This window comes from Urtica dioica, chromosome 8 (assembly GCF_054948205.1).
Source record: "Urtica dioica subsp. dioica isolate 48M chromosome 8, U.dioica_male_clone48M_v1_H2, whole genome shotgun sequence".
Lineage (NCBI taxonomy): Eukaryota > Viridiplantae > Streptophyta > Magnoliopsida > Rosales > Urticaceae > Urtica > Urtica dioica.
In genome coordinates, this window is record NC_142763.1 from 25771487 (window position 1) to 25843575 (window position 72089).

The 72089-nt window shown below is 36.4% G+C and overlaps 2 protein-coding genes and 3 long non-coding RNA genes across 5 annotated transcripts; 1 reads left to right on the top strand and 4 right to left on the bottom strand.

Moving 5' to 3' along the window:
* Nucleotides 1-11096: 11096 nt before the first annotated feature.
* Nucleotides 11097-12885, top strand: LOC149388665 (uncharacterized). Its single transcript, XR_016300608.1, has 3 exons — nucleotides 11097-11205; nucleotides 11986-12048; nucleotides 12680-12885. It is a non-coding gene; the product is annotated as an uncharacterized LOC149388665 (long non-coding RNA).
* Nucleotides 12886-41389: 28504 nt separating this feature from the next.
* On the bottom strand, nucleotides 41390-43089 carry LOC149388666 (uncharacterized). The gene is made up of 3 exons (XR_016300901.1): nucleotides 42870-43089; nucleotides 42031-42162; nucleotides 41390-41473 (listed from the first exon to the last, which is right to left on the bottom strand). It is a non-coding gene; the product is annotated as an uncharacterized LOC149388666 (long non-coding RNA).
* Nucleotides 43090-43709: 620 nt separating this feature from the next.
* On the bottom strand, nucleotides 43710-44455 carry LOC149388667 (uncharacterized). The gene has a single exon (XM_089624817.1). The coding sequence runs from the start codon at nucleotides 44362-44364 to the stop codon at nucleotides 43735-43737; it is 630 nt and encodes a 209-aa protein (XP_089480943.1). The 5' UTR covers nucleotides 44365-44455; the 3' UTR covers nucleotides 43710-43734.
* A 1256-nt stretch (nucleotides 44456-45711) lies between these two features.
* On the bottom strand, nucleotides 45712-48360 carry LOC149388668 (uncharacterized). The gene has a single exon (XM_089622489.1). It carries the CDS (start codon nucleotides 48358-48360, stop codon nucleotides 45712-45714), a length of 2649 nt encoding a protein of 882 aa, XP_089478615.1.
* Nucleotides 48361-48640: 280 nt separating this feature from the next.
* Nucleotides 48641-50238, bottom strand: LOC149388669 (uncharacterized). The gene is made up of 3 exons (XR_016300980.1): nucleotides 50118-50238; nucleotides 49279-49410; nucleotides 48641-48724 (listed from the first exon to the last, which is right to left on the bottom strand). It is a non-coding gene; the product is annotated as an uncharacterized LOC149388669 (long non-coding RNA).
* Nucleotides 50239-72089: the final 21851 nt, after the last annotated feature.

The following is a 72089-nucleotide window of genomic DNA, read 5'->3' on the forward strand; positions in this document are numbered from 1 at the left end:
AGACCTATTTTTCATCTTGACTTTGTAATTTGCATTACCACTATTTTCAGGATGGCTCCTCTTCTTCCCGTTTTCATTCTCAAGATATTGCGCCTTGTCGACTTGGTTGTTGAAGAGACGCTGGTCGGACTTCTTATTGTTGCATATTCTCCTACTTTGAGTCTTCTCTTCCTTCCGTGCCTTGATGTACCGGTCTCGCTCCTCCTTCACTTGAACCAAATGGTATTCAGCACGCATTTCTCGTTCGAGACAGTCTGCAACAGTGGATGATGGATGACTTCCACTATCAATAGCTAGAGCCAATTCCGGTCGGAACATTCCCATCATCCTCCGAACTCTTTCTGACTCGGTCGGAACCATGTTGGGGCATAATCGTGCCAGCTGGTTAAACTTCCTCACTGCTTCAGTCACAGTCATCGTCCCTTGCTTCAGCTCCGCAAACTCCTTCTGTTGAGTGTTCATCGCTCACATGTTGAAATACTTATTGTTGAACTCCTCAACAAAGTCATCCCACGACATAGCGCGTGTGTCTCTTCTCATAGCTACTGTCTCCTACCAATAGCGCGCATCTTTCTTCATGAAAAATGAAGCGCATATCACCTTCTCGGTCTTCGATATGTTCATGAAGTCGAAGATCGTCTTAATCTCTGACATCCACTCATCGGCCACCAAATGATCAGTCGATCCTTTAAAATTCGTGGCTCTCATCCTCCTGAACTTCTCGAAGAGATCATCCATCACAATGACTTGTCCCACACGAGGTACATCTAGCAGTGTAGTCAGTAGCGCTGCCAGGTCCAGTTGGGCTACTGGCTGAGGTACATGGGCGGGACCATGGGGATTTTGTGCTCCTCCTTGTTGTGAGGGAAACAGAGCGGCATGATGAGTATCTTGCATTGGGATATCAGTGGCAATTCTGCCTCTTCCTCTACCTCATCCACGAGCAGCTTGAACGTTTTCCATCTAAGAGAAAAAAAAATACCTAACATATAAACAAAAAAAGTACTAACTTACTTGAATAAGGGACAGCCGTGCAATCGAATAGCGAAGGGGGTCATAGATTCGTTGCTCTGATACCAACTGTGACGACCCGACTTTTCGGACCGTCTTACTTATCTTACTTTTTAAACTTTAGAAAATTCTTTAGAAAACTTGGAGGAATTTTTTTTTTAAACACATCGAATCAAGGCAAACTAAAATTTTGAAGATCTTAAAAGAAACAAAAGCATTTAAGAAAAATATGAAGATTGCATATTGAACACTTCATAAGAAATACTTAAGCAAAATTGAAAATACGAATTTAAAACAAAACATAACAGCAAATATACTAAAACATAATCCATAATCTAAATCTCACCAAAATATAAAACTCTTTGAAACTTCGAAGTAAATGAAAATAAAAAAAACTTGAAAAATTATTTCTTAAATACTCGTAGCGGAAGACTTATTTCTTAATAACGAAAACAAAAATTTAAACTTTATTTCTTAATAACTTGTAGCGGAAGACTTAATTCGTGAATGGAAACCATGACCTAACCCTCTCGCTTTCGACGCCGCTAGTCCGCCCTGCTCAGTTCATTGCAAGTTGTTTACCTACAACACAAACGTATATTTTTTTTTCGAAGAGACGAGCTTACGCTCAGCGAGAATAATATAAAGCTCACAAAAAAAGTAATGCAATGCATGAACCGGTTATTAGTATTTTAAACTAATTGATGACTTGATCTTTCTTTTCTTGCTCCTATCAACTTTTAGTTCGGGGTGCCCCTAGGGTAGTCATACCTATTTCAGTGATCACTTAAGAGACGAATATATGGGGTTGCAAAGCCCACACTTCGCTCAATCTGGCTAATAAACTTATTAGGGCCTCGGCCCGAGAAATTTCCCCATTTGAGCCTCGGCCCGAGAAATTCTCCATAATACCTCCGTAGCTCGAGGCGGTATGACTCCTTGCTTATCTTTATCTTTTCACTTTTTTATTTTCGTTACATGCACGAATGACATGTGAAATAAAATATACATGATAACATGACTAGAAAAACAACATGATATAAGTATTCTAATTTATAACATATCATCACCTAACATATCATACTATCTCATATTATCACATAGCATAGCATACCCTATCATATCATAAACTCGGCATATCATAACATATCGTTCATAAATTATCATACCATACCATATCATATCATATCATTACATAACATACTATACCATATCATATCATAAACTTCGCATAATAACATATCATTCATAATTCATCATATGATACTATACCACACATATGTCAACAATCACATAATAACAATAAAAAAAATTATTATAAACTCATTCAGATCATATAATACTTAATATATTTTTGAACTAATCTATGTTGCAGTGAGATTATTCTCACGTGGATATCGAAGGTTACGATCGTAGATCGTCGAAGGAAAAAGACGCTCAAAACGACTCAGAACCTAATTGGGAAAAAAAGCTACCGGGGATCAGCTAAGGAAAAAATTCAAGACATACTGTAGGTTCTGGAAATTGTCAGAAACGACTTTCAACGTGAAATTACGAAAATACCCTTGGCTATTAGGGTTTCGGTGAAAAATAAAAACTCTGAGAAAACTTCTGTAAAAATTCCAGTACGTATAAACATAATTTGGATCACTTTTTGTAAAGGCATCACGGGCAAAATAAGTCTTTAACTATTTATTAAAAATAGAAGAAGTGCTAAAATCTAACTTTAAAATTTTTGTCAAAGACTGTCTGCGCACCGTTTTGAAAATAATCAGAAAATATTCTGTATTTCATAAAAATATTTTTCGATTAAAGGGTTAGATAGAAGACATTTAAACCTAACTTTTCCAAAAAGAATCAACGCAAAACAAATTTTGTTGAATCCAAAGTAAGCGTTTAAAGTATGAAAATCGAGAATAGATTTCAGGTCTGTGCACTGATTTGAAAATAATCATAAAATATTCTGTATATCATAAAAATATTTTTCGATTAATGATTTAGATAGAAGAAGCATAAATCTAACTTTTCCAAAAAGAATCAATGCAAAAACATTCGTTTTCACACCAGGGGAAGCGTTTTAAGAAACGTTTTCAAGAAATCCGAACCAGAGAGAAAGAAAGCATACCTTAGGGTTACGAATTTTCAAACCAAAAAGAGGGATGGGGGAGGGAGAGCATAGAAGAAGTGTTAAAAGATGAGGAGGATATGTTTAAATATAGCTTAATTAAACCCTAAAAGCCCAAACCCCAAAAGCCCAAACACTAATCCTACTTCTAATATTAATATATTACTTATTAATTATTATTATTATTATCTATATATATATATATTTATATACACGTACAAACCTAATATATATATATATATATATAATCCTACTACGTTAAACTCATAATATATATATATATATAATATATTACATTATTTAGATTAGTAAATATAACTAATATATATATTACGTACTATACTATGTATACATATATATATATATATATATATATATTAATTAATTATACGTATAACATTATCTTTACTTCATAATCATAATATATATATATATATATAATATATGTTAAGTATGTATATTTATACCCACATAAATTATTTATAATATATAACTTATATATATTATATCCATATTTTATAATCTAAAGAGTATATTAAATTCAAAAACACTCTAAAGAACACATAAAAAAAAAAAACTTCAAAAACTACCACATAAATAAATCATTCACTACTACTTTATAAAAAAAAAAAACTAACGTAACTTGAACACAAAAATTTTAGTTTTTTAATTAAGCTAAAAAAAATTGGGATTTCACAATCTCCCCTACTTATTAGAATTTTCGTCCCGAAAATTAAAAAAAACGTCCAGAAGAACTGTAAGACTATTACTCGGACACAGCAAGTCCCTCAAGAAAGAGCTCGGGATATTGTGTTCTCTTTTCTTATTCTCATTCTCAAGATAGCATTGAAAACTTTCATCTATAAGACGATGAAATCGATCCTTAGCTTCTGACCACTAATTATTATCGGTACTTTTTTTTTAAGCAGTACTATGATAATAATAAAGCATTACCGGACGGTAAGACCGTGCATAAAACTCTTCTAGTTTTCTCTAGACTATAGCCTATTTTTTTTCAACTAAAAAAAAAGAGCAGAGTCAAACAACACAAAGGCGTCATAACGGACCTGCTACTACATACGAGGTTCCGGTTAGGGCATCGACATTGGTGTAGGCGTAGATGCGATCTTGAGGTGGCTGTGGTGTCTGAGTTGCTGGTGGTGCTTCTAGTCGGCCCTGGAAAATCGGTGACCCTTCAATTTCTTCTTGAATGAAGGTGATTCACCCATTCTGATAGTGTGAGACCCGACTTTTCGGACCGTCTTACTTATCGTACTTTTTAAAACTTAAGAAAATTTGAGGTAAATTTTTTTTTAAAAGTACGATAAGTAAGACGGTCCGAAAAGTCGGGTCTCACAGTTGGTATCAGAGCAACGAACCTACGACCTCTCTTCGCTATCGATCGCACGGCTTCCCCCTACTCAAGTAAGTTAATTTTGTTTTATTATGTTGTATGTTTAGCTTTTCTCTTTCTTCTTTGTTAGATGGACGTTGAAGTAACAAAACACGTGATCGCGGAAAGCCAGAGCCGCATTGCTGATGGTGACCTCATGATCAAATTCCTAGAGACGAAACCTCCAGTTCTTAGTAGCGAGATGACAGATATCATTGGCACGCGGGAATGGTGCAACAACATGGACATTCGTTTTAAAGTGTTGCAAGTTCGGGAACCTCTACAGTTATCCTTTGCACAACTACAAGTACAAGGGAGAGTATTGGAGTACTGGAAAAAGAAGGTTGAGGATCACCCCCAAATCGTTTGGGAATACATGAAGGACGGAGTCATACGAAACTTCACCGCCCAAGGATGGAAGAAAAAATTGGAGAGAAAACGTTACCGGCAAATCTTGAGTTCATGGAAGATGAAGGACGGGGAGACGGCAAGGGAGTACTACAACCGTTCCTCCGACATGTTCCATCGCTGTCCTTTTCATCTCGATGATGATGAGGCTATTAGTATATACTGGGACGGGCTCTCCGAGTTTGAAAAGCAACGAGGGAAGTATCGCACCTACGAACCTGCGCCTGGATTAACCTACGAAGATTTCTTGAGGCACATGAAGCACTACATGGAGCTGGCCGACGATGACAATTTGCGACTAGGGAACGATACTAGTATGGACCCTGTCGAGTCTGAATCAGAAGAAGATCCTAGTGAAGATGATCCAGAAGAAGACTAAGTCTTCGTATTATTTTAGACCATCACTCTTTCTTTCCTCTTCTCCTCCCCAAAGTCTAAACCACTCGTTATTTATTTATTTATTTATTTTTGTTTGAGGTTTTGGTTTTGTTTTCTTTGGTTTTGAGTATCACTTTCGGATTTGGATTATATGTTTAATTTTTTTTTTAATATGGAAAACACTATTATCTTAATGGTTTTATAAAGTTCCTTATATGAGGGTGTTTTGGCATGTTAAGTCTTTTCTATAATCGATCCTAATAGTTTTAGAAGCCAAAAAACCCTAATCGCGAATATGTCTTCGAAATCTTAGATGGAAAACGTTCAAGCTGCTCGTGGACAAGGTAGAGGTAGGCCACGAGGCCGAGGCAGAGGAAGAGGCAGAGTTGCTGCTGATATCCCAATGCAAGATGATCATCATGCCGCTCCGTTTCCCGCACAACAAGGAGCAGCAGTGAATCCCGACGGTCCAGCCCCTGCACCTCAGCCAGCGGCCCAGCCAGATCTTACGGTACTCGTTACTGCATTGCTGCAACGTATCGAAGCCCAAGAAGTGGAGATACAAGAGTTGAGGAACCATCTTCCCCAAGTCAATGGAAATGTGGAAGAGGATCAACAAGCACCACCAGCACCTCCCCAGAATGTACATCAGATGGGCCAAGTTGTTGTGGCTGATGATCTTTTCGAAAGGTTCAGGAGGATGAGAGCTCCAGATTTTGAAGGTTCCACTGATCCTTTAGTGGCTGATGAGTGGATGTCAGAGATGAAGAAGATCTTCAACTTCATGAATATCTCGGAAATTGAGAAAGTCATATGCGCGTCTTTTGTTCTTAAGAAGGATGCAAGATACTGGTGGGAGACAGTGGCTGCTAGAAGAGACACACGCGCTATGTCTTGGGAAGACTTCATTGAGGAGTTCAACAGTAAGTATTTCAACATGCGAGCGATGAACACTCAACATAAGGAGTTTGCGGAGCTGAAGCAAGGGACGATGACTGTGACTGAAGCTGTTAGTAAGTTCAATCAATTGGCCAGATTGTGTCCTCACTTGGTTCCAACAGAGACAGAAAGAGTTAGGAGGATGATGGGAATGTTCCGACCGGAATTGGCCTTAGCCATTGATAGTGGAAGTCAGCCACCTACCACCGTCGCCGACTGCCTCGAACGTGCCATGCGAGCTGAATACCACTTGATCCAAGTAAAGGAGGAACGAGCTCAGTTTTACAAGGCTCGAAAAGAGGAGAAATGTCAAAGCAGAGGACCCGACAACAGGAAGCCAAACCAATCAGGAAATCCCCTGCCTAACCATAACCGTCAAGGCTTCAAGGCACAACCCCAATGGAATGGGAATGGAAAGAAGAGAAGTCATCCTGGAAATGGTGGGAACGCCAACAACAAGGTCAAGGTAGAGGGAACGACCTTTCCAGTATGCAAGACTTGTGGGAAGATGCATCCTGGAGAGTGCCGGAAGGGAACCATGACTTGTTTCAAGTGTGGTCAGCCTGGACACTTTCTCAAGGATTGTCCGAAATCATTTTCCTCTCAGAATGGACAATATCAGCAGCACAACCCAAATGGACGACTTAACTTCATGCAAGCTGCCATCGAAGGGCCACAGATTTCCCAAGGTCGTTTAGAAGCACCTCCAACCACCCAAGTTCCACCACAACAACAAGCCCGCATCTACGCCTACACCAACGCTGATGCTCTAGCCAGCTCTTCGAATGTGGTAGCAGGTCAGCTTCCTATAGCTCATTTTGACGCTTTAGTATTGTTTGACTCTGGTGCTACACATTGTTTTATTTCGTTAGAACTGGCTAGGAAATTAGGCGATAGTGTAGTGAAAACTAGGAAGGTTTTCAGGACGGCATTACCGTCTGGTGATGTGCTATTATCAGAGTACTGTTTAAAAAGAGTACCGATAATAATTGGTGGTCATGAGTTAAGGATCGATTTCATTGTCTTAGAAATGAAAGACTTTGATGCCATCTTGGGTATGGACTTCTTAGGCGAGAATAATGCAATGATCGATTGTCGCCGAAAAAGGGTAATCTTCAAACCGGTAACGGGAAGAGGGTTTACCTTTGAAGGAAGGCCACTCAAGAAATCTAAGATGTTGGTGTCAACATTACAAGCTAGAAGATTGATGAGTAAAGGGTGTTATGGATTCCTAGCGTCGGTAGTGGACAAGACTAAGGATGTAGAAGCAACTCCTGACGACGTGCCAGTGGTGAGGGATTATGTAGATGTTTTTCCCGAAGAATTACCAGGCTTAGCTCCAGAGCGTGAGATTTCTTTTGGGATTGAATTACTACCTGGTACGGGACCGATCTCTAAGGCCCCATACCGAATGGCGCCAGCTGAACTCAAGGAGCTACAAACACAACTTCAAGAGTTGTTGGATAAAGGATTCATCCGCCCAAGTCATTCACCATGGGGAGCACCGGTTTTATTCGTGAAGAAGAAGGATGGATCTTTCCGTATGTGCATCGACTACAGAGAGCTTAACAAGGTCACCGTCAAGAACAAGTATCCGCTTCCTAGGATTGATGACTTGTTTGACCAACTCAAGGGAGCAAAAGTATTTTCGAAGATTGACTTGCGATCCGGCTATCATCAATTACGAGTCAAAGAGGACGACATTCCAAAGACTGCTTTTCGCACCCGCTACGGTCATTACGAGTTCACGGTCATGCCTTTTGGACTCACTAACGCCCCAGCAGCCTTCATGGATATGATGAATAGGATCTTTAGCAACGTCTTGGATAAATTTGTAATAGTCTTCATTGATGACATTCTGATTTACTCTAAGAGTGCCGAAGATCATGAAGAGCACCTGCGAGTTGCACTATAGACGTTGAGACAACATCAACTATATGCCAAGTTCTCGAAGTGTGAATTTTGGCTAGATAAGGTGCATTTCCTTGGTCATGTGGTTTCTAAGGATGGGATCTCTGTTGATCCTTCCAAGATAGAATCCGTCAATGATTGGAAACCGCCTCGAAGTGTGACAGAGATCAGGAGTTTTCTCGGTTTAGCAGGCTACTATAGAAGATTTGTTGAAGGGTTTTCTACATTAGCTGCTCCACTCACCGCCCTCACGAAGAAAGATAAGAAGTATGAGTGGACCGAGAAGTGTGAAGAGAGTTTTCGCGAGTTGAAGAGAAGACTCACCAGCGCGCCAATACTTATAGTCCCTGAAAGTGGAGAACCTTTGTCTATTTACAGCGACGCGTCAAAGACAGGTCTTGGTGCTGTGTTAATGCAAAACGGCAAAGTAGTGGCTTATGCGTCACGACAACTCAAAAATCACGAGAGGAATTATCCTACTCATGATTTGGAGTTAGCCGCAGTGGTTTTTTCCCTCAAGATTTGGAGACACTACCTGTATGGTGTTCGGTGTGAGATATTTACCGATCATAAGAGCTTAAAGTATATTTTCACTCAAAAGGAGTTGAACATGAGGCAAAGAAGGTGGCTAGAATTGGTTAAGGACTACGACTGTGGTATCCATTACCACCCCGGAAAGGCAAACGTGGTAGCAGATGCCTTAAGTAGGAAGGGTGAGGCTAGTCTATCGATGATGCGAGCTTTATCTCCTCAACTCACTGATGAAATCAACAATTTAGGGGTTGAAATTATCACACAAGGATTAGCCAATATGACCTTACAGTCAGATCTTTTTTAGAGGATCAAGGAAGCGCAAATGCGTGATCCGGAGATGTCAAAGTTGAAGGACGATGCGTTGGAAAGCCAAGAGTCAAAATTTTCCATTTCGGAGAATGATGTACTCTTTTTCGATGGAAGGATTTGTGTACCCAACGAAGATGAGTTACGAAGGCAAATTCTTACCGAAGCACATGAGACACCGTATTCAGTTCACCCAGGTTCCACGAAGATGTATCAAGACCTCCGAGAACACTTTTGGTGGAATGGAATGAAGGGTGACGTTGCAAAGTTTGTCAGTAAATGTCTTACCTACCAGAAAGTGAAAGCCGAACATCAACGACCAGCTGGAGAATTACAGCCAATCGAAGTTCCTGAATGGAAGTGGGAACAAATCACAATGGATTTTGTGGTTGGATTACCTAAGACGGTTGAGGGTTATGATGCTATCTGGGTAGTGGTGGACCGTTTGACCAAGTCTGCTAGGTTCATCCCGATGAAGGTCACGTACTCCGTGGAGAAGTTGGCTGAGTTATACGTGAATAACGTGGTGAGACTGCACGGCGTTCCTCTATCCATCATCTCTGATCGCGATGGTCGTTTCACTTCTAACTTCTGGAGGTGCGTGCAAAAGTCGCTGGGATCTCAACTGAAGTTTAGCACCGCTTTTCACCCCCAAACGGATGGCCAATCCGAGAGGACGATTCAGACCCTAGAGGATATGCTAAGGGCATGTGTCATGGATTTTGGTGGGAGTTAGAGTAAGAGGCTGCCACTTATTGAATTCTCATACAACAACAGCTACCAAGCCTCAATCGGCGTTGCACCATACGAAGCTCTCTATGGGAGAAAGTGCCGATCTCCAATTCACTGGTTTGAAGCTGGAGAAAATAACCTCGAGAAAACAGACTTTATCCGAGACACAACAGAGGCTATCAAGAAAATTCGTGATCGAATGGGAACTGCCCAAAGTCGACAGAAAAGCTACGCCGATAAGAGAAGGCGGCCACTGGAATTTCAAGTCGGAGATTTTGTGTTCTTGAAGGTAGCACCTCTCAAGGGTGTGATGAGGTTCGGCAAGAAGGGAAAATTGAGCCCGAGGTACATTGGTCCTTTCGAGATTATAGAAAAAATCGGAAAGGTAGCCTACCGTCTAGCCCTGAACCCTGAGTTAGCATCAGTGCACAATGTGTTTCATGTCTCGATGCTCAAGAAATACCTACCCGACCCAATGCACGACTTAATCCAGGAGCCCATCGAAGTACACGAAGACTTAACGTATGAAGAGAAACCTATACAGATTCTCGATCACGAAGAGAAAGTTTTGAGGAACAAGGTGATTCCTTTAGTAAAAGTGTTATGGCGTAATCACAAGATGGAAGAAGCTACATGGGAACGGGAAGACGACATGAGAAAGCGATATCCCAATCTTTTCCTAGAAATATAATATGTACAAGTAAGAATTCTAAGTTTCTTTCTCGAATTTTTTTTTCAATTTTCGGGACGAAAATTCCAATAAGTAGGGGAAATTGTGAAATCCAGAAAATTAGAGGCAAAAAAAAAAAAAAAAAAAAAAAAAAGCAATATAGATATACGTTTAAAATTATACATATGAATATATATATATATATATATATATATATATATATATATACATAAAAGAAACATTATTTGTTTCTAGTGAAAACATCCTCTATAATAAATATATTATATATATATATATATATATATATATAATTCTTATGAAATATATTGGGTTTGCACGTGGGTTTTCCTTTCTACGTAAAATATATTCTAATATAGATACTATGTTATTTGCTCATTATAATAAATAATATATATATATATATATATATATATATCAGATAAAGTAGATACATAGTCATCTGGTATCAATTTTGTTGTTGGCGTGATATATGATACCGATGTTGTTTTGGTTTTGTTTTGTTGCCGATTTGGGCTTTTCCTTTTTAGCAAAATAATATATAATATAGGTGATTTTTTTTTCATCACGTTCAAACTCCTTATAAATAGATTAGGTTTAGGGTTAGAAAGGGTTTACGCTCCCACTCTCTCTCCCTCTTCTTCTCTCTACTGCTCTCTCTATCTCTATCCCTCCTTCTTTTCCAAAATAAAAATAAAAACCCTAATCACCAAATAGCCACCTTAATCTCTAGGTTTTGGGTTCAAGAAGTGTTAGTGAGTTTTTCCAATCTCTTTTAAGGTATTTTTCTTCGTGCTCAGTTCATACTATCCCTTTATATATATATATATATATATATATATTTTTTTTTTTTATGCTTTTATTTCGTTTTTCATAAGAAAAATTAGGTTTAATATTTTCCTGTTTAGAAATCAGATTTAAGCAGTGTCAAAATTGCACGTTTTAAAATAGCTACAAACGTTTTTTTAATCTAATTTTTTTACCGAATATAATTTCACCTGTTATTTAATTGTGGTTTAAATTTCAGAATTTTACGAGTTATCAATTTTATTTTATGAATTAATTACGATCAGTGCGCAGACTATTTTTTTTACCCTGATCTTTTTACAACAAAACGTCTTGTTTAAATATCTACAAAATTCTTTTTGAGCTAATTTTTATACACGGCCTAGTTCTATATGTTTATGATATCTACTCCAAATTTTAGAATTTTTGGATGCCCACAGAATATATTTGGGATAAAATCCAAACGGTGCGCAGAATCGTTCCAAAGCAGTTTTTGGTTTTTAAAAAGACTAAATATTGCTTTCTTATACTTTTGATTTTTATTAAATAATCTGAACATATTTTGTATATGCCTCTGAAGTATGAAGTGTTCCAAATATTTTTTCTCTCTCACAGTAATTTTTATAGATTTATTTTTCAAAAAAATATTTTATCGACCCCAAGGGTATTTTGGTAATTTTACACCTTCAGCCGAAATTTTGAAATTTCCAGAAACTAAGTCATGTATTAAATCCTTTTCTTACCTGATAAGTAATAGTCAACCTTTCCGTTTAGGTTCCGAGTCATTAAGAGCGTCTTTTTCCTTCGACGGTCTTCGATCGTAATTCCGATATCCAGGTGAGAATAATCTCACTGCAACACGGATTAGTTAAAAAAAAATATATAATACGTATTATGTGATATGAAGTATTTATGTATTGTGTGAATTTTTGTGTGTGCGTGTTTGTTCGGAATGTGCTTGTTATGATATGATATGACGGTATGTGAGTTTATGTTATTATCTTATGCTTGTGTGTTAGAATATCTATAACACGTCTTATGTTTCTAGCTATGTTATCATGTATGTTTTTATCTTATGTCGCTCATGCTTTTAACGTAATAAACACGATTAATAAGTTAAGTAAGCAAGAGGGTCGTACCGCCTCGAATTACGGAGGTACCTAGAGGAATTTCTCGAGCCGAACTACGGGCTCACATAGAGAGTTCCTCATATGTTTATGTATGTGACGGAGCGTACTATGGGAGGTCGCAGCCCCATGGTTCGTTACCAAAGTGTACACTGAAATCGGTACGGCTACTCTAGGGGACCCCCGAACTAAAATACGATAGACTTTTAATAGGGTATCTCATGTCACAGTTAATACGAATAACCAGTTCATGCATTTTTGTTTTATTGCTTATGTTTTGTGAGTTATAGTTATTCTCGCTGAGCGTTAGCTCACTCTATGTATTTACGTCCGTGTTGTAGGTAAACAACATATGAGCAAGTGAGGAGGGTGGATCAGCGGCGGCGATAGCGAGAGGGTTGGGTTATGGTTGCCGTTTTCGAAAATAAAAGACTTCCGCTTTGCTTTCAGTTTTTCAATAATCCAAACCCAAGGTTTTATTGTTCATGGTTTAAGTTATGTTTTTCAATTTCGTTAAATGTTACGACTTTATTTATGGTATTTATTTTACGATGGTATTTTGTTGGTTTTAAATTTCCATTATGCAACTTCGACTTTTTGGTTGTTTTCGTTCATCAAGTTTAAATGAAAATTTATTTTTAGGTTACGAGTTTTCAAACTTTATATTTTAAGTTATGTTTTAAAAAAAAATTTACCTCAAATTTTCTTAAGTTTTAAAAAGTACGATAAGTAAGACGGTCCGAAAAGTCGGGTCGTCACAGATAGTTCTGCTCAAAGTTCTGCTTCAGACAATCCTTGAAGATGTGTCCTGGCTGACCGCACTTGTAACACAATATAGTGCCCATCTTATATTCTCCTAAGTGTATAATTCCACATATGTTGCACTTCGGAGAAGACCTATTTTTCATCTTGACTTTGTAATTTGCATTACCACTATTTTCAAGATGGCTTCTCTTCTTCCCGTTTTCATTCTCAAGATATTGCGCCTTGTCGACTTGGTTGTTGAAGAGACGCTGGTCGGACTTCTTATTGTTGCATATTCTCCTACTTTGAGTCTTCTCTTCCTTCCGTGCCTTGATGTACCGGTCTCGCTCCTCCTTCACTTGAACCAAATGGTATTCAACAACACATTTCTCGTTCGAGACAGTCTGCAACAGTGGATGATGGATGACTTCCACTATCAATAGCTAGAGCCAATTCCGGTCGGAACATTCCCATCATCCTCCGAACTCTTTCTGACTCGGTCGGAACCATGTTGGGGCATAATCGTGCCAGCTGGTTGAACTTCCTCACTGCTTCAGTCACAGTCATCGTCCCTTGCTTCAGCTCCGCAAACTCCTTCTGTTGAGTGTTCATCGCTCACATGTTGAAATACTTATTGTTGAACTCCTCAACAAAGTCATCCCACGACATAGCGCGTGTGTCTCTTCTCATAGCTACTGTCTCCTACCAATAGCGCGCATCTTTCTTCATGAAAAATGAAGCACATATCACCTTCTCGGTCTTCGATATGTTCATGAAGTCGAAGATCGTCTTAATCTCTGACATCCACTCATCGGCCACCAAATGATCAGTCGATCCTTTAAAATTCGTGGCTCTCATCCTCCTGAACTTCTCGAAGAGATCATCCATCACAATGACTTGTCCCACACGAGGTACATCTAGCAGTGTAGTCAGTAGCGCTGCCAGGTCCAGTTGGGCTACTGGCTGAGGTACATGGGCGGGACCATGGGGATTTTGTGCTCCTCCTTGTTGTGAGGGAAACAGAGCGGCATGATGAGTATCTTGCATTGGGATATCAGTGGCAATTCTGCCTCTTCCTCTACCTCATCCACGAGCAGCTTGAACGTTTTCCATCTAAGAGAAAAAAAAATACCTAACATATAAACAAAAAAAGTACTAACTTACTTGAATAAGGGACAGCCGTGCAATCGAATAGCGAAGGGGGTCATAGATTCGTTGCTCTGATACCAACTGTGACGACCCGACTTTTCGGACCGTCTTACTTATCTTACTTTTTAAACTTTAGAAAATTCTTTAGAAAACTTGGAGGAATTTTTTTTTAAACACATCGAATCAAGGCAAACTAAAATTTTGAAGATCTTAAAAGAAACAAAAGCATTTAAGAAAAATATGAAGATTGCATATTGAACACTTCATAAGAAATACTTAAGCAAAATTGAAAATACGAATTTAAAACAAAACATAACAGCAAATATACTAAAACATAATCCATAATCTAAATCTCACCAAAATATAAAACTCTTTGAAACTTCGAAGTAAATGAAAATAAAAAAAACTTGAAAAATTATTTCTTAAATACTCGTAGCGGAAGACTTATTTCTTAATAACGAAAACAAAAATTTAAACTTTATTTCTTAATAACTTGTAGCGGAAGACTTAATTCGTGAATGGAAACCATGACCTAACCCTCTCGCTTTCGACGCCGCTAGTCCGCCCTGCTCAGTTCATTGCAAGTTGTTTACCTACAACACAAACATATATTTTTTTTTCGAAGAGATGAGCTTACGCTCAGCGAGAATAATATAAAGCTCACAAAAAAAGTAATGCAATGCATGAACCGGTTATTAGTATTTTAAACTAATTGATGACTTGATCTTTCTTTTCTTCCTCCTATCAACTTTTAGTTCGGGGTGCCCCTAGGGTAGTCATACATATTTCAGTGATCACTTAAGAGACGAATATATGGGGTTGCAAAGCCCACACTTCGCTCAATCTGGCTAATAAACTTATTAGGGCCTCGGCCCGAGAAATTTCCCCATTTGAGCCTCGGCCCGAGAAATTCTCCATAATACCTCTGTAGCTCGAGGCGGTATGACTCCTTGCTTATCTTTATCTTTTCACTTTTTTATTTTCGTTACATGCACGAATGACATGTGAAATAAAATATACATGATAACATGACTAGAAAAACAACATGATATAAGTATTCTAATTTATAACATATCATCACCTAACATATCATACTATCTCATATTATCACATAGCATAGCATACCCTATCATATCATAAACTCGGCATATCATAACATATCGTTCATAAATTATCATACCATACCATACCATATCATATCATATCATTACATAACATACTATACCATATCATATCATAAACTTCGCATAATAACATATCATTCATAATTCATCATATGATACTATACCACACATATGTCAACAATCACATAATAACAATAAAAAAATTATTATAAACTCATTCAGATCATATAATACTTAATATATTTTTGAACTAATCTGTGTTGCAGTGAGATTATTCTCACGTGGATATCGAAGGTTACGATCGTAGATCGTCGAAGGAAAAAGACGCTCAAAACGACTCAGAACCTAATTGGGAAAAAAAGCTACCGGGGATCAGCTAAGGAAAAAATTCAAGACATACTGTAGGTTCTGGAAATTGTCAGAAACGACTTTCAACGTGAAATTACGAAAATACCATTGGCTATTAGGGTTTCGGTGAAAAATAAAAACTCTGAGAAAACTTCTGTAAAAATTCCAGTACGTATAAACATAATCTGGATCACTTTTTGTAAAGGCATCACGGGCAAAATAAGTCTTTAACTATTTATTAAAAATAGAAGAAGTGCTAAAATCTAACTTTAAAATTTTTGTCAAAGACTGTCTGCGCACCGTTTTGAAAATAATCAGAAAATATTCTGTATTTGATAAAAATATTTTTCGATTAAAGGGTTAGATAGAAGACATTTAAACCTAACTTTTCCAAAAAGAATCAACGCAAAACAAATTTTGTTGAATCCAGAGTAAGCGTTTAAAGTATGAAAATCGAGAATAGATTTCAGGTCTGTGCACTGATTTGAAAATAATCATAAAATATTCTGTATATCATAAAAATATTTTTCGATTAATGATTTAGATAGAAGAAGCATAAATCAACTTTTCCAAAAAGAATCAATGCAAAAACATTCGTTTTCACACCAGGGGAAGCGTTTTAAGAAACGTTTTCAAGATATCCGAACCAGAGAGAAAGAAAGCATACCTTAGGGTTACGAATTTTCAAACCAAAAAGAGGGATGGGGGAGGGAGAGCATAGAAGAAGCGTTAAAAGATGAGGAGGATATGTTTAAATATAGCTTAATTAAACCCTAAAAGCCCAAACCCCAAAAGCCCAAACACTAATCCTACTTCTAATATTAATATATTACTTATTAATTATTATTATTATTATATATATATATATATTTATATACACGTACAAACCTAATATATATATATATATATAATCCTACTACGTTAAACTGATAATATATATATATATATATATATAATATTACATTATTTAGATTAGTAAATATAACTAATACATATATTACGTACTGTACTATACTATGTATACATATATATATATATATATATATATTAATTATACGTATAACATTATCTTTACTTCATAATCATAATATATATATATATAATATATGTTAAGTATGTATATTTATACCCACATAAATTATTTATAATATATAACTTATATATATTATATCCATATTTTATAATCTAAAGAGTATATTAAATTCAAAAACACTCTAAAGAACACATAAAAAAAAAAAAAAAAACTTCAAAAACTACCACATAAATAAATCATTCACTACTACTTTATAAAAAAAAAAAACTAACGTAACTTGAACACAAAAATTTTAGTTTTTTAATTAAGCTAAAAAAAATTGGGCTTTCACAATCTCCCCTACTTATTAGAATTTTCGTCCCGAAAATTAACAAAAACGTCCAGAAGAACTGTAAGACTATTACTCGGACACAGCAAGTCCCTCAAGAAAGAGCTCGGGATATTGTGTTCTCTTTTCTTATTCTCATTCTCAAGATAGCATTGAAAACTTTCATCTATAAGACGATGAAATCGATCCTTAGCTTCTGACCACTAATTATTATCGGTACTTTTTTTTAAGCAGTACTATGATAATAATAAAGCATTACCGGACGGTAAGACCGTGCATAAAACTCTTCTAGTTTTCTCTAGACTATAGCCTATTTTTTTTCAACTAAAAAAAAAAGAGCAGAGTCAAACAACACAAAGGCGTCATAACGGACCTGCTACTACATACGAGGTTCCGGTTAGGGCATCGACATTGGTGTAGGCGTAGATGCGATCTTGAGGTGGCTGTGGTGTCTGAGTTGCTGGTGGTGCTTCTAGTCGGCCCTGGAAAATCGGTGACCCTTCAATTTCTTCTTGAATGAAGGTGATTCACCCATTCTGATAGTTCTGCTCAAAGTTCTGCTTCAGACAATCCTTGAAGATGTGTCCTGGCTGACCGCACTTGTAACACAATATAGTGCCCATCTTATATTATCCTAAGTGTATCATTCCACATATGTTGCACTTCGGAGAAGACCTATTTTTCATCTTGACTTTGTAATTTGCATTACCACTATTTTCAGGATGGCTCCTGTTCTTCCCGTTTTCATTCTCAAGATATTGCGCCTTGTCGACTTGGTTGTTGAAGAGACGCTGGTCGGACTTCTTATTGTTGCATATTCTCCTACTTTGAGTCTTCTCTTCCTTCCGTGCCTTGATGTACCGGTCTCGCTCCTCCTTCACTTGAACCAAATGGTATTCAGCACGCATTTCTCGTTCGAGACAGTCTGCAACAGTGGATGATGGATGACTTCCACTATCAATAGCTAGAGCCAATTCCGGTCGGAACATTCCCATCATCCTCCGAACTCTTTCTGACTCGGTCGGAACCATGTTGGGGCATAATCGTGCCAGCTGGTTGAACTTCCTCACTGCTTCAGTCACAGTCATCGTCCCATGCTTCAGCTCCACAAACTCCTTCTGTTGAATGTTCATCGCTCACATGTTGAAATACTTATTGTTGAACTCCTCAACAAAGTCATCCCACGACATAGCGCGTGTGTCTCTTCTCATAGCTACTGTCTCCTACCAATAGCGCGCATCTTTCTTCATGAAAAATGAAGCGCATATCACCTTCTCGGTCTTCGATATGTTCATGAAGTCGAAGATCGTCTTAATCTCTGACATCCACTCATCGGCCACCAAATGATCAGTCGATCCTTTAAAATTCGTGGCTCTCATCCTCCTGAACTTCTCGAAGAGATCATCCATCACAATGACTTGTCCCACACGAGGTACATCTAGTAGTGTAGTCAGTAACGCTGCCAGGTCCAGTTGGGCTACTGGCTGAGGTACATGGGCGGGACCATGGGGATTTTGTGCTCCTCCTTGTTGTGAGGGAAACAGAGCGGCATGATGAGTATCTTGCATTGGGATATCAGTGGCAATTCTGCCTCTTCCTTTACCTCATCCACGAGCAGCTTGAACGTTTTCCATCTAAGAGAAAAAAAAATACCTAACATATAAACAAAAAAAGTACTAACTTACTTGAATAAGGGACAGCCGTGCAATCGAATAGCGAAGGGGGTCATAGATTCGTTGCTCTGATACCAAATGTGACGACCCGACTTTTCGGACCGTCTTACTTATCTTACTTTTTAAACTTTAGAAAATTCTTTAGAAAACTTGGAGGAATTGTTTTTTTAAACACATCGAATCAAGGCAAACTAAAATTTTGAAGATCTTAAAAGAAACAAAAGCATTTAAGAAAAATATGAAGATTGCATATTGAACACTTCATAAGAAATACTTAAGCAAAATTGAAAATACGAATTTAAAACAAAACATAACAGCAAATATACTAAAACATAATCCATAATCTAAATCTCACCAAAATATAAAACTCGTTGAAACTTCGAAGTAAATGAAAATAAAAAAAACTTGAAAAATTATTTCTTAAATACTCGTAGCGGAAGACTTATTTCTTAATAACGAAAACAAAAATTTAAACTTTATTTCTTAATAACTTGTAGCGGAAGACTTAATTCGTGAATGGAAACCATGACCCAACCCTCTCGTTTTCGACGCCGCTAGTCCGCCCTGCTCAGTTCATTGCAAGTTGTTTACCTACAACACAAACGTATATTTTTTTTCGAAGAGATGAGCTTACGCTCAGCGAGAATAATATAAAGCTCACAAAAAAAGTAATGCAATGCATGAACCGGTTATTAGTATTTTAAACTAATTGATGACTTGATCTTTCTTTTCTTGCTCCTATCAACTTTTAGTTCGGGGTGCCCCTAGGGTAGTCATACCTATTTCAGTGATCACTTAAGAGACGAATATATGGGGTTGCAAAGCCCACACTTCGCTCAATCTGGCTAATAAACTTATTAGGGCCTCGACCCGAGAAATTTCCCCATTTGAGCCTCGGCCCGAGAAATTCTCCATAATACCTCCGTAGCTCGAGGCGGTATGACTCCTTGCTTATCTTTATCTTTTCACTTTTTTATTTTCGTTACATGCACGAATGACATGTGAAATAAAATATACATGATAACATGACTAGAAAAACAACATGATATAAGTATTCTAATTTATAACATATCATCACCTAACATATCATACTATCTCATATTATCACATAGCATAGCATACCCTATCATATCATAAACTCGGCATATCATAACATATCGTTCATAAATTATCATACCATACCATATCATATCATATCATTACATAACATACTATACCATATCATATCATAAACTTCGCATAATAACCTATCATTCATAATTCATCATATGATACCATACCACACATATGTCAACAATCACATAATAACAATAAAAAAATTATTATAAACTCATTCAGATCATATAATACTTAATATATTTTTGAACTAATCTGTGTTGCAGTGAGATTATTCTCACCTGGATATCGAAGGTTACGATCGTAGATCGTCGAAGGAAAAAGACGCTCAAAACGACTCAGAACCTAATTGGGATAAAAAGCTACCGGGGATCAGCTAAGGAAAAAATTCAAGACATACTGTAGGTTCTGGAAATTGTCAGAAACAACTTTCAACGTGAAATTACGAAAATACCCTTGGCTATTAGGGTTTCGGTGAAAAATTAAAACTCTGAGAAAACTTCTATAAAAATTCCAATACGTATAAAACATAATTTGAATCACTTTTTGTAAAGGCATCACAGGAAAAATAAGTTTTTAACTATTTATTAAAAATAGAAGAGGTGCTAAAATCTAACTTTAAAATGTTTGTCAAAGACTGTCTGGGCACCGTTTTGAAAATAATCAGAAAATATTCTGTATTTGATACAAATATTTTTCGATTAAAGGGTTAGATAGAAGACATTTAACCCTAACTTTTCCAAAAAGAATTAACGCAAAACAAATTTTATTGAATCCAGAGTACGCGTTTAAAGTATGAAAATCGAGAATAGATTTCAGGTCTGTGCACTGATTTGAAAATAATCATAAAATATTCTGTATATCATAAAAATATTTTTCGATTAATGATTTAGATAGAAGAAGCATAATTCTAACTTTTCCAAAAAAAATCAACGCAAAAACATTCGTTTTGACACCAGGGCAAGCGTTTTAAGAAACGTTTTCAAGAAATCCAAACCAGAGAGAAAGAAATCATACATTAGGGTTACGAATTTTCAAACCAAAAGAGGAATGGCGGAGAGAGAGCATAGAAGAAGCGTTAAAAGATGAAGATAATATGTTTAAAGATAGCTTAATTAAACCCTAAAAGCCCAAACTCCAAAAGCCCAAACACTAATCCTACTTCTAATATTAATATATTAATTATTATTATTATATATATATATATATATTTATATACACGTACAAACCTAATATATATATATATATATATAATCCTACTACGTTAAACTCATAATATATATATATAAATATAAATATAATATATTACATTATTTAGATTAGTAAATATAACTAATACATATATTACGTACTATACTATACTATGTATACATATATATATATATATATATATATATATTAATTATACGTATAACATTATCTTTGCTTCATACTCATAATATATATATATATATATAATATATGTTAAGTATGTATATTTATACCCACATAAATTATTTATAATATATAACTTATATATATTATATCCATATTTTATAATCTAAAGAGTATATTAAATTCAAAAACACTCTAAAGAACACATAAAAAAATACAACTTCAAAAACTACCACATAAATAAATCATTCACTACTACTTTATAAAAAAAAAAAACTAACGTAACTTGAACACAAAAATTTTAGTTTTTTAATTAAACTAAAAAAAATTGGGATTTCACAATCTCCCCTACTTATTAGAATTTTCGTCCCGAAAATTAACAAAAACGTCCAGAAGAACTGTAAGACTATTACTCGGACACAGCAAGTCCCTCAAGAAAGAGCTCGGGATATTGTGTTCTCTTTTCTTATTCTCATTCTCAAGATAGCATTGAAAACTTTCATCTATAAGACGATGAAATCGATCCTTAGCTTCTGACCACTAATTATTATCGGTACTTTTTTTTAAGCAGTACTATGATAATAATAAAGCATTACCGGACGGTAAGACCGTGCATAAAACTCTTCTAGTTTTCTCTAGACTATAGCCTATTTTTTTTTCAACTAAAAAAAAAAGAGCAGAGTCAAACAACACAAAGGCGTCATAACGGACCTGCTACTACATACGAGGTTCCGGTTAGGGCATCGACATTGGTGTAGGCGTAGATGCGATCTTGAGGTGGCTGTGGTGTCTGAGTTGCTGGTGGTGCTTCTACTCGGCCCTGGAAATTCGGTGACCCTACAATTTCTTCTTGAATGAAGTTGATTCACCCATTCTGATAGTTCTGCTCAAAGTTCTGCTTCAGACAATCCTTGAAGATGTGTCCTGGCTGACCGCACTTGTAACACAATATAGTGCCCATCTTATATTCTCCTAAGTGTATCATTCCACATATGTTGCACTTCGGAGAAGACCTATTTTTCATCTTGACTTTGTAATTTGCATTACCACTATTTTCAGGATGGCTCCTCTTCTTCCCGTTTTCATTCTCAAGATATTGCGCCTTGTCGACTTGGTTGTTGAAGAGACGCTGGTCGGACTTCTTATTGTTGCATATTCTCCTACTTTGAGTCTTCTCTTCCTTCCGTGCCTTGATGTACCGGTCTCGCTCCTCCTTTACTTGAACCAACTGGTATTCAGCACGCATTGCACGTTCGAGACAGTCTGCAACAGTGGATGATGGATGACTTCCACTATCAATAGCTAGAGCCAATTCCGGTCGGAACATTCCCATCATCCTCCGAACTCTTTCTGACTCGGTCGGAACCATGTTGGGGCATAATCGTGCCAGCTGGTTGAACTTCCTCACTGCTTCAGTCACAGTCATCGTCCCTTGCTTCAGCTCCGCAAACTCCTTCTGTTGAGTGTTCATCGCTCACATGTTGAAATACTTATTGTTGAACTCCTCAACAAAGTCATCCCACGACATAGCGCGTGTGTCTCTTCTCATAGCTACTGTCTCCTACCAATAGCGCGCATCTTTCTTCATGAAAAATGAAGCGCATATCACCTTCTCGGTCTTCGATATGTTCATGAAGTCGAAGATCGTCTTAATCTCTGACATCCACTCATCGGCCACCAAATGATCAGTCGATCCTTTAAAATTCGTGGCTCTCATCCTCCTGAACTTCTCGAAGAGATCATCCATCACAATGACTTGTCCCACACGAGGTACATCTAGCAGTGTAGTCAGTAGCGCTGCCAGGTCCAGTTGGGCTACTGGCTGAGGTACATGGGCGGGACCATGGGGATTTTGTGCTCCTCCTTGTTGTGAGGGAAACAGAGCGGCATGATGAGTATCTTGCATTGGGATATCAGTGGCAATTCTGCCTCTTCCTCTACCTCATCCACGAGCAGCTTGAACGTTTTCCATCTAAGAGAAAAAAATACCTAACATATAAACAAAAAAAAAGTACTAACTTACTTGAATAAGGGACAACCGTGCAATCGAATAGCGAAGGGGGTCATAGGTTCGTTGCTCTGATACCAACTGTGACGACCCGACTTTTCGGACCGTCTTACTTATCTTACTTTTTAAACTTTAGAAAATTCTTTAGAAAACTTGGAGGAATTTTTTTTTAAACACATCGAATCAAGGCAAACTAAAATTTTGAAGATCTTAAAAGAAACAAAAGCATTTAAGAAAAATATGAAGATTGCATATTGAACAGTTCATAAGAAATACTTAAGCAAAATTGAAAATACGAATTTAAAACAAAACATAATAGCAAATATACTAAAACATAATCCATAATCTAAATCTCACCAAAATATAAAACTCTTTTAAATTTCGAAGTAAATGAAAATTAAAAAAACTTGAAAAATTATTTCTTAAATACTCGTAGCGGAAGACTTATTTCTTAATAACGAAAACAAAAATTTAAACTTTATTTCTTAATAACTTGTAACGGAAGACTTAATTCGTGAATGGAAACCATGACCCAACCCTCTCGCTTTCGACGCCGCTAGTCCGCCCTGCTCAGTTCATTGCAAGTTGTTTACCTACAACACAAACGTATATTTTTTTTTCGAAGAGATGAGCTTACGCTCAGCGAGAATAATATAAAGCTCACAAAAAAAGTAATGCAATGCATGAACCGGTTATTAGTATTTTAAACTAATTGATGACTTGATCTTTCTTTTCTCGCTCCTATCAACTTTTAGTTCGGGGTGCCCCTAGGGTAGTCATACCTATTTCAGTGATCACTTAAGAGACGAATATATGGGGTTGCAAAGCCCACACTTCGCTCAATCTAGCTAATAAACTTATTATTAGGGCCTCGGCCCGAGAAATTTCCCCATTTGAGCCTCGGCCCGAGAAATTCTCCATAATACCTCCGTAGCTCGAGGCGGTATGACTCCTTGCTTATCTTTATCTTTTCACTTTTTTATTTTTCGTTACATGCACGAATGACGTGTGACATAAAATATACATGATAACATGACTAGAAAAAGAACATGATATAAGTATTCTAATTTATAACATATCATCACCTAACATATCATACTATCTCATATTATCACATAGCATAGCATACCCTATCATATCATAAACTCGGCATATCATAACATATCGTTCATAAATTATCATACCATACCATATCATATTATATCATTACATAACATACTATACCATATCATATCATAAACTTCGCATAATAACCTATCATTCATAATTCATCATATGATACCATACCACACATATGTCAACAATCACATAATAACAATAACAAAAATTATTATAAACTCATTCAGATCATATAATACTTAATATATTTTTGAACTAATCTGTGTTGCAGTGAGATTATTCTCACCTGGATATCGAAGGTTACGATCGTAGATCGTCGAAGGAAAAAGACGCTCAAAACGACTCAGAACCTAATTGGGATAAAAAGCTACCGGGGATCATCTAAGGAAAAAATTCAAGACATGCTGTATGTTCTGGAAATTGTCAGAAACGACATTCAACGTGAAATTACGAAAATACCCTTGGCTATTAGGGTTTCGGTGAAAAATAAAAACTCTGAAAAATCTTCTGTAAAAATTCCAGTACGTATAAAACATAATTTGGATCACTTTTTGTAAAGGAATCACGGGCAAAATAAGTTTTTAACTATTTATTAAAAATAGAAGAAGTGCTAAAATCTAACTTTAAAATTTTTGTTAAAGACTGTCTGCGCACCGTTTTCAAAATAATCAGAAAATAATTTGTATTTGATAAAAATATTTTTCGATTAAACGGTTAGATAGAAGACATTTAAACCTAACTTTTCCAAAAAGAATCAACGCAAAACAAATTTTGTTGAATCAAGAGTAGGCGTTTAAAGTATGAAAATCGAGAATAGATTTTAGGTCTGTGCACTGATTTGAAAATAATCATAAAATATTCTGTATATCATAAAAATATTTTTCGATTAATGATTTAGATAGAAGAAGCATAACTCTAACTTTTCCAAAAAAAATCAACGCAAAAACATTCGTTTTGACACCAGGGCAAAAGTTTTCAAGAAATCCGAACCAGAGAGAAAGAAATCATACCTTAGGGTTATGAATTTTCAAACCAAAAGAGGGATGGCGGAGGGAGAGCATAGAAGAAGCGTTAAAAGATGAGGATGATATGTTTAAATATAGATTAATTAAACCCTAAAAGCCCAAACTCCAAAAGCCCAAACACTAATCCTACTTCTAATATTTATATATTACTTATTAATTATTATTATTATATATATATTTATATACACGTACAAACCTAATATATATATATATATATATATATATATATATATATAATCCTACTACGTTAAACTCATAATATATATATATATATAAATATAATATATTACATTATTTAGATTAGTAAATATAACTAATACATATATTACGTACTGTACTATACTATGTATACATATATATATATATATATATATATATATATATTAATTATACGTATAACATTATCTTTACTTCATAATCATAATATATATATATATATATATATATAATATATGTTAAGTATGTATATTTAGACCCACATAAATTATTTATAATATATAACTTATATATATATTATATCCATATTTTATAATTTAAAGGGTATATTAAATTCAAAAACACTCTAAAGAACACATAAAAAAAAATACAACTTCAAAAACTACAACATAAATAAATCATTCACTACTACTTTATAAAAAAAAAAACTAACGTAACTCGAACACAAAAATTTTAGTTTTTTAATTAAGCTAAAAAAAATTGGGATTTCACAATCTCCCCTACTTATTAGAATTTTCGTCCCGAAAATTAACAAAAACGTCCAGAAGAACTGTAAGACTATTACTCGGACACAGCAAGTCCCTCAAGAAAGAGCTCGGGATATTGTGTTCTCTTTTCTTATTCTCATTCTCAAGATAGCATTGAAAACTTTCATCTATAAGACGATGAAATCGATCCTTAGCTTCTGACCAGTAATTATTATCGGTACTTTTTTTTAAGCAGTACTATGATAATAATAAAGCATTACCGTACGGTAAGACCGTGCATAAAACTCTTCTAGTTTTCTCTAGACTATAGCCTATTTTTTTTCAACTAAAAAAAAAGAGCAGAGTCAATCAAATCAAAGCCGTCATAACGGACCTGCTACTACATACGAGGTTCCGGTTAGGGCATCGACATTGGTGTAGGCGTAGATGCGATCTTGAGGTGGCTGTGGTGTCTGAGTTGCTGGTTGTGCTTCTAGTCGGCCCTGGAAAATTGGTGACCCTTCAATTTCTTCTTGAATGAAGGTGATTCACCCATTCTGATAGTTCTGCTCAAAGTTGTGCTTCAGACAATCCTTGAAGATGTGTCCTGGCTGACCGCATTTGTAACACAATATAGTGCCCATCTTATATTCTCCTAAGTGTATCATTCCACATATGTTGCACTTCGGAAAAGACCTATTTTTCATCTTGACTTTGTAATTTGCATTACCACTATTTTCAGGATGGCTCCTCTTCTTCCCGTTTTCATTCTCAAGATATTGCGCCTTGTCGACTTTGTTGTTGAAGAGACACTGGTCGGACTTCTTATTGTTGCATATTCTCCTACTTTGAGTCTTCTCTTCCTTCCGTGTCTTGATGTACCGGTCTCGCTCCTCCTTTACTTGAACCAACTGGTATTCAGCACGCATTGTACATTCGAGACAGTCTGCAACAGTGGATGATGAGTGACTTCCACTATCAATAGCTAGAGCCAATTCCGGTCGGAACATTCCCATCATCCTCCGAACTCTTTCTGACTCGGTCGGAACCATGTTGGGGCATAATCGTGCCAGCTGGTTGAACTTCCTCACTGCTTCAGTCACAGTCATCGTCCCTTGCTTCAGCTCCGCAAACTCTTTCTGTTGAGTGTTCATCGCTCACATGTTGAAATACTTATTGTTGAACTCCTCAACAAAGTCATCCCACGACATAGCGCGTGTGTCTCTTCTCATAGCTACTGTCTCCTACCAATAGCGCGCATCTTTCTTCATGAAAAATGAAGCGCATATCACCTTCTCGGTCTTCGATATGTTCATGAAGTCGAAGATCGTCTTAATCTCTGACATCCACTCATCGGCCACCAAATGATCAGTCGATCCTTTAAAATTCGTGGCTCTCATCCTCCTGAACTTCTCGAAGAGATCATCCATCACAATGACTTGTCCCACACGAGGTACATCTAGCAGTGTAGTCAGTAGCGCTGCCAGGTCCAGTTGGGCTACTGGCTGAGGTACATGGGCGGGACCATGGGGATTTTGTGCTCCTCCTTGTTGTGAGGGAAACAGAGCGGCATGATGAGTATCTTGCATTGGGATATCAGTGGCAATTCTGCCTCTTCCTCTACCTCATCCACGAGCAGCTTGAACGTGTTCGATCTAAGAGAAAAAAATACCTAACATATATACAAAAAAAAGTACTAACTTACTTGAATAAGGGACAACCGTGCAATCGAATAGCGAAGGGGGTCATAGGTTCGTTGCTCTGATACCAACTGTGACGACCCGACTTTTCGGACCGTCTTACTTATCTTACTTTTTAAACTTTAGAAAATTCTTTAGAAAACTTGGAGGAATTTTTTTTTTTAAACACATCGAATCAAGGCAAACTAAAATTTTGAAGATCTTAAAAAGAAACAAAAGCATTTGAGAAAAATATGAAGATTGCATATTGAACACTTCATAAGAAATACTTAAGCAAAATTGAAAATACGAATTTAAAACAAAACATAACAGCAAATATACTAAAACATAATCCATAATCTAAATCTCAACCAAAATATAAAACTCTTTGAAACTTCGAAGTAAATGAAAATAAAAAAAACTTTAAAAATTATTTCTTAAATACTAGTAGCGGAAGACTTATTTCTTAATAACGAAAACAAAAATTTAAACTTTATTTCTTAATAACTTGTAGCGGAAGACTTAATTCGGGAATGGAAACCATGACCCAACCCTCTCGCTTTCGACGCCTCTAGTCCGCCCTGCTCAGTTCATTGCAACTTGTTTACCTACAACACAGACGTATATTTTTTTTTTTCGAAGAGATGAGCTTACGCTCAGCGAGAATAATATAAAGCTCACAAAAAAAGTAATGCAATGCATGAACCGGTTATTAGTATTTTAAACTAATTGATGACTTGATCTTTCTTTTCTTGCTCCTATCAACTTTTAGTTCGGGGTGCCCCTAGGGTAGTCATACCTATTTCAGTGATCACTTAAGAGACGAATATATGGGGTTGCAAAGCCCACACTTCGCTCAATCTAGCTAATAAACTTATTATTAGGGCCTCGGCCCGAGAAATTTCCCCATTTGAGCCTCGACCCGAGAAATTCTCCATAATACCTCCGTAGCTCGAGGCGGTATGACTCCTTGCTTATCTTTATCTTTTCACTTTTTTATTTTCGTTACATGCACGAATCACGTGTGACATAAAATATACATGATAACATGACTAGAAAAAGAACATGATATAAGTATTCTAATTTATAACATATCATCACCTAACATGTCATACTATCTCATATTATCACATAGCATAGCATACCCTATCATATCATAAACTCGGCATATCATAACATATCGTTCATAAATTATCATACCATACCATATCATATCATATCATTACATAACATACTATACCATATCATATCATAAACTTCGCGTAATAACCTATCATTCATAATTCATCATATAATACCATACCACACATATGTCAACAATCACATAATAACAATAAAAAAAAATTATTATAAACTCATTCAGATCATATAATACTTAATATATTTTTGAACTAATCTGTGTTGCAGTGAGATTATTCTCACCTGGATATCGAAGGTTACGATCGTAGATCGTCGAAGGAAAAAGACGCTCAAAACGACTCAGAACCTAATTGGGATAAAAAGCTACCGGGGATCATCTAAGGAAAAAATTCAAGACATACTGTAGGTTTTGGAAATTGTCAGAAACGACATTCAACGTGAAATTACGAAAATACCCTAGGCTATTAGGGTTTCGGTGAAAAATTAAAACTCTGAGAAAACTTCTGTAAAAATTCAAATACGTATAAAACATAATTTGGATCACTTTTTGTAAAGGCATCACGGGCAAAATAAGTTTTTAACTATTTATTAAAAATAGAAGAAGTGCTAAAATCTAACTTTAAAATTTTTGTCATAAACTGTCTGCGCATCGTTTTGAAAATAATCAGAAAATAATCTGTATTTGATAAAAATATTTTTTGATTAAAGGGTTAGATAGAAGACATTTAAATCTAACTTTTCCAAAAAGAATCAACGCAAAACAAATTTTGTTGAATCCAGAGTAAGCGTTTAAAGTATGAAAATCGAGAATAGATTTCAGGTCTGTGCACTGATTTGAAAATAATCATAAAATATTCTGTATATCATAAAATATTTTTCGATTAATGATTTAGATAGAAGAAGCATAAATCTAAGTTTTCCAAAAAGAATCAACGCAAAAACATTCGTTTTGACACCAGGGCAAGCATTTTAAAAACGTTTTCAAGAAATCCGAACCAGAGATAAAGAAATCATACCTTAGGGTTATGAATTTTCAAACTAAAAGAGGGATGGCGGAGGGAGAGCATAGAAGAAGCGTTAAAAGATGAGGATGATATGTTTAAATATAGCTTAATTAAACCCTAAAAGCCCAAACACTAATCCTACTTCTAATATTAATATATTACTTATTAATTATTATTATTATATATATATATATATTTATATACACGTACAAACCTAATATATATATATATATATATATATATATATATATATAATCCTACTACGTTAAACTCATAATATATATATATATATAAATATAATATATTACATTATTTAGATTAGTAAATATAACTAATACATATATTAGTACAGTACTATGTATACACATATATATATATATATATATATATTAATTATACGTATAACATTATCTTTACTTCATAATCATAATATATATATATATAATATATATATTAAGTATGTATATTTATACCCACATAAATTATTTATAATATATAACTTATATATATTATATCCATATTTTATAATCTAAAGAGTATATTAAATTCAAAAACACTCTAAAGAACACATAAAAAAAAATACAACTTCAAAAACTACCACATAAATAAATCATTCACTACTACTTTATAAAAAAAAAACTAACGTAACTTGAACACAAAAATTTTAGTTTTTTAATTAAGCTAAAAAAAATTGGGATTTCATAATCTCCCCTACTTATTAGAATTTTTGTCCCGAAAATTAACAAAAACGTCCAGAAGAACTGTAAGACTATTACTCGGACACAGCAAGTCCCTCAAGAAAGAGCTCGGGATAGTGTGTTCTCTTTTCTTATTCTCATTCTCAAGATAGCATTGAAAACTTTCATCTATAAGACGACGAAATCGATCCTTAGCTTCTGACCACTAATTATTATCGGTACTTTTTTTTAAACAGTACTATGATAATAATAAAGCATTACCGGACGGTAAGACCGTGCATAAAACTCTTCTAGTTTTCTCTAGACTATAGCCTATTTTTTTTTCAACTCCAAAAAAAAAGAGCAGAGTCAAACAACACAAACGCGTCATAACGGACCTGCTACTACATACGAGGTTCCGGTTAGGGCATCGACATTGGTGTAGGCGTAGATGCGATCTTGAGGTGGCTGTGGTGTCTGAGTTGCTGGTTGTGCTTCTAGTCGGCCCTGGAAAATCGGTGACCCTTCAATTTCTTCTTGAATGAAGGTGATTCACCCATTCTGATAGTTCTGCTCAAAGTTCTGCTTCAGACAATCCTTGAAGATGTGTACTGGCTGACCGCACTTGTAACACAATATAGTGCCCGTCTTATATTCTCCTAAGTGTATCATTCCACATATGTTGCACTTCGGAAAAGACCTATTTTTCATCTTGATTTTGTAATTTGCATTACCACTATTTTCAGGATGACTCCTCTTCTTCCCGTTTTCATTCTCAAGATATTGCGCCTTGTCGACTTGGTTGTTGAAGAGATGCTGGTCGGACTTCTTATTGTTGCATATTCTCCTACTTTGAGTCTTCTATTCCTTCCGTGCCTTGATGTACCGGTCTCGCTCCTCCTTCACTTGAACCAAATGGTATTCAGCACGTATTGCACGTTCGAGACAGTCTGCAACAGTGGATGATGGATGACTTCCACTATCAATAGCTAGAGCCAATTCCGGTCGGAACATTCCCATCATCCTCCGAAATCTTTCTGACTCGGTCGGAACCATGTTGGGGCATAATCGTGCCAGCTGGTTGAACTTCCTCACTGCTTCAGTCACAATCATCGTCCCTTGCTTCAGCTCCGCAAACTCCTTCTGTTGAGTGCTCATCGCTCACATGTTGAAATACTTATTGTTGAACTCCTCAACAAAGTCATCCCACGACATAGCGCGTGTGTCTCTTCTCATAGCTACTGTCTCCTACCAATAGCGCGCATCTTTCTTCATGAAAAATGAAGCGCATATCACCTTCTCGGTCTTCGATATGTTCATGAAGTCGAAGATCGTCTTAATCTCTGACATCCACTCATCGGCCACCAAATGATCAGTCGATCCTTTAAAATTCGTGGCTCTCATCCTCCTGAACTTCTCGAAGAGATCATCCATCACAATGACTTGTCCCACACGAGGTATATCTAGCAGTGTAGTCAGTAGCGCCGCCAGGTCCAGTTGGGCTACTGGCTGAGGTACATGGGCGGGACCATGGGGATTTTGTGCTCCTCCTTGTTGTGAGGGAAACAGAGCGGCATGATGAGTATCTTGCATTGGGATATCAGTGGCAATTCTGCCTCTTCCTCTACCTCATCCACGAGCAGCTTGAACGTTTTCCATCTAAGAGAAAAAAAATACCTAACATCTAAACAAAAAAAAGTACTAACTTACTTGAATAAGGGACAGCCGTGCAATCGAATAGCGAAGGTGGTCATAGGTTCGTTGCTCTGATACCAACTGTGACGACCCGACTTTTCGGACCGTCTTACTTATCTTACTTTTTAAACTTTAGAAAATTCTTTAGAAAACTTGGAGGAATTTTTTTTTTTAAACACATCGAATCAAGGCAAACTAAAATTTTGAAGATCTTAAAAAGAAACAAAAGCATTTAAGAAAAATATGAAGATTGCATATTGAACAGTTGATAAGAAATACTTAAGCAAAATTGAAAATACGAATTTAAAGCAAAACATAACAACAAATATACTAAAACATAATCCATAATCTAAATCTCAACCAAAATATAAAACTCTTTGAAACTTCGAAGTAAATGAAAATAAAAAAAACTTGAAAAATTATTTCTTAAATACTCGTAGCGGAAGACTTATTTCTTAATAACGAAAACAAAAATTTAAACTTTATTTCTTAATAACTACTTGTAGCGGAAAACTTAATTCGTGAATGGAAACCATGACCCAACCCTCTCGCTTTCGACGCCGCTAGTCTGCCCTGCTCAGTTCATTGCAAGTTGTTTACCTACAACACTACAACACAGACGTATATTTTTTTTTCGAAGAGATGAGCTTACGCTCAGCGAGAATAATATAAAGCTCACAAAAAAAGTAATGCAATGCATGAACCGGTTATTAGTATTTTAAACTAATTGATGACTTGATCTTTCTTTTCTCGCTCCTATCAACTTTTAGTTCGGGGTGCCCCTAGGGTAGTCATACCTATTTCAGTGATCACTTAAGAGACGAATATATGGGGTTGCAAAGCCCACACTTCGCTCAATCTAGCTAATAAACTTATTATTAGGGCCTCGGCCCGAGAAATTTCCCCATTTGAGCCTCGGCCCGAGAAATTTCCCCATAATACCTCCGTAGCTCGAGGCGGTATGACTCCTTGCTTATCTTTATCTTTTCACTTTTTTATTTTCGTTACATGCACGAATGACGTGTGACATAAAATATACATGATAACATGACTAGAAAAAGAACATGATATAAGTATTCTAATTTATAACATATCATCACCTAACATATCATACTATCTCATATTATCACATAGCATAGCATACCCTATCATATCATAAACTCGGCATATCATAACATATCGTTCATAAATTATCATACCATACCGTATCATATCATATCATTACATAACATACTATACCATATCATATCATAAACTTCGCATAATAACCTATCATTCATAATTCATCATATGATACCATACCACACATATGTCAACAATCACATAATAACAATAAAAAAAATTATTATAAACTCATTCAGATCATATAATACTTAATATATTTTTGAACTAATCTGTGTTGCAGTGAGATTATTCTCACCTGGATATCGAAGGTTACGATCGTAGATCGTCGAAGGAAAAAGACGCTCAAAACGACTCAGAACCTAATTGAGATAAAAAGCTACCGGGGATCATCTAAGGAAAAAATTCAAGACATACTGTAGGTTCTGGAAATTGTCAGAAACGAAATTCAACGTGAAATTACGAAAATACCCTTGGCTATTAGGGTTTCGGTGAAAAATTAAAACTCTGAGAAAACTTCTGTAAAAATTCCAGTACGTATAAAACATAATTTGGATCATTTTTTGTAAAGGCATCACGGGCAAAATAGGTTTTTAACTATTTATTAAAAATATAAGAAGTGCTAAAATCTAACTTTAAAATTTTTGTCAAAGACTTTCTGCGCACCGTTTTGAAAATAATCAGAAAATAATCTGTATTTGATAAAAATATTTTTCGATTAAAGGGTTAGATAGAAGATATTTAAACCTAACTTTTCCAAAAAGAATAAACGCAAAACAAATTTTGTTGAATCCAAAGTAAGCGTTTAAAGTATGAAAATCGAGAACATATTTCAGGTCTGTGCACTGATTTGAAAATAATCATAAATATTCTGTATTTCATAAAAATATTTTTCGATTAATGATTTAGATAGAAGAAGCATAAATCTAACTTTTCCAAAATGAATCAACGCAAAAACATTCGTTTTGACACCAGAGCAAGCGTTTTAAGAAACGTTTTCAAGAAATCCGAACCAGAGAGAAAGAAAGAATACCTTAGGGTTACGAATTTTCAAACCTAAAGAGGGATGGGGGAAGGAGAGCATAGAAGAAGCGTTAAAAGATGATGAGGATATGTTTAAATATAGCTTAATTAAACCCTAAAACCCCAAACTCCAAAAGCCCAAACATTAATCCTACTTCTAATATTAATATATTAATTATTATATATATATATATATATTTATATACACGTACAAACCTAATATATATATATATATATAAATATATATATATATATATATAATCCTACTGCGTTAAACTCATAATATATATATATATATATAAATATAAATATAATATATTACATTATTTAGATTAGTAAATATAACTAATACATATATTACGTACTGTACTATACTATGTATACACATATATATATATATATTAATTATACGTATAACATTATCTTTACTTCATAATCATAATATATATATATAATATATGTTAAGTATGTATTTTTATACCCACATAAATTATTTATAATACATAACTTATATATATTATATCCATATTTTATAATCTAAAGAGTATATTAAATTCAAAAACACTCTAAAGAACACATAAAAAAAAAAATACAACTTCAAAAACTACCACATAAATAAATCATTCACTATTACTTTATAAAAAAAAAAAACTAACGTAACTTGAACACAAAAATTTTAGTTTTTTAATTAAGCTAAAAAAATTGGGATTTCACAATCTCCCCTACTTATTAGAATTTTCGTCCCGAAAATTAACAAAAACGTCCAGAAGAACTGTAAGACTATTACTCGGACACAGCAAATCCCTCAAGAAAGAGCTCGGGATATTGTGTTCTCTTTTCTTATTCTCATTCTCAAGATAGCATTGAAAACTTTCATCTATAAGACGATGAAATCGATCCTTAGCTTCTGACCAGTAATTATTATCGGTACTTTTTTTTAAGCAGTACTATGGTAATAATAAAGCATTACCGTACGGTAAGACCGTGCATAAAACTCTTCTAGTTTTCTCTAGACTATAGCCTATTTTTTTTCAACTAAAAAAAAGAGCAGAGTCAATCAAAACAAAGCCGTCATAACGGACCTGCTACTACATACGAGGTTCCGGTTAGGGCATCGACATTGGTGTAGGCGTAGATGCGATCTTGAGGTGGCTGTGGTGTCTGAGTTGCTGGTTGTGCTTCTAGTCGGCCCTGGAAAATTGGTGACCCTTCAATTTCTTCTTGAATGAAGGTGATTCACCCATTCTGATAGTTCTGCTCAAAGTTGTGCTTCAGACAATCCTTGAAGATGTGTCCTGGCTGACCGCATTTGTAACACAATATAGTGCCCATCTTATATTCTCCTAAGTGTATCATTCCACATATGTTGCACTTCGGAAAAGACCTATTTTTCATCTTGACTTTGTAATTTGCATTACCACTATTTTCAGGATAGCTCCTCTTCTTCCCGTTTTCATTCTCAAGATATTGCGCCTTGTCGACTTGGTTGTTGAAGAGACGCTGGTCGGACTTCTTATTGTTGCATATTCTCCTACTTTGAGTCTTCTCTTCCTTCCCTGCCTTGATGTACCGGTCTCGCTCCTCCTTTACTTGAACCAACTGGTATTCAGCACGCATTGCACGTTCGAGACAGTCTGCAACAGTGGATGATGGATGACTTCCACTATCAATAGCTAGAGCCAATTCCGGTCGCAACATTCCCATCATCCTCCGAACTCTTTCTGACTCGGTCGGAACCATGTTGGCCGGGCATAATCGTGCCAGCTGGTTGAACTTCCTCACTGCTTCAGTCACAGTCATCGTCCCTTGCTTCAGCTCCGCAAACTCCTTCTGTTGAGTGTTCATCGCTCACATGTTGAAATACTTATTGTTGAACTCCTCAACAAAGTCATCCCACGACATAGCGCGTGTGTCTCTTCTCATAGCTACTGTCTCCTACCAATAGCGCGCATCTTTCTTCATGAAAAATGAAGCGCATATCACCTTCTCGGTCTTCGATATGTTCATGAAGTCGAAGATCGTCTTAATCTCTGACATCCACTCATCGGCCACCAAATGATCAGTCGATCCTTTAAAATTCGTGGCTCTCATCCTCCTGAACTTCTCGAAGAGATCATCCATCACAATGACTTGTCCCACACGAGGTACATCTAGCAGTGTAGTCAGTAGCGCTGCCAGGTCCAGTTGGGCTACTGGCTGAGGTACATGGGCGGGACCATGGGGATTTTGTGCTCCTCCTTGTTGTGAGGGAAACAGAGCGGCATGATGAGTATCTTGCATTGGGATATCAGTGGCAATTCTGCCTCTTCCTCTACCTCATCCACGAGCAGCTTGAACGTTTTCCATCTAAGAGAAAAAAAATACCTAACATATAAACAAAAAAAAGTACTAACTTACTTGAATAAGGGACAACCGTGCAATCGAATAGCGAAGGGGGTCATAGGTTCGTTGCTCTGATACCAACTGTGACGACCCGACTTTTCGGACCGTCTTACTTATCTTACTTTTTAAACTTTAGAAAATTCTTTAGAAAACTTGGAGGAATTTTTTTTTTTAAACACACCGAATCAAGGCAAACTAAAATTTTGAAGATCTTAAAAAGAAACAAAAGCATTTGAGAAAAATATGAAGATTGCATATTGAACACTTCATAAGAAATACTTAAGCAAAATTGAAAATACGAATTTAAAACAAAACATAACAGCAAATATACTAAAACATAATCCATAATCTAAATCTCAACCAAAATATAAAACTCTTTGAAACTTCGAAGTAAATGAAAATATAAAAAAACTTTAAAAAGTATTTCTTAAATACTCGTAGCGGAAGACTTATTTCTTAATAACGAAAACAAATATTTAAACTTTATTTCTTAATAACTTGTAGCGGAAGACTTAATTCGTGAATGGAAACCATGACCCAACCCTCTCGCTTTCGACGCCGCTAGTCCGCCCTGCTCAGTTCATTGCAAGTTGTTTACCTACAACACAGACGTATATTTTTTTTTTCGAAGAGATGAGCTTACGCTCAGCGAGAATAATATAAAGCTCACAAAAAAAGTAATGCAATGCATGAACCGGTTATTAGTATTTTAAACTAATTGATGACTTGATCTTTCTTTTCTCGCTCCTATCAACTTTTAGTTCGGGGTGCCCCTAGGGTAGTCATACCTATTTCAGTGATCACTTAAGAGACGAATATATGGGGTTGCAAAGCCCACACTTCGCTCAATCTAGCTAATAAACTTATTATTAGGGCCTCGGCCCGAGAAATTTCCCCATTTGAGCCTCGGCCCGAGAAATTCTCCATAATACCTCCGTAGCTCGAGGCGGTATGACTCCTTGCTTATCTTTATCTTTTCACTTTTATATTTTCGTTACATGCACGAATGACGTGTGACATAAAATATACATGATAACATGACTAGAAAAAGAACATGATATAAGTATTCTAATTTATAACATATCATCACCTAACATATCATACTATCTCATATTATCACATAGCATAGCATACCCTATCATATCATAAACTCGGCATATCATAACATATCGTTCATAAATTATCATAGCATACCGTATCATATCATATCATTACATAACATACTATACCATATCATATCATAACCTTCGCATAATAACCTATCATTCATAATTCATCATATGATACCATACCACACATATGTCAACAATCACATAATAACAATAAAAAAAATTATTATAAACTCATTCAGATCATATAATACTTAATATATTTTTGAACTAATCTGTGTTGCAGTGAGATTATTCTCACCTGGATATCGAAGGTTACGATCGTAGATCGTCGAAGGAAAAAGACGCTCAAAACGACTCAGAACCTAATTGGGATAAAATGCTACCGGGGATCATCTAAGGAAAAAATTCAAGACATACTGTAGGTTCTAGAAATTTTCAGAAACGACATTCAACGTGAAATTACGAATATACCCTTGGCTATTAGGGTTTCGGTGAAAAATTAAAACTCTGAGAAAACTTCTGTAAAAACTCCAGTACGTATAAAACATAATTTGGATCACTTTTTGTAAAGGCATCACGGGCAAAATAAGTTTTTAACTATTTATTAAAAATAGAAGAAGTGCTAAAATCTAACTTTAAAATTTTTGTCAAAGACTTTCTGTGCACCGTTTTGAAAATAATCATAAAATAATCTGTATTTGATAAAATTATTTTTCGATTAAAGGGTTAGATAGAAGATATTTAGACCTAACTTTTCCAAAAAGAATAAACGTAAAACAAATTTTGTTGAATCCAAAGTAAGCGTTTAAAGTATGAAAATTGAGAACATATTTCAGGTCTGTGCACTGATTTGAAAATAATCATAAAATATTCTGTATTTCATAAAAATATTTTTCTATTAATGATTTAGATAGAAGAAGCATAAATCTAACTTTTCCAAAATGAATCAACGCAAAAACATTCGGCTTGACACCAGAGCAAGCGTTTTAAGAAACGTTTTCAAGAAATCCGAACCAGAGAGAAAGAAAGCATACCTTAGGGTTACGAATTTTCAAACCTAAAGAGGGATGGGGGAATTAGAGCATAGAAGAAGCGTTAAAAGATGAGGAGAATATGTTTAAATATAGCTTAATTGAACTCTAAAAGCCCAAACCCCAAAAGCCCAAACACTAATCCTACTTCTAATATTAATATATTACTTATTAATTATTATATATATATATATATATGTTTATATACACACCTAATATATATATATACATATATATATATATATATAATCCTACTACGTTAAACTCATAATATATATATATATATATATATATATATATAAATATAATATATTACATTATTTAGATTAGTAAATATAACTAATACATATATTACGTACTGTACTACACTATGTATACACATATATATATATATATATATATTAATTATACGTATAACATTATCTTTACTTCATAATCATAATATATATATATATATATATAATATGTTATGTATGTATATTTATACCCACATAAATTATTTATAATATATAACTTATATATATTATATCCATATTTTATAATCTAAAGAGTATATTAAATTCAAAAACACTCTAAAGAACACATAAAAAAAATACAACTTCAAAAACTACCACATAAATAAATCATTCACTACTACTTTATAAAAAAAAAAACTAACGTGACTTGAACACAAAAATTTTAGTTTTTTAATTAAGCTAAAAAAAATTGGGATTTCACAATCTCCCCTACTTATTCGAATTTTCGTCCCGAAAATTAACAAAAACGTCCAGAAGAACTGTAAGACTATTACTCGGACACAGCAAGTCCCTCAACAAAGAGCTCGGGATATTGTGTTCTCTTTTCTTATTCTCATTCTCAAGATAGCATTGAAAACTTTCATCCATAAGACGATGAAATCGATCCTTAGCTTCTGACCACTAATTATTATCGGTACTTTTTTTAAGCAGTACTATGATAATAATAAAGCATTACCGGTCGGTAAGACCGTGCATAAAACTCTTCTAGTTTTCTCTAGACTATAGCCTATTTTTTTTCAACTAAAAAAAAAGAGCAGAGTCAAACAACACAAAGGCGTCATAACGGACCTGCTACTACATACGAGGTTCCGGTTAGGGCATCGACATTGGTGTAGGCGTAGATGCGATCTTGAGGTGGCTGTGGTGTCTGAGTTGCTGGTTGTGCTTCTAGTCGGCCCTGGAAAATCGGTGACCCTTCAATTTCTTCTTGAATGAAGGTGATTCACCCATTCTGATAGTTCTGCTCAAAGTTCTGCTTCAGACAATCCTTGAAGATGTGTACTGGCTGACCGCACTTGTAACACAATATAGTGCCCGTCTTATATTCTCCTAAGTGTATCATTCCACATATGTTGCACTTCGGAAAAGACCTATTTTTCATCTTGACTTTGTAATTTGCATTACCACTATTTTCAGGATGGCTCCTCTTCTTCCCGTTTTCATTCTCAAGATATTGCGCCTTGTCGACTTTGTTGTTGAAGAGACGCTGGTCGGACTTCTTATTGTTGCATATTCTCCTACTTTGAGTCTTCTCTTCCTTCCGTGCCTTGATGTACCGGTCTCGCTCCTCCTTTACTTGAACCAACTGGTATTCAGCACGCATTGCACGTTCGAGACAGTCTGAAACAGTGGATGATGGATGACTTCCACTATCAATAGCTAGAGCCAATTCCGGTCGGAACATTCCCATCATCCTCCGAACTCTTTCTGACTCGGTCGGAACCATGTTGGGGCATAATCGTGCCAGCTGGTTGAACTTCCTCACTGCTTCAGTCACAGTCATCGTCCCTTGCTTCAGCTCCGCAAACTCCTTCTGTTGAGTGTTCATCGCTCACATGTTGAAATACTTATTGTTGAACTCCTCAAAAAAGTCATCCCACGACATAGCGCGTGTGTCTCTTCTCATAGCTACTGTCTCCTACCAATAGCTCGCATCTTTCTTCATGAAAAATGAAGCGCATATCACCTTCTCGGTCTTCGATATGTTCATGAAGTCGAAGATCGTCTTAATCTCTGACATCCACTCATCGGCCACCAAATGATCAGTCGATCATTTAAAATTCGTGGCTCTCATCCTCCTGAACTTCTCGAAGAGATCATCCATCACAATGACTTGTCCCACACGAGGTACATCTAGCAGTGTAGTCAGTAGCGCCGCCAGGTCCAGTTGGGCTACTGGCTGAGGTACATGGGCGGGACCATGGGGATTTTGTGCTCCTCCTTGTTGTGAGGGAAACAGAGCGGCATGATGAGTATCTGTCACGCCCCGAGAACCGAGACGTGAACTAAGCGAAGATAAGCGATATTAAACATACTTTATTAAACAATAAACGAGTAACTAAACATCCCACAGTGCATACTCAGTCATTCGCTTTACAGATCCAAAGATAAACAAAACAGAATGCAGAAAATATAGAAACTTTGATAAACCAAAAGCTTAAATACAGACTTGCTAGATAACGAAACTAAAAACTTCAAAAACTTGACGACGTAAAACTCCGAGGTCGTCCTAACCCTTCTTCTCGTTCCCTGATTATAAATTTTTTTTTGAAGAAATAGGGATGAGCCTGAGGCCCAGTAGGTGCTATAATAATGGTTTGATTTTAAAAAGATTTTCGAAAATAATACTTAGCTTTATAATATTACTATTCTTGTCACGTGTAAATCACCATACACGTACAAGTATACCTTGCAGAAATGTAAATTGCAGAAATGTAAATGACAGAAATTTAAATGTGTCCCTAGATACTTCTAAAACGTGTACTATCTCCTGAGCCGCCTGCCAACTTAACCCGTGGCAGTCATCTGATCAGAGCAAGGTGCACTCTCCGCACCGTATACATGTGTGTGTGTGAAACCGGCTTGTCCAGGATATACGAAACATTTCCTTTCGTAAATACGGGATATATGTATAATATCGAAAATATTCTCAACTTCATAATCGGATATACCGAATTGAAGTTCCGCCACATTTTCTAAAAACGGTTCTAGGTTACGTGGCACGTTCACAAACATTTTCATTTCGAAAATAATATATACTTGAGGCCAAACCATAAAATCAGGAGAGAAGGGTTATAATAACCTACCTCAAGAGTAAGCGTCTATATCGCTCTTCCACGAGACGTCCGCTCGTCCTGTGAACTTGAACGTTCACTAACATCGAGAATCCAGACGTTCACTTACTCTGTGAACCTCTAAACGACTTTCAGTCTTGAGTCCTATCACGGTAAATCAAACCGATCCTGAATCAGAATCCTATGAATAATTCACGATACTCAAACTCAAACGTACGATTTAATAATCGTATAACCCAAAGACATTTCTAACTATATAGTCCAAAATTCGCATTTCTTGAACGAGTCTAATTTCATTTCCATAATGAAATCTGAAAATAATTCTAGCGAAACAAGTATCATTCTTTTCTTTTCCAAATTCAGAACTGTCAATAACTTATCTCAAGTATATCGAATCATTAATCACCAAAAACCAGAATCTCAAATCAACATCACACGGTCAAACAAACTCACGGCCAAACAAACTCATGGCCAAGCAAGAAAACCAAAACCAAATGTTCAAAATAAAAAATCCATAACAATTCGTCCAATTATCCAAACACAATCCATCTTAAACTCAGTTTTGTAACACAAATTCAGTCCAAAATCATCAAATCACATCCAGAATATCGAAACCCCCAATTCAGATTTATACAAACCCTAAACTTCTAATTTTTCGTCCAAAATCCAAAATTTCATCAAGAAACATGCTCAAACTCTCCAATCCGAGTAACAATCATCACTAGTCCATCATAAACAAGAGCAATGACAAGTTGATTTCACAAAAAAACTCGTTGAAATTGAAAACCCCTAATTCAATGAGCAGATCCTAAACTTTTCCAAAATCAATTCGGGAAAGAACGATTCCTTACCTTTCCTCGAGAAATTCGACTTCCTTGATGCTATTCCCTTCTTTTCCCGGTGTTTCTCTTCCGGTCGGCGGCGGTGTGAGCTCGCGGCGTTCTTCTCTCTCGGTCACGGCGGGCGCACGCGGTGATGGCTCGGTGGCTTGACGGCGCGCGAAGACTAAAGAAGAAGAGAGGAAGGTGAAGAAGATGACGGTGGTGGTGAGGATTGTGGCGGTGACGATGATGTCCTTGATGTCGGTTTTGTTGTTTTTTTTTCTCTGTTTCTCTTTGCAGGTAACGCACGAGAGAAGGAAAGGCAAGAAGAAGAAAAGAATAGAAGAAGAAGAAGAAAGAAAAGAAAAGAAGAGTGTAGAGAATTCTTCGAATTTTGCAATTAAATTCTTCCTAATTCCACCGCTATCAAATTGACCCCGACTCAAGCTTTTTATTTCAATTAACTCCAGAAAAACATGACAACCACGTCCTTGTCACAAAATTTTGTGACTTCAACCATAACCGATCGAACCTTTAATTAAAAGCTTCAAAACTAAGAAAATTCTCATTCGTTCTCAAATAACTCAAATATACTCAAGGTTTCTCGGAAATAATTCTTGTCCTTAAGAATTTATTTTCTTAAATTAAATTCCGGAATATCTCATCGGAATATAATTTATCATTCACGACAAACTCGATAATTCCTTTATTTTATTCCGAGATTTCTCCTTACCTTAATATATTTCAAATCCAAAATACTGGAAATACTACTTAGAAAATTAATTTACATAATTTTCTCGTCCTTGGATTAACTTAATTTACAAAATTAACCTTAAAACTTCGAGTCGCTACAGTTCTCCCCTCCTTAGAGAAATTTCGTCCCGAAATTTAAGATCTAACTGCCCACATGGAATAAGTACGGATACTTTTCCATCATATCGCTTTTCAGTTCCCAAGTCGCTTCTTCGCTTCCATGATGAGTCCACAAAACCTTCACCAACGGAATCTCACGGTTACGAAGACTCTTCATCTTTCTATCGACAACCTGGGTTGGAACTTCATCGTAAGTGACATTCTCTTGAATCGGTACATCTTCGAGTTGAACGATAGCTGTAGGATCGGGTTCGCTCTTCCGAAGCATTGACACGTGAAAAACATCGTGCACAAACGCTAACTCTGGGGGTAGAGCAAGTCGATAAGCCACAAGACCTACTCGTGCAGTAATCTGGAAAGGTCCTACGTATCGAGGAGACAATTTCCCTTTCCTTCCAAAACGGGAAATACCTTTACGTGGAGATACCTTTAAGAGCACATAGTCTCCTACTTCAAATTCGAGTGGTCTTCGTCTTTTATCAGCATAGCTCTTTTGTCGACTTTGAGCTGTCTTCAGTCGCTGCTGAATGATCGCGATCTTCTCATTAGTTTCTTCAATAATCGTAGCTCCTGTCTGAACACGTTCTTCTGGTTCAATCCAACACACAGGAGATCTACACGGTCTTCCATACAGAGCTTCAAATGGGGCCATGCCTATGCTGGACTGAAAACTGTTGTTGTATGCAAACTCAGCAAACGAGAGATTGTCTTTCCATTTGTTACCAAAATCCAAAGCACATGCCCTCAACATGTCTTCCAGAATTTGAATAACTCTCTCAGATTGCCTATCCGTCTGAGGATGAAAAGCAGTACTGGAGTTCAGTATCGTTCCCATGGCTTCCTGGAAACTTCTCCAGTAATGAGCAGTGAATCGTGTATCACGATCTGAAGTAATGCTCAGAGGAACCCCGTGATATTTCACCACGTTTTCTAGATACACTTCAGCTAGTTTCCTCTTGGAGTACGTTACCTTGATGGGAATGAAATGTGCAGACTTTGTGAGTCGGTCCACGATTACCCAAATCGTATCAAAACCTTCCTGTGACTTCGGTAGGTTTGTGAGAAAATCCATGGTTATCTCTTCCCATTTCCATTCTGGTATGGGCAACGGTTGCAACATTCCTTCTGGCTTCTGTCGCTCAGCTTTTACTTTGAGACAATTCTGACAACTCCTGACATAGTCAAGGACGTCTCTTTTCATGTTGCGCCACCAGAACTGTTTCTTCAAATTCAGGTACATCTTATTGGCTCCAGGATGAATGGTGTAACGAGACTTATGAGTTTCTTCCATAATCACTTTCTTGATCTCGTCTACTTGTGGAACAGCTAAACGATTCTTGAAATACAAGCTTCCATCCCCTCGAACATTCCAATGCTCTAGCGTCTCACCATTCTGCAATCTTGTCAGAACACCTAGAAGATGTTTATCTTGCTGTTGATTCTCTTTAACTTGCTGGACCAGGTACGGTGGATCTACCAGATTATAAATCATCGCTGAATCACGACTCTCGAAGAGCTTAAGATCGTAATCCCCAATTACCATTTCTCTTTTCCAATCCAGCAATGCTAGCGCTGCTAGAACACCTGCACCTTTCCTACTCAGTGCATCGGCTACCACGTTACCCTTGCCCGGATGATACTCGAGAGTGAAATCGTAATCCTCCATGTACTCAATCCATCGACGTTGTCTCAAGTTCAGATCTCGCTGAGTGAAGAGATATTTTAAACTTTTATGATCAGAAAAGATTTGAAATCTTACACCGTAAAGGTAGCATCTCCATATCTTCAACGCAAAGATGATGGCTGCTAACTCTAGATCATGAGTTGGGTAGTTCTTCTCATGAGGTTTCAGTTGACGAGAACCATAAGCAACTACACGTCCATTTTGCATCAAAACGCACCCCGGACCTTCTTTAGAAGCATCTGAGTAGACTTCATACGGCTCGCCCATCTTCGGGATAGTGAGAATTGGTGCACTAGTTAAACAAACTTTCAGCCTTTAGAAAGCATTCTCACACTGATGATCCCACTCAAACCGAACATTCTTCTTTGTGATGCGGGTCATTGGTGCGGCTATCCGTGAGAAATCTTTCACAAACTTTCTGTAGTATCCAGCCAAACCCAGAAAACTTCGAATCTCTCCAACGTTCTTTGGTGGCTCCCATCTTAGGACTGCTTCTATCTTAGAAGGGTCTACAGATATTCCATCTTCAGTTATTACATGCCCAAGAAACTTAACTTCGGTTAACCAAAAATCACACTTCTCCTTCTTAGCATATAACTGATGCTGAAGAGTCTGCAAAACAACTCTAAGATGTTGCTCATGCTCTTGCGCGTCCTTCGAGTAAATCAGAATATCATCAATGAAGACAATGACGAACTGATCCAGGAATGGTCGAAAAACTCGATTCATCATGTCCATAAAAGCTGCAGGAGCGTTCGTTAATCCAAAAGGCATTACCAGGAACTCAAAATGACCATAACGAGTCCTGAAAGCCGTCTTAGGAATATCCTCTTCACGAACCTTCAGCTGATGATACCCAGATCTCAGATCTATCTTTGAAAAGAATCGAGATCCTCCCAGTTGGTCAAACAACTCATCAATCCTGGGTAATGGGTACTTATTCTTTATCGTCACTGCATTAAGCTTCCTGTAGTCAATACATAATCTCAGACTTTCATCGTGTTTCTTAGCGAACAACACAGGTGCTCCCCATGGTGACGTACTATTTCGAATGTACCCTTTACTCGCCAACTCATCAAGTTGCTTTCGTAATTCTTGTAGCTCTGCAGGTGCCATTCTGTATGGAGGAATAGAGATTGGAGTCGTACCAGGAATAAGTTCAATGCAGAACTCTAATTCTCGATCAGGAGGTAAGCTAGACAATTCCTCTGGAAAAACATCAGGAAATTCATCCACAACAGGAATAGCTAACTCTTCCTGAGCATCCCTTACACCTTCTAACGAGGCAATGAGTGCATAGCACGATAAATTCTTCCGTCCTCCAACAGATGCCTTCAAAATATGATTCCCTGCTTTCTGACCTTCACCATCTCGATATAAGACAGTCTTCCTAGACCCCGTATATAGCGTTACTCTTCGCTTATGGCAATCTAGTTGGACTCTATACTTTGACAACCAATCCATGCCAAGTATGACGTCATACAGAGTCATAGGCAACACGATTAAATTCACATCTAGTTGCTCACCATTCCCACTGGTTACCTGACTGTGACAACTAAGGGTCGCTCTGGCCTCACCGATGAGTGTATGCAGAAACAAAGGTCTCTCTAACGAATTCGTTTCTAATCTCAAGATATTAAGGAAATCTTCCGAAATAAACGAATGCGTGGCACCAATGTCAAACAACACCTTAGCCCAAGATGTTGAGATGAGAATCATACCGTCCATGGCAGTGTGACTACTTCCCGCCTTTGAAGTTTCTCCGATCACCACATCAGCTTGCCCCTCGGCTCGTCCTTTTCCTCCTCCAGAAGAACCTCTCTGGCCTCCAGGTCTAGCTTGATTCTGCATCGGGGATTGCACACTTCCCGAAGACTGTGGTCGTGGTTGAGGAAAGTATTGAGGCACAGTTCCCTGAGACTGTGGGAAGCTTGGTGGTCGATACTGTGGCTGAGGCACAAACGGCCGATAGCTTGGCTGACCATAACTTGTCGGCCCATAACTCGGTGGAACGTAAGTTTGCGGAGGTTGTTGTCCTTGATTCCTCGGACAATTTCGCTTGAGATGACCAGGTTCTCCGCATATGTAACACGTGTATCCATACGGAACAGAGCTGCTGCCACCAGACAACCTGTTACCAGACGTTCGGGTACCACTTCCTCCAGCTTGGCTTGCGCTTGCAGCACCACTGGACTGCCCCCGTCCAGCTCCTGAACGACGAACATTTCTGGTTGGTCCTCCAGAAAATTTACCTTTCTCAGCCCGCTCTTTTTGGTACGCTAGGCTGTCTTGTTCGACACGTAAAGCTGCTGACACGAGTCTAGCATACTCGCGGATCTCCAAAGCAACTATCTGCCTTCGAACGGAAGCCTTCAGACCATCTTCAAACCTTATGCACCTCATGTGCTCGGTTTCCACAATCGAAGGAGCAAAGCGAGCTAAATCACTGAACTTCGCTTCATACTGAAACACCGTCATGCTTCCTTGAGTAAGTCCAATGAATTCTCTAACCTTTTCATCTCGGAAGCTCTGTGGGAAAAAATGCATGTAAAACAGCTCTTCAAACTCTTCCCACGTCATGGCGTCAACGTCATGTGTCCTCCTTAGTTGCCTCCACCAAACGCCAGCACGATCTTCGAGTTTAGTAGCCGTAAACTCTACGCGATACTCTTGTGGAGTTCTGATCGTATCCAACTGCATTATAAGGTTCTTAAACCAATGATCTGCCACTTGTGGATCAGCATCACCTTTAAATGCAGAGATATGGAGTCGTTGAAACTCTCTCAGACATTGACTCCTTGAAGGAACAGCTGGCACTTCGTTCTGTGCACGTGCGGCCATCTCCTGAAAGGCGCGATACATCGCAGCAGCCACATCTTCAGGAGGTTCAGGGGGTCGCACGGGTCCTCGTAATGGTGGAACGTTATGTGGTCTCGCACCAGGCGGCCTACCACGTCGTGTCATTCTGAAAGTAAATCAATGGACCATGAGTGTAAAGCAAACCGAGTATGCATTCCCTAGAGATTCTATAACCTAGACGCTCTGATACCAAACCTGTCACGCCCCGAGAACCGAGACGTGAACTAAGCGAAGATAAGCGATATTAAACATATTTTATTAAACAATAAACGAGTAACTAAACATCCCACAGTGCATACTCAGTCATTCGCTTTACAGATCCAAAGATAAACAAAACAGAATGCAGAAAATATAACAAACTTTGATAAACCAAAAGCTTAAATACAGACCTGCTAGATAACGAAACTAAAAACTTCAAAAACTTGACGACGTAAAACTCCGAGGTCGTCCTAACCCTTCTTCTCGTTCCCTGATTATAAAAAAAAATTGAAGAAATAGGGATGAGCCTGAGGCCCAGTAGGTGCTATAATAATGGTTTGATTTTAAAAAGATTTTCGAAAATAATACTTAGCTTTATAATATTACTATTCTTGTCACGTGTAAATCACCATACACGTACAAGTATACCTTGCAGAAATGTAAATTGCAGAAATGTAAATGACAGAAATTTAAATGTGTCCCTAGATACTTCTAAAACGTGTACTATCTCCTGAGCCGCCTGCCAACTTAACCCGTGGCAGTCATCTGATCAGAGCAAGGTGCACGCTCTGCACCGTATACATGTGTGTGTGAAACCGGCTTGTCCAGGATATACGAAACATTTCCTTTCGTAAATACGGGATATATGTATAATATCGAAAATATTCTCAACTTCATAATCGGATATACCGAATTGAAGTTCGGCCACATTTTCTAAAAACGGTTCTAGGTTACGTGGCACGTTCACAAACATTTTCATTTCGAAAATAATATATACTTGAGGCCAAACCATAAAATCAGGAGAGAAGGGTTATAATAACCTACCTCAAGAGTAAGCGTCTATATCGCTCTTCCACGAGACATCCGCTCGTCCTGTGAACTTGAACGTTCACTAATATCGAGAATCCAGACGTTCACTTACTCCGTGAACCTCTAAACGACTTTCAGTCTTGAGTCCTATCACGGTAAATCAAACCGATCCTGAATCAGAATCCTATGAATAATTCACGATACTCAAACTCAAACGTACGATTTAATAATCGTATAACCCAAAGACATTTCTAACTATAAAGTCCAAAATTCGCATTTCTTGAACGAGTCTAATTTCATTTCCATAATGAAATCTGAAAATAATTCTAGCGAAACAAGTATCATTCTTTTCTTTTCCAAATTCAGAACTGTCAATAACTTATCTCAAGTATATCGAATCATTCATCACCAAAAACCAGAATCTCAAATCAACATCACACGGTCAAACAAACTCACGGCCAAACAAACTCATGGCCAAGCAAGAAAACCAAAACCAAATGTTCAAAATCAAAAATCCATAACAATTCGTCCAATTATCCAAACACAATCCATCTTAAACTTAGTTTTGTAACACAAATTCAGTCCAAAATCATCAAATCACATCCAGAATATCGAAACCCCCAATTCAGATTTATACAAACCCTAAACTTCTAATTTTTCGTCCAAAATCAAAAATTTCATCAAGAAACATGCTCAAACTCTCCAATCCGAGTAACAATCATCACTAGTCCATCATAAACAAGAGCAATGACAAGTTGATTTCACAAAAAAACTCGTTGAAATTGAAAACCCCGAATTCAATGAACAGATCCTAAACTTTTCCAAAATCAATTCGGGAAAGAACGATTCCTTACCTTTCCTCGAGAAATTCGACTTCCTTGATGCTATTCCCTTCTTTTCCCGGTGTTTCTCTTCCGGTCGGCGGCGGTGTGAGCTCACGGCGTTCTTCTCTCTCGGTCACGGCGGGCGCACGCGGTGATGGCTCTGTTTCTCTTTGCAGGTAACGCACGAGAGAAGGAAAGGCAAGAAGAAGAAAAGAATAGAAGAAGAAGAAGAAAGAAAAGAAAAGAAGAGTGTAGAGAATTCTTCGAATTTTGCAATTAAATTCTTCCTAATTCCACCGCTATCAAATTGACCCCGACTCAAGCTTTTTATTTCAATTAACTCCAGAAAAACATGACAACCACGTCCTCTACCTTAAAACTTCGAGTCGCTACAGTGTCTTGCATTGGGATATCAGTGGCAATTCTGCCTCTTCCTCTACCTCATCCACGAGCAGCTTGAACGTTTTCCATCTAAGAGAAAAAAAATACCTAACATATAAACAAAAAAAAGTACTAACTTACTTGAATAAGGGACAGCCGTGCAATCGAATAGCGAAGGGGGTCATAGGTTCGTTGCTATGATAGCAACTGTGACGACCCGACTTTTCGGACCGTCTTACTTATCTTACTTTTTAAACTTTAGAAAATTCTTTAGAAAACTTGGAGGAATTGTTTTTTTTAAACACATCGAATCAAGGCAAACTAAAATTTTGAAGATCTTAAAAAGAAACAAAAGCATTTAAGAAAAATATGAAGATTGCATATTCAACACTTCATAAGAAATACTTAAGCAAAATTGAAAATACGAATTTAAAACAAAACATAACAGCAAATATACTAAAACATAATCCATAATCTAAATCTCAACCAAAATATAAAACTCTTTGAAACTTCGAAGTAAATGAAAATAAAAAAAACTTTAAAAATTATTTCTTAAATACTCGTAGCGGAAGACTTATTTCTCAATAACGAAAACAAAAATTTAAACTTTATTTCTTAATAACTTGTAGCGGAAGACTTAATTCGTGAATGGAAACCATGACCCAACCCTCTCGCTTTCGACGCCGCTAGTCCGCCCTGCTCAGTTCATTGCAAGTTGTTTACCTACAACACAGACGTATATTTTTTTTTCCGAAGAGATGAGCTTACGCTCAGCGAGAATAATATAAAGCTCACAAAAAAAGTAATGCAATGCATGAACCGGTTATTAGTATTTTAAACTAATTGATGACTTGATCTTTCTTTTCTTGCTCCTATCAACTTTTAGTTCGGGGTGCCCCTAGGGTAGTCATACCTATTTCAGTGATCACTTAAGAGACGAATATATGGGGTTGCAAAGCCCACACTTCGCTCAATCTAGCTAATAAACTTATTATTAGGGCCTCGGCCCGAGAAATTTCCCCATTTGAGCCTCGGCCCAAGAAATTCTCCATAATACCTCCGTAGCTCGAGCACTACAAGAAATAACACATTTAGCGACGACACTATTAGCGACGATTTAGTCGTCGCTAAAATATCGTCGCTAATAACCCTTTTAGCGACGATATTATCGTTGCTAATTCTTTGGTGCGAGAAATACTAAAGTTTGGCGGCAAAGATAATTAGCGACGACTTTATCGTCGCTAATTCTTTTTTGTCGTCGCTAAGTTCGCGGGAAAATAATTAGCGACGTTAAATTAGTCGCTAATTATTTCAAAATACATTTAGCGACGATATTTTCGTCGCTAATAACGTTGAATTAATTTCGAATTTTAAAGAGGGAAAAATCCCTCCAATGTAATTAAGACGAAAACAATTAGCGACGATAAAATCGTCGCTAAAGATTGTTTTATCGTCGCTATACAATTAGCGACGAAATAATCGTCGCTAAATGTTATCAAATTTTGACGAATTTTAAAGAGGGAAAAATCCCTCCCATTAAATTAAAACGAAATGATTTAGCGACGATAAAATCGTCGCTAAATGTATGAAATTTACTAATAGCGACGATTTAATCGTCGCTAAATGTCTGGTTAACGTAAGTTCATTTAGCGACGAACTGAAATCATGTAGCGACGAAAAAATCGTCGGTAAATGTCTTTAAATACCAGAAACGCGACCCAGCTTCCCCATTCGCTCAGAAACCCTAACTTCCATTTCTCTCTCTACTTTCTCCCTCCTCCGCTGTGTGCCTCGTCCGCCGTGTGCCGCCGACGCTCCTCTGCCGTGTGCCTCGCCGGTAAGTCTCTCTCCTCACTACTTCTCTCTCTCTCCTCACATCTCTCTCCTAAAGTCTCTCTCTCTCCCATTACAGTTCATCCTCCGCCGCTCCTCCGCCGCTCCGCCGCCGACGCCGCTCCACCACCGACGCCGACGCCGTTCCCATTCTCTGGCCGCGCGCGCTCTTCTTCTTTTTGTCCGATCGGTAAGTTTTTTTTTTTAAAAACTATATATATATATATATATATATATATATTAGTTAGTTAGTTATAGGATTAATATATATTAGTTATAAATTTATGTATATATTAGTTATATATTAGTTGTATATGATTAATATATATAGGATTATAAATTTTAGTTATAAATTTATTTTAATTAGTTATAGGATTATAAACTTTAGTTATATATTTGTTATAAATTAGTTATAAATGAATTATATAATTTTAGTTATAAATGTTTGTTATATATTTTTTAGTTATAATTTTAGTTATTAATGAATTATATAAGTATAAATTAGTTATAAACTTTAGTTATATATTTGTTATAAATTAGTTACAAATGAATTATATAATTTTAGTTATAAATGTTTGTTATATATTTTTTAGTTATAATTTTAGTTATAAATGAATTATATAAGTATAAATTATTTATAAATGAATTATATATTTTTAGTTTATAAATTTGTTATAATTTATATTTTTAGAATTATATATTTGTTATACCAAATATATATTTTATAAATTATAAATGAATTATAAATATTTGTTATAAATTTTATAAATTATAAATGAATTATATATTTGTTATAAATTTTATATTTGGTAAAATTATGTAAAAACAATTAGTTAGTTTATGTAAATTAAATGGAATTGTATTTAATTGTTGTTAGAAATGATTAAAAATGTGATGGATTATGAATTTTAATAATCGAACCACTGAGGTTGTTTATTGTTAGTTTTAGGATGTTTCTATGCAGGTTTTAAAGTTAAAGGCTTGATGCCGGGTTGTTATGTTTATAGGGGAGGTTCTGCCGAAATTTCGGTAGGATCGATCGTGAAATTATAAAATAAAATCCGAAAACTACTAAATTTTGAAATGTTCAATCTATAGGTAAAATGAGTTATCCAAATAGGAATTGGATAATCGAGGACCAACGTTTAAGCGTTGAGTTTGCGGCTGGCATGACAGAGTTCATGGCAATGGCCCGACAACACGTAAATGTCGAAGGACGAGTTAAGTGTCCATGCAAGAGGTGTAACAACGTGTTGATGCAAAAAATTCCTGATATAGAGAATCATCTCTTTATCAGAGGATTTAAGAGGAATTACACGAGGTGGAACTTTCACGGGGAGGAAGAAGATGACGTAATGCAGTATCAGATGGAGTACAGAGGAGGAGGGATGTTTAATGCTGTACACGATATCTTAGATCACAACGACGTAGACGGTGACGATGACAGTATTGACCCGAATGCAGAATACCAGAGTGGACAGTTCGATGACCTTTTCAGCGACCTGAACACAGAATTATGGCCGGGTTGTACGGAGTATTCGTCACTCTCATTTGTTGTCACGTTGATGCATATGATCAGCTTCTGAAAGTACTGAAAAAATCTCATCCGATCGACAACACGATTACAGAGTCACATTATGAAGCAAAGGCGAAATTGGTATGGGTTACGAGTCGATTCACGTTTGCAAATACGATTGCGCGTTGTTTTGGAAGGACAACGCCAATCTAGACGAGTGTCCAGTTTGTAATGAGAGTCGGTGGCTGATGAAAGACGGTGGAAAAAAAGTAGCGCATAAAGTGTTGCGCTACTTTCCACTGAAAGATCGACTTAAGCGACTGTACGCGAGTCGGCACACAGCTCTAGAGATGCAGTGGCACGAGAATGAACGCATTAAAGAGGATGGTGTACTGCGACATCCTGCTGACGGAGCAACGTGGAAGGAGATCGACCGAAAATATCTCATGTTTGCGGCAGAACCGAGGAACGTCCGGCTTGGACTTGCCGCCGATGGTTTCAACCCATTTGGTGACATGAGTTTATCGTACAGTATGTGGCCGGTAGTCTTGACTGCGTACAATTTACCGCCGTGGTTGTGCATGAAAACATCGTACTTGATGTTAACATTGCTTATACCAGGTCGTAGTGCGCCGGGTAAAGACATGGATGTTTTCTTACGACCGCTGATTGATGAGCTGAAGGAATTGTGGGAAACCGGTGTTATGTTGAGAGATGGTTCGATCGGTGAGCTATTCAGGTTGTTTTCCGTACTTCTATGGACCGTGAATGATTTTCCAGCGAAAAGTAGTTTGTCGGGATGGAGTGGTCAAGGGTACCTTGCTTGTCCGACGTGTAACAACGACACACCATCTTTCAAGGCTCGAAACAAGATTGTTTACTGCGATCATCGTCGATTCTTGCCGTTGTTACACCCGATGAGGAAGAGCAAACTGTACAAGGTACGAAATGAGAAACGATCACCACCAGTGAGAAAATCAGCGAGCGATATACTTCAACAATTGCGATTAGTGGGAGATGCAACCCCGGGGAAGCACCCTGACTTCGGCGGGAAGAAACGAAAGCGCGATGCGAGTGAGCTGAATTGGACAAAGAAAAGTATTTTCTTCGAGTTGCCGTATTGGTCGAGTCTTACGCTGAAGCATAACCTCGATGTAATGCATATAGAAAAGAATGTATGCGACAATCTTCTGGGTACCTTGCTGAACATCGAGGGGAAGACGAAAGACACAGATAAGGCGCGGTTGACTTTGGCGGACTGGAACATAAGGCACGAGCTTCATTTATACCAAGAAGGAGATAGATCGATGAAACCGCCTTCGTCATACACTCTGACACCTTCAGAACGGAAGCGGTTTACTGAGTTCTTGAGATCTGTCAGATTTCCCGATGGTTTTGCGGGGAATTTGAAGAAGAATGTTACCGCGGATGGGAGGTTGACGGGTTTGAAGTCTCACGATTGTCACGTGATTATGCAGCGCCTATTGGCTCCTGCTATTCGTCCTTTTCTGGAGCGAACAATTCGAGATGCCATAATAGAGCTCTGCAACTTCTTCAGACTTATTTGCTCTAGAACGCTGGTAATTTCAGACATTGAGAAGGCGCAAGAGGATGTGAAGCTTATATTGTGTAAGTTGGAACGAATTTTCCCGCCTGATTTCTTCACAATCATGGTTCATTTGGTAATGCATCTACCGGAGGAGGCAATTAACGGAGGTCCAGTTCATATGCGGTGGATGTACCCATTTGAGAGATACCTTGGAACGCTCAAGAACTTTGTGCGTAATCGAGCTAGACCAGAGGGTTCAATTGACGAAGCCTATGTTGTAGATGAAGCATTGACATTCTGCTCAAGGTATCTAGAAGGCGTTGAGAATCGTTTCAGCATGCCCCAACGAACAGACGTCGCGTCTAACTTCGAAGGTGTCGAACGGGAGTTATCGGTGTTTCAGTCATCAAGTTGTCGGCCTTACGGGAAGATGACCACGATACGCTTAGATGAGAATATACGATTGCTCGCTGAGTGGTACATTTTACGAAATTGTCCCGAAATTGACGATTTCATGAGGTAAATGAGTGAAATAAATGAACTTGAATTATATTTATACGAAGTGATGTATTAAATGAACATGAATTTTATTTCAGTGAACACATAGATCTCATGGAATTAGAAGGTCGGCCAGATGTTGAAGAAGCGCATCGACTTGAGTTCCCAAAGTGGTTTTGGGAAAAGGTATTTCACTACCAAACTCAAAGAATATGAGATAATTACTAACCGACTCGTTAATGGTTGTATGTAGGTATTTCGCATGAGCCAAGACGGATTATCCGTTACCTCCGAATTATATGCATTGGCATTGGGACCACATTTCGCACCACAGACGTATCCGTGTTGTGTAGTGAACGGGGTTAAATTTATCTCTCGTCAACGTGATAGCAGAAGAACAACTCAGAATAGCGGGGTATGTGTACCAAGTGAAGGAGGTCACGACTTCTACGGTCAAGTAGAAAACGTCATTGTCTTGACGTATCAGAACAATTGTCGCGTCGTCTTATTTCAATGTTGTTGGTTCGGTGATCAAGATCCGAGGAAAAGGACACGCAACGACAATAACTTGACAAGCGTGTATGTGGCAAAAGAATGGTACAAAGACGAGCCATTTATTTTGGCAACTCAAGCGAAACAAGTTTTCTACTTGGAAGATAACTTGAATGGTCCTGATTGGCGAATCGTCGAAGAGTGTAATCATCGAAATGTGTGGGATCTTCCTGATATTGACCTCATTCTTGGTCAATCTTCGTCTTCAGTTCAGTTGTCAGTAGAACCGTTAGATTTAGATTCACTGTCAACGCGTCATCAGTCTGCGATACCAGAGCCCGTGAGCAACGACGCAGTGAACTTGTTGGAAAATATTGAAGAAGAAGAGTTTATCGATGATGAAGAAACTGAGGACGAAGATTTGATGGAAGAAGATGATTTGTCAGACGACGATGATTGATAGTATATAACGTTTTTCATTTACTTACTAAATTAAATGATTTAAATCATTAAGAATGCATAACTAAATAATTTTTTTTTGAATTTCAGATGGCTGCGGCTACATGAGCTGGAGGCAGCGGAGGCGGGGATGACTTCTTAGCCCGTCTCCCGAATTATTGCCAGTCGGCGCCCGTACGTGATGGCGTCGAAGAAGAAGACGAGGATATCGAACCGGCCGTGCGTGGGCCGACGGTCGGGCTTCGATCTGAGCGTGCACGGCGCCCCGGGGTGAAGGAAGTCGTTATTTATAACGAGGACTTTCAGTCGTTCTTGCAGCCAGAGCGCGAGATGGATCCGGATCTCGCGACGTTCGCGAACACGCTCGGGTTGGTCGTCCGAGACAAGATCTCGCCTACAGTCCCAAGGTGGACGAATGCGAACGTGGGGCCGGCGAAGGAGGCCGAGATCCGAGCAGCGATTCGAGACAAGTACGACATTCGAGTCGATGGTGATGCAACCGGGAAGAAGAAGGCGATTGTCGATGCGGCAATCATTCGAAACGCGAAGACTCGTCTTCGCGATTGGAGGCATACATTGCGGTCGTGGTTCGACATCGACTGCAAGAGCAGCGTACAGGTGGCGCGGTCGCTGAAACCGAAGACCGTTAAGCTCGACACCGAATGGGAGACGCTGATACAACGATATACGAGCGATGAATTTAAGGTAATATCGAATCATTTACGTTACTCAAATGTTTATTAAACGATTTGTTATTTACGTGTACGTTTACTTATATTACAACAGGCTATACAAGCGAAGAATAAGGCGAATCGCGCGAAGAAGAAGACGAAGACTCGACAGGGGACGATTGGGTTCTCGATCCACCGCATGAAAAACGTAAGTTTTATGTTTATATGATACATCAAATCGTTAAAATTATCTAACACTTGAAGTTTTGTTTACATGCAGAAGAGCGTCGAGACAGGCGCATTCGAGAGCTTGTTTGCGAACTACAAGCGCCAACATCAGTCCGACAAGTCTGAATGGCTGACTCCTGAAGCCTCCGCACGTTATGTAAGTTTACATTTATTTTTCTTATTTTTCGATTAATATATACTAACTAGTTAATTATATCAGGATCGACTGGTCGCTAGGTTCAACACGTTGCGAGCGGAGGCTGAGCACCAAGGAGCGGACGTTGATATTTCCGTTCTAGAGCAGCAGGCGATCCGCGATATTATGGGTTCGCGGACTGATCACTTGACCGGCGTCGGATGTTTGGTGCCACAGGGAGCACGGATGGCGGCTGAAGTCGCCGAAGTCTACGGTTCGGAGGCTGGGACGTCGCAACCAGGATATGTCTCGCAGGAGGTGTTGGCATCGACCCTCGCCGCGTTCGCCGAGACAATACAGAGTCAGGTGCCCGGCCTCAACCTTAGCTCGTTCATGTCCCAATTTCCGCAGAGTTCGCAGCAGGCTCCGTCATCCCACAGCCAGCAGACTCCGACGGCCGGCGTCCACACTCCGACGCCCGACGTCCGCACTCCGACGGGCGGCCAGCAAAGGACTCCCGACGCCAGCCAGCAGACGACGCCCGGCGGACCAAGTCAGTCTACTCCGACGCCGCAGCCTGCAGAATTTCAGCGCCAGCAGAAGAGCGTTTCTCGTCGAGGAGGGGGAAAACGAGTGGCGGGACGACAAAGCAAACGTCGCGACTAGTGGTTTATTAGTTGTTTTGTGTATTTACTATTTACATATTTCTCGATAACCGAAAACGTACGTAACCGGTTTTTATATAGTTGTTGATTTGGATAATATAATTTAGTTTTTATATGATTTTTCATTTTAGAATTTCACAACAAAAAAACCGTAAAAAATAAATAATTAACGACGAAAAAAAAATTATAATAATAATAATTAGCGACGATAAAATCGTCGCTAAATATCATTCACACAACGTTTTAGAAAGTCGTCGCTAATTGGCGCGGGAAAAATTCCCGCGTGAATTAGCGACGACAAAGTCGTCGCTAAAACTCTGTTTCACAACGAAAAAAACTTCTCGTCACAACATTTAGCGACGACTTTGTCGTCGCTAATTTACGCGGGATTTTTTCCCGCGGTAATTAGCGACGACAAATTCGTCGCTAATTGTCTGTTTCAAAATGAAAAAAAACTTCTCGTCACAACATTTACGGACGATTTTATCGTCGCTAATATCGTCTCTAAATATTTACCGACGATTAAATCGTCGCTAAATATATTTAGGCACGGCGAATTAGCGACGATTTTTATCGTCGCTAATATCGTCGCTAAATACATTTAGCGACGATTTTAGGGTTATTACCGATGAAAAAAATCGTCGGTAAATGTTGTAAATGTTGTAGTGGAGGCGGTATGACTCCTTGCTTATCTTTATCTTTTCACTTTTTTATTTTCGTTACATGCACGAATGACGTGTGACATAAAATATACATGATAACATGACTAGAGAAAGAACATGATATAAGTATTCTAATTTATAACATATCATCACCTAACATATCATACTATCTCATATTATCACATAGCATAGCATACCCTATCATATCATAAACTCGGCATATCATAACATATCGTTCATAAATTATCATACCATACCGTATCATATCATATCATTACATAACATACTATACCATATCATATCATAAACTTCGCATAATAACATATCATTCATAATTCATCATATGATACCATACCACACATATGTCAACAATCACATAATAACAATAAAAAAAATTATTATAAACTCATTCAGATCATATAATACTTAATATATTTTTGAACTAATCTGTGTTGCAGTGAGATTATTCTCACCTGGATATCGAAGGTTACGATCGTAGATCGTCGAAGGAAAAAGACGCTCAAAACGACTCAGAACCTAATTGGGATAAAAAGCTAGCGGGGATCAGCTAAGGAAAAATTTCAAGACATACTGTAGGTTCTGGAAATTTTCAGAAACGACATTCAACGTGAAATTACGAAAATACCCTTGGCTATTAGGGTTTCGATGAAAAATTAAAACTCTGAGAAAACTTCTGTAAAAATTCTAGTACGTATAAAATATAATTTGGATCACTTTTTGTAAAGGCATCACGGGCAAAATAAGTTTGTAACTATTTATTAAAAATAGAAGAAGTGCTAAAATCTAACTTTAAAATTTTTGTCAAAGACTGTCTGCGCACCGTTTTGAAAATAATCAGAAAATAATCTGTATTTAATAAAAATATTTTTCGATTAAAGGGTTAGATAGAAGACATTTAAACCTAACTTTTCCAAAAAGAATCAACGCAAAACAAATTTTTGAATCCAAAGTAAGCGTTTAAAGTCTGAAAATCGAGAATAGATTTCAGGTCTGTGCACTGATTTGAAAATAATCATAAAATATTATGTATTTCATAAAAATATTTTTCGATTAATGATTTAGATAGAAGAGGCATAAATCTAACTTTTCCAAAAAGAATCAACGCAAAAACATTCGTTTTGACACCAGGGCAAGCGTTTTAAGAAACGTTTTCAAGAAATCCGAACCAGAGAGAAAGAAAGCATACCTTAGGGTTACGAATTTTCAAACCAAAAGAGGGATGAGGGAGGGAGAGCATAGAAGAAGCGTTAAAAGATGAGGAGGATATGTTTAAATATAGCATAATTAAACCCTAAAAGCCCAAACTCCAAAAGCCCAAACACTAATCCTACTTCTAATATTAATATATTACTTATTAATTATTATTATATATATATATATATATATTTATATACACGTGCATAAAACTCTTCTAGTTTTCTCTAGACTATAGCCTATTTTTTTTTCAACTAAAAAAAAAGAGCAGAGTCAAACAACACAAAGGCGTCATAACGGACCTGCTACTACATACGAGGTTCCGGTTAGGGCATCGACATTGGTGTAGGCGTAGATGCGATATCTTGAGGTGGCTGTGGTGTCTTAGTTGCTGGTTGTGCTTCTAGTCGGCCCTGGAAAATCCGTGACCCTTCAATTTCTTCTTGAATGAAGGTGATTCACCCATTCTGATAGTTCTGCTCAAAGTTTTGCTTCAGACAATCCTTGAAGATGTGTCCTGGCTGACCGCACTTGTAACACAATATAGTGCCCATCTTATATTCTCCTAAGTGTAACATTCCACATATGTTGCACTTCGGAAAAGACCTATTTTTCATCTTGACTTTGTAATTTGCATTACCACTATTTTCAGGATGGCTCCTCTTCTTCCCGTTTTCATTCTCAAGATATTGCGCCTTGTCGACTTGGTTGTTGAAGAGACGCTGGTCGGACTTCTTATTGTTGCATATTCTCCTACTTTGAGTCTTCTCTTCCTTCCGTGCCTTGATGTACCGGTCTCGCTCCTCCTTTACTTGAACCAACTGGTATTCAGCACGCATTGCACGTTCGAGACAGTCTGCAACAGTGGATGATGGATGACTTCCACTATCAATAGCTAGAGCCAATTCCGGTCGGAACATTCCCATCATCCTCCGAACTCTTTCTGACTCGGTCGGAACCATGTTGGGGCATAATCGTGCCAGCTGGTTGAACTTCTTCACTGCTTCAGTCACAGTCATCGTCCCTTGCTTCAGCTCCGCAAACTCCTTCTGTTGAGTGATCATCGCTCACATGTTGAAATACTTATTGTTGAAATATATTTTCAAATTGTATAATAACGTTCAGCTATTATAAAACTTTCTTTTTTATAGTATAACATGTTAGTGTAAATATCATATATATTTGGGTAAAAATGGGATATATATATATATATATATATATATATATACACAATTTTACAAATTGAAATATATATATATATATATAATTTTACAAATTGATATATATATATATATATATATATATATTTAACATATTGTACAACATTATTTCCGTTCGATTTTCCGTACAACATATAGTAGTGTAAGTGAAAATTTTTATAAATATATGTGTTTATAAAAACCTCTATTTATAAATTATAATATCACACATTTAAAAATTATATATAGTATCCAATTCTATTATATATAATATCACACATACTATGAGACAATTCTAATAGATAATATATCACACATTTATAAATTATATATATTAAATATTATTAGTAGCGCACATTTATAAAATATTATATATATACAATTTTCTATTAAAAAAGATTATATACATAATGTATTTTCTTTATATATGTTTAAAAATTGAAAAATATATTTATGTATTACATGTATATATTTTAAATATATTTTACCACATTTTTTCCGTTCGGTTTTCCATCGGCACGTCGGTTTTCCATGGAAAACGACATTTGAAAACGGCATTTCACTTGCCCTTTTCCACATTTTTTCCGTTCGATTTTCCATCGGCATGACGATTTTCCGTAAATCAGGAGCCTCGAAACGGCTACAAAAACGGCATTTTTTTCCTTGGTTGTGAAAGGGAATAATCGCCGCCTGAGAAACGAGCGTCAAGTATACTTTTAGACGGCGCTTATCCTGAGCACCGTTTATATCCTTTACCAACTACAATTCGGGACCGGTCCAATGCTTTATGGTATAAGTGACAGTGATTTAAGGCTTCAAATTTATTGTGAAAAAAAAGGCCAAAAAAAATCTCAAATTTTAGAGAAAATTACATCAAATTTTTGGAAAAATAAGTTATTATACCTTTCTTTTTTAATTTTTTAAAAAATCTTAATTTTGTACCTTTTTTTAAAGTCACATTAATAATTTGAGTTATCCCTTCGATTTTGAAATACTTATGCTTCCCGAATTTCTTTTTGTTAGGGTGATTTTCAAGTTCATCGCCATTCTTTCTTGGTTAGATTTTTTTTCAAATGTTCAAAATTTGTTTATTATTTAGTAAATATTATCAAAGGTTAAACTCGGCATTTCACAAAAACACATGGTATATATGTGTTATTTTTCTTTTCCTAATACTGATAAATGAGAGATAATGTTGATGATTAAAGAGTAATGATATTTTGATTCTCTACAGTCAGCTAAACTAAAACGAAGCTGAATTGACCAGTGAACATCAAGCTTCATAACCCTATTGTTTTTTAGAATTTATATATTGATTTCGTTTTTAAACTAACATAGGTTAGTTAACTTAATTCCTGCTCCATGTTCTTATATTCTGAATGAAATGTCAAAATAAATTATCAGAATCTGAGCGTTTGTTTTGCATGTATGTCAAACCCATGTGGAAACATAATTTTATACCACCACGATAAACCCAAGACAGTATGTAGTACTAAAAATAAGGCTATCACAACTTTAGGCTATAGGAATAAATAGATGCATATCATATGAGACATAGACCTTAATATATATGGAATTTTATAGGACTTGTGCTGACCTAATATGCTGAAAATGAGCGGTTGTGTTTGTTTCACAAATTAGAGATGGTTGTAAAAAAAAAAAAAAAAAAAAAAAAAAAAAAAAAAGTGGTCTTAGAAGTCAACAAATCTGGTGGCACTTTGTCACAGTTTGTCATGCTGTGACTTCTATTAATATCTTTATAAATTTCATTGACTCGCTCATCACTTATACACACAAAATATCTCACATACACATATATACACATATTAAGACAACCGCGTAATTGGCTTTGGCAACAACTTCTTATTACAGTCCACATTAATTATTGAGCTAATAAAGATACAAAAGTACACCTCCAAGGCATGGAAATAAGCAGAGTGGGTAAAGTTAGATAAACTATATGATTAATGTCACATAATTTAATAAATTGAAGGAATTTTGACATTGCTAAATAGCGCTAATATTTGATAAATTTTAAGTAAATATCAATTTTCATATACTTACAGACGTAAATCTTAGATAAATAGCCACCTCCGTATATTATGTCATATCATTATTTACGGCCAAAAATCGGTTATTTAGCAATGTCAAACATTTAAGTTGACTATTTTCCTAGTTTTTATTTTTTTTAATGGTAGATATTTATGCTCTATTTTAAATTTAATTCAAATATATATATATATGTATATATCTTTAAATATAAATTAAATCTAATTGTTGGACATTATTAATGTTACTCATATAAATTGCATGAATCCGAGCACCTTCTCGGAGGCACTGAGAACAAAAGTAATCCAACACTGAGTTCGAGTTAAATAGACCCGAAAGCTCATTAAAGTAAGGAACGACCCGTTCTTAAGGCAAGAACGAACCATACCGAACAGAATTTCGAAGAGAAAACAAGCTGATATGTCAAAAACTAGTAAAAAAAACACGTGTAAACAAATAAAAATAAAATCAAAACGAACACCACAACGATTACAGCCCAAGGAAGAGAAGAATAACCGCACATTACGCACGTCATGAGAACGGTTTCCCGAGGAAGAGAAGAATAACCGCACATTACGCACGTCATGAGAACGGTTACTCGGGAAACCGTCAAGAACGTGAGATTGATCACCCCACGTACTCGGCCCAAAAGCTCTGTAAATAGAGAAGGAACTCGCTGAACAAGGGTTGAGACTTTTTTACACACAGAAGCACTAGCCTCAAACTTCACCTATCGTTCAGCACATTCATCATTTTCTTTCTCTTACTAGATTCGTCTGTATTTTGAGATAATCTTGTCTAGATATTAAGAGTTCTCGGGAATCCGTTCTCTGAACTAAGTGATATTCGTGAGATAATTGATGTACTAATTTTGTTGGTCAACAATTAAGAAGAAAAAAAACATAAAAATATATCTTTCTAAAAGTAGAAGTAATGAATATAACTATTATATTACTTTAAAGGGGGTTGGAGAATGTCATATTTGTTTAATTTGTTGTCTACAAATTAATTTGTAACCAACTAAGCCATCTTAATCTTAACGTTTGGGATTTAGCTGACATTTAAAAAGTTATGAGAAAATAGTCAAATGTATGAGGTGGCAGTTGGAGTAGTGGGTTAAAAATTCCAAAAGTGTCATTAAATCAATTTAGCGGTTTTTTTTCTAGATTCGTCACTTTCTCTCGCCTACTTTTTTTCAAACATTTTTTTTTCATCCAAACTTCAAAAATCCATATCTATCTCATATGAACTCGAAATAGAGTGATTCCAAATCCTACGGATTTGTGGCGCGAGATCTTCAAAAATAGATCCATTGTGTTGGATAAAACTAATTTTTAATGCCATAGATGTAGAAAAATCACGTTACTGCCTTAGATATGAAAATAACTTAAAATTTTCGGAAATCATCTGAAAATAAATGTAAATTTATTGAATATTTCTGGAAAAGTCACAAACACACGTAAACATGATGCATTAAACATGATTTTTCATCAAACACTATGGATCTCTTTGAAGATATCGGCGACACAAATCCATAGGATTTGAAATCACTCAATTTCGAATTCATATGAGATATATATGGATTTTTGAAGTTTTTATGAAAAAAATGTAGGAAATAAAATATGAGGGAGACAGTGACGAATTCAAAACCAGTTAAGAGAAATTGACGAATTTAAAAAACTAAAGACATACAATCAATTTTTATTAACTATCACTTATACTACATAGGATGTTTGACTATTTTTCTAAAAGTTTATAAACGTTAGCTATTTTCAAAATATTAATATTTTTGTTGGTTATTAAATTACAGTGTCCTTATTTATAACCTATAATAACAACCGCATAAAGTTTTCGAAGTATGGAAAAAAAAATACTATTTTTTTGTTCTAAAAAAAATACTATTTGCACTGGTAGAAATGAATAATGTGTATCTAAAAATTCATTTGGACTCTTCTTCATCTATTATCATAAAGGAAACGGACACGTCTATTAGTTATAATATTGATTAGTTTCCGTAAAGTTGCATTAGAAAGAGTAAGTACCGCTAGATTTGTAAGATGAATTGAGCTTTGTGCATGCATGTTTGTAATGGGAAGTGAACGAAATATAGAGTAGACTGTCGATGCTAAATTATTGAAGATGTATTTTGGCATTTTCCATCATTATATTGATATATACGACACATTTTTAGGGTTTTTCTGGGTCGGTTTTTATTCGGGCAGGGCATATGCTTGCTTAGTTAGACTATAGTTCTCTTATAAATAATAATAATAATAATAGTGATCATGATTTTTTTGTTCGGGTTATAATGAAAGATCGTTAAATTACTTTTCTAAAATTAATTAACATTCACCTAAGATTGGTTCAATTTTTTTGTTTTTATTTTGGGTTGAGTGCGTAATAGTTGATAACATAAAATATTAGAACTCAGATTACAAAACATATTCTAAAAATTAAATTATAAAGACGAATCACTATATCAAAGAAATAACTTTATGTCCTCGTGATATAGTAGACGTCACAAATATGAAGTAGTGTAACTCAAATTAAATGTTTAAAAATTTATTACGATGGAAGTTGAAAATTGCAATGTACGGTATAAGATTATGAAAATATTGCATAATATAATTAAAAGAACATAAACTTTTTATATATATTCTAAAATTAAATTCAAACTAGAAAATGAATTTTTTCTGTTATATATATTTAGATATCTTTTAATATGCCTTACAATTACATTTACAGCATCATTATTATTATTATTATTATTATTTTTTTAAATATCATTACGAGCGAGCGCTTCCAACACCTTGGGTTTGCGTGTACAACTTGTATATGTTATCTTTTATTATACGGTACAAAACAAGATATCTTCAAAATAAAAACAAATAGTGCTTTGTTTTGTTTAGAACTATTCTTCTTGTTGGAATAAATGTATTAAAGATCATTTAATATTCAAATAATTAGCAAAATAGCTAATTTAAACATTTAAAATGGCTAAATAACCAACGTTTCATAAATTTTAAGTAAATAGTGATCACTATATTTTATTTAAATTTTATAAAAACACACATTATCTCGTAGATGCTCATTTGGAATAGTAGGATCATCGATTTCGTAGATGCTCTTCTATTGTTCTTATATTATCTGTTCGCTTAGGTTAGTCATTTAATCCTTCTTATATTATGTTTGTCTAGTGTAGGTGTTTAGGTTCTTTAGTTTCTTACAACTTCATTCTTATTTGGTTGTTAATTCAAAATTTTTACCAATTATTCATCATCAGATATGAATCATGGAATGGTTCGTCAAATTGGAGACAAGTATTTTGTTTTTTCGACAAGTAAATAATATTTACTATCGGATGGTCCGATAGTAAATATTATTTACCATTCGAAAAAGCTTATTTTATAGTTAATCTAACAGAGAATTGATCGGAGATGCGAGGGAGAGTTTCGATTATGGTGTTCTATGGGTTAATCGAATTAGAAATAATATATACTTACCATTTTTTCCAAGTCTGAGAACGGAGACGCTTCGTCGGCTTCGGAAGTAGCAAAATCAGAAAATTGGTGGCGGAAAAGGAGGTCGGACGCAATATCGGAGGATTGAGAGATTTGAAATCGACGGAGAGTTCGGAGGCAATATCGGAGGAATGAAGGATTTGGAGTCGGATCCGAAAATTTTGGTGTGTATTTGATGAGGGGTAAGATAGGAATATAATATTGTGTGGTAGTGGATTGGGCTAGTTACCTAATTTAAGTAATAGTTGGGCTAGAATTTTAAAAGAGGTGATCGATTTGGGCTAGATACCTAACCGGCCCAATTTTTTATTGGCGAAGTTAAAATCAAAGAAGGGTTTTTTTTGTATATCCACTTTGTTTTTTTAACCTTAAACGTTAAACTTCATTTGACTTCTCCGTAACCAATTCAATTAACTGACCTCTCCGTCTAGCTGCAGACGATATTGGAAAATATAATGTTATTTAATTAACGATATAAGCTATTTATAACTCAATAGAAGTCTAATTTGTTTTCTTTTACCAATATCTTTTTTTTAAAGCAGCAGTGTGGATTGAACCCACGATCTCCACAGAGGAGATGATGTGGAATTACCACTAGACTATCCTAGGTACCACTTTTACCAATATCTTTTTGGAAAGTATAATGTTATTTAATTAACCATGATTAATTAAATATATATCACGTATAAGAAGTAGGACATCCGTGTCAAAGTAGTCGTCTCGAAAGCCATAACAAAAACATGGTACTATATTTGGTATCGACAAATTTTCATACGTTAAATCATAATAACTTTATTATACCAAGCTTATAAAAAATAACAAATCAACATAATTGTGATTTTCCAAATAAGCCTTTCTTTATATAATGCTTTATATAACATAAACATTTTATTAAACTTCTAATATTTAAAAAAAAAAATGAAAATTCAGGGGTGTTGTCTTTATTTCTTTTTACTTTGGTTTTATAAGTATCGATCGATTTGTTTAATTTTTAGGCTTTTCATCGTAAAAATATTTAAAAACACGTGTAATTGATTATTTATCCCCTACATTGTGAATATATATATATCTGTAATATTTTGGCAAAAATACCGCCTATAGTCCAATAACCATATCATAATTACCTTCCAAAGTTACACTCCCCCAATTTTTTTTCTGCTACGACCATTTACACTTAAAATCCGTTTTCCCCTCCATAAGTATGGTAGGTATACAAATTAAGTAGCGTGCGTGCGTGCGTGTGTTCAAATTTATGTGATAAAAAGCCTAAACGTTAAATAAATTTGGTTAAAACTGATGCAAGTAAACAAAAATAAAATAAAGAAAATACCAAATGCAAATAAAAATAAGAGTTAATGGCGGCATAAATGCTCATTGTTTTAAAGTAGTGTCACTTTAATGCTTTAACTTTTTTTTCACGGGAAAAATACTCAATGTTCGGTTTGTGTATCTCCGTTACTACCTCGGGGTTTATATTTAACAGATATCTTACGTGGCATTGTCGAAACGAGAAACACAAATATTTTTAACTAAAAAAATGAATTAATTTATATATAAAATAGTTAAAAGAAAACAAACTAAATAGGTGACTTTAAAAAGCCCCAACTTCATCGAATTAGGGTTAGTATCTCATTTTGTTTTTCTGCGTGGTTCGTTCTTCTTTTCTTCTTTGCTGATTTCTTCTCCGAAGTCGGAAATGGCTGATGAGCAGTGGTCGTCCTCATCGTCTGGGAAGAATCGATGCGCAAGTAAGAGGACTTTTGTGGCATTCCAGTGACGGAGAAAACGGCATGGACAATTTCGAATCCCTGAAGAAGGTTCAAAAGTTGCCACAAGCGAAAAGTGAGTTTTTTTTTTCGTTTTGAGTTTTTGCAGAATTAAATGGAGTTTTTGCAGAATCAAAAGTTGCAGAATCTCGAAATATTACTCGTCTGGAATGAGGTTATGTTGGTTTTTTAAAAAAAAATTCAATTTTTCTACACATCGACGGTGGTTGTTCGTATTTTAGTTGGGTGGACCCGGAAATTTGCGACAGATCGAAGCAAGTCATTCCCGGACTTTTGCGAAGATTGAACAGTTTGGAACTCGAGAATGAAAAACTCAGATGCGGTGTTGAAGACCGGCGATGTTCGAACTGCCAAAGGATAAATTGGAGATTATTTATGATTGCTTTTATGCTTGGATTAGTGACTATTTTGTTTGTAATTTATGTGATTGTTGAATAAAGGATTAATGATTTGAAGTTGTTGTATTGTTGTGTAAGTAGAGTCTTTAATGTTCGAGTTGTATAGAATTGGAGATTTTGTATTGAATTGTGATGATAATGTACTGAATTGTGATGATAATGAATTGGAGATTTTGTACTGAATTGTGACATACATCTGTCGACCTCTAAATCAGTTGAGCATGTCAAAACAGACCTATAGCTTCAAAACAGACCTCCAAATCAGTTGAGCATGTTAAAACAGACCTATAGCTTCAAAACATACCTTCAAAACAGACCTCCAAATCAGACCTCCAAAACAGACCTATAGTTTGTACTGAATTGTGACAAACTAGTTGAGCATGTCATATAAACAAACCTATATCTTCAAAACAGACATCCAAATCAGACATCCAAATCAGAATATAGATTATCATTGTCATTATCATAGTAACAGAAAAAATAATTATCATTATCATTATCATAGTAAGAGACAAACCAGACAAAATAGCCTTCCATATCATCAGTAAGAGACTTTCACATATAGATTATCATTATCATTATCATAGTAACAGGACCTACATATAATTAAGGAGTCACAAAAGAGAGCATGTTTCTTGTCATGTGTATGCTCTATTACATTAGCTTTTCAATACTTAAGTAGTCACAAAAAATATTGGATTTAGCGGCTCAAAAACATAAAATGTTGTTGCTCATGGTGCTGCGCTCTATGGCGACGCATCTCTTGCTTTCTGTTTCAACCTTCTCTCTTTTCTCTTTATTTTAGGATTATGGTCACTTTTAGGTGGTCTGCCCCTCTTTGTTGTCGGTTTAATCTGCATATCATGAGCTAAGGTTAAGATAAAGCAAATCAAATATAGTGACAAATTAATTTTAGGTTAAATTACATGCCTGCTTTACAATTGGATCAGGGCATGTCTTCTTTGAGTGTCATGGCTTCTTGCAGTTGCCACAACGATTTTGTTGGCCTTTCCTTGACAATTTTGTGGCATGTTCGGGAGGAGGCTCATCATTGCTTCTGTTTCTCTTTTTTTAGGCCTTCCAGGGAGAGTTTGATTGGGTGGTGGAAGGATAGGGTGCAGTCCTGCTTCAGGCCACTTATCCGGACTAGTCATGGGCTCAATTATCCCACTATATGCTGCCATATACGCCTCTCTCTTATACCAATCATCGATGAAGCACATAACATCTAATCTCGAGGACCAAATACAAGTCAAGGCATGTCCACATGGTATGCCACTTAACTCAAAACTTCTACACGTACATGTCCTAGCTCGTAAGTCCACAACAAATGATTCAGTTCCACGAACAATCACTTGGAACTTACCATTACCAGCTGGTGTTGACTGACAATACCTGGCTTCCCCCTTGTTCTTCTCAATGACATCCATGATACGTTTTCCAACTTCGTGCTTCCATTTTTGAACCTCTAATTTTTTTTTTGGCAAAACGACACATGAGCCAAAATCTTATCTTCTCGAGTAAGGTTACAATCGGCTTGTCTCTGGCAGACATTATTGCAGCATTGAAGCTTTCACATAAGTTGTTCAGTAGCATATCACATTTCATAGTGTCTCTGAAATGTGATTTGCTCCATTCTTTGGGATCCTTCTTCAAGAGCCACTCGTACGCCTTTTCATCTTCTTCCTTGAGCACACCCATTTTCTACTAAACTCTACACGGGTCATTGCTTGAGCACAACCCCACAACATTTGCTTCAAAAGCAAGCCACTATGCTTCTGCTTGAAGTTAGCGTGAAGGTGCCTCACGCAAAATCTGAACTCAGCTCCGGGATAGACCTCTGCCAATGCCTTTTCCAAGCCTTTTTGTTTGTCACTCATGAACGTGAATCTGCTTGGATTCTGAATACTAAGGTCCTCACTAAGCAACTCTAGAAACCAAGTCCAACTCGATGTGTTTTCCTTCTCAACCACAGCAAAAGCAACAGGAAATTGTGAATTGTTAGGGTCAATACCTATTGCTGCCAAAAGCATACCCTTGCAATACCCCTTCAAGAAGCAGCCATCCAGGCCTATGATTGGCCGACACCCTTTATTGAACCCTTGTTTACAAGCTTCTAAACAGCTGTATACCCTCTGAAATACTCTTTTTCATTAATTAGAGTTGTTTTCAGTATAGCACTTGAACCTAGCAGTTGATAACGCTCAAAGTTAGTAATGAACATATCAACTTATATTAGCATACCATAATTAGTTAGAATTGAACATTCAAAGTTAGAATTGAACCTGGGTTGGTGGATGTTAGTTGCTTGCAATAGTATGCGAGGATGGCATATTGATCTCTCACCGACCCCTCCAACATCTCTAGCGCATTTCTTGGCCCTGTAGAACATAGTCTTCGTCACGTTTCTCAGCTTTGCAATGGTAGTCATGTCTTTGAAGCTCTGATAATCCATGTTCGGATTAAGCCGAAATTGCTCCAAAAAATGCTTCGCTAACAATGGGCTCGTCACATGCTTATTGTCGAAGACTATCCCACACTCATGCTTGTCTATCAAAGTATTCACCATCACAGTCTTGGTGTCTAATCCCTGAACCCGAGCATACAAAAACCATTTGCATCCATTTCCTTTACACTTAGCTCTTATTATATTATGATCATTTTCCAAAAACTTGAATTCTCTATCTTCCTTTATAAACACCTCTCTCAGCACATTCCTTAAATCTTCAATAGATGGAAATAT

Excerpts from the sequence above, each read along its gene's own strand:
- LOC149388667 (XM_089624817.1), bottom strand. The coding sequence starts at position 44,364 with ATGGCCCCATTTGAAGCTCTGTATGGAAGACCGTGTAGATCTCCTGTG.
- LOC149388668 (XM_089622489.1), bottom strand. The coding sequence starts at position 48,360 with ATGACACGACGTGGTAGGCCGCCTGGTGCGAGACCACATAACGTTCCA.